The sequence below is a fragment of the Pelophylax lessonae genome (assembly GCF_965119305.1).
Source record: "Pelophylax lessonae genome assembly, chromosome: 4".
In the NCBI taxonomy this organism is placed as follows: domain Eukaryota; kingdom Metazoa; phylum Chordata; class Amphibia; order Anura; family Ranidae; genus Pelophylax; species Pelophylax lessonae.
In genome coordinates this window covers 131,559,565-131,631,653 of record NC_138771.1, presented here as the reverse complement: position 1 = coordinate 131,631,653, position 72,089 = coordinate 131,559,565, and the positions used below count along the sequence as shown (strand labels likewise).

General features: G+C 43.5%; 1 protein-coding gene across 1 annotated transcript; it reads left to right on the top strand.

Moving 5' to 3' along the window:
- Window positions 1–22,138: 22,138 nt before the first annotated feature.
- On the top strand, window positions 22,139–70,547 carry LOXL1 (lysyl oxidase like 1). Its single transcript, XM_082254211.1, has 7 exons — window positions 22,139–23,238; window positions 23,584–23,692; window positions 60,021–60,158; window positions 66,006–66,162; window positions 66,333–66,428; window positions 68,577–68,692; window positions 70,360–70,547. The coding sequence occupies exons 1-7, from the start codon at window positions 22,227–22,229 to the stop codon at window positions 70,364–70,366; spliced, it is 1,635 nt and encodes a 544-aa protein (XP_082110337.1). The 5' UTR covers window positions 22,139–22,226; the 3' UTR covers window positions 70,367–70,547.
- The last annotated feature ends 1,542 nt before the right edge of the window (window positions 70,548–72,089 follow it).

Here is a 72,089-nt window from a genome sequence, read left to right as displayed (position 1 = left end):
ACATACATTCCTTCTTTTCCAGAGGCAGCTGCCAGCATTTCACATTGTCTTTTTTTCCTGTTCCTGCATGTATCCCAGCAAAAAAGAACAGGGAGCCATGGCATTCCCCAGCCAATGAAGGTCGTTTCCATGGTAGTTTACATGACTTCGTATCAGGCCCCTCTACGTCCCATGGTAGCCAGATCTAACTCACACTTCCCCCGTATGTTGGGGAAAGTATATCTCAGCCCTGAGCCACCATGATATCCAGACCCTAAAGCTAACCATGGGGGTTGATTTACTAAAACTGGAGAATGCAGCTCTGCATAGAAACCAATCAGCTTCCAGATTCTTTTTTTGTCAAAGCTTAAAGTGTTTGTACAGTTAGAAGGCTCTTATCCTAATGCATTGATGCATTTATTTATTTTTTTTATTGAAAAAAAAAAAAAAAAGGCCCGCTATGTAAATCCACATCAATCACATCCCCTGCTGCCTGCCGGACCCAAAAAAGAAGAAAATAACAAAGATGCACCTGCCGTCGGTGAAGGCTGGCTGCCTACTGTAGGCTCCGCCGTCTGACATTTCTTATATAGGTAAGGGGCGTAGCCACCTGGCTACATCACCTGGTGGCCCCATCCTCATCTGACGTCACAGACTGTTGCATGGATCGGGCCGCTCGCTCTTCCTCCTTTCCTAATTTGCCGGGCTGCATACCCAGATAAGGGTCTGGTGTGGATTTTGGGGGGAAACACACTTTTTTTTTTTTTTTTTTAATTTAAAATGGATGGATGGACTTGGGGGGGGGGGGGGTGTAACCCATGCTGTTTTTTTTTTCATACTTTTTAATTGTCGACTTTTTTTTTACAGTCAGCTGTAAGTGGAGAAGCCTGCTGACAGCTGATGAGTCATCAGTTGTTAAGGATGCTAAATCTAACAAATACTGAATTTGGTATTTACAGTCAGGTACATAAATATTGGGACATCAACACAATTCTAATCTTTTTGGCTCTTTACACCACCACAATGGATTTGAAATTAAACAAACAAGATGTGCTTTAACTGCAGACTTTCAGCTTTAATTTAAGGGTATTTACATCCAAATCAGGTGAAAGGTGTAGGAATTACAACAGTTTGCATAAATAGTCAGAAGTAAAAAATAGTCAGTAGTCAGTGGGAGTAAACAATTCCTCAGGCTCGGGAGTCAAAAAATGCCACAGGGTTGGTGAGCAGTGACTAAAAATGGTCTGTCTACTGTTAGTGGAAGGCTGAACAGTGCTCCAGTGGAAGGAAATGTACCCTATCATTGATAATAGTTAAAAGAATAGTGAGCAATTGTTAGTGTCGCTTGAAGAAATAGTGCCTCATTGTTGGTGTCAGTAGGAGGAATAGTACCGCAGTGTTGGTAATAGAAGGAGAGATGGTGCCCCATTGGTGGTGTCAACGAGGGGAATAGTGCCCTGTCATTGGTGTAATTGGGAAGGATAAAGCCTCATTATCATTGGTGTAAGTAGAAGGAAAAATACTCCATGGTTGGTGTGAGGGAGGGTATAATGCCTCCATCATTGGCATCAGTGACAGAAATAGTTCCCCATCGTTGGTGACAATGGGAGAAATAGTGCAGCATTGATGGTGTCCGTGGTAGGATTTATGTCGAAAGGATGATTAAAGGAAAGCAAAGGCCGCAGTTTTGGGACCACTACAATAAATAGTAAACAACTGTTTACAAAACAATAATTTAAGCATCTAAATAGTACAGATGCATAAAAAGACGTATTGCATTCTTGGGGGGTTCTATATATTTTGTGTGTCCTTCCTTCCAAAGTTTCATAACTGTTTTTCTTAGGGTCCTTTCACATGGGCATTCCGCCCGGCAGACTCCGTTTTACTCAGCTGGGATCAATCCCTATTGAGCAGGCAGATGACAGGTCCATCTCCGCTCTCTGTGCAGAGATGAACCTGTCAGATCCCTGCTCTCCTCTATGGGAGATCTGATGATAACGGACCACTTGTCCGTTTTCATTGAATCCGATCCTCCAGACGGATGGAAAATAGGGTTTCCATCCGTCTGGATTTCACTGACAGGATAGATCTGTAAGCAGCAGGTGTCAGCGGACATGTCACCGCTGACACCCACTGCTCCATAGGGGTGCATGGAGCATCCGATCAAGTCCGCCTGAAAAACTGACAGGCAGACCTGATCGGAAATCCCATGTGAAAGGGGCCTTACTTCTTAATAAGGTTGATTACTGTTCTATTAGAATCTAGTTACCTTTGTTTAAAAATAATCTAAGATTGATTTCTTTTTTTTTCTTTTTTTTGGGGGGGGGGGGGGGTAAGTTAGATGGAATTTTGATATATACATTTTTCAGGAACCATTTTTTTTTCCTATGGGTACATTACATGACACATGGTCTTAGTCTTAGGCCATGGGTTATACAGCTCCCTTTAGGTGATTGGGCACTGGCAAAGAAAGCTGTAAGGACAACCCTAGAATAACCCCTCCCAGTTCCAGCAAGTTACAGGTTTTTGATAATTTTCATAGGTGAGTGGAAGCATTCTCTATGCTCATTTTTCTTCAAGACTCTTTAAGCAATATTCCTAGCTGCTACAGAGCCACCAAGACTTCCCCTTTGCAGCTTTCCAGACCAGTGTGTCTTCTTGGTTGAGCCTTTGGGGACCTTACACAGACTCCACTGACTCACTTGCATACTGTTGTATGGCGGCCTAAAGTGACTTAGTCAAAATTGACCATTAACCTCACCTATTCTGCAGACAGTCAGTGAGTAACCCTTGCTGGTGTTAGCTCACTTGCATACTGTTGTATGGCACACTATGGTGATCTATACCCAAACAGCCTTTATCCCCCCTCTGCTTAGTGGATGGGCCCTGAGTAACCCTTATGGGTGCTGTCTCACTTCCATACTGTTTGTATGGCACCTAGGGTGTCCTACTTACAAACAGCCATTAATCCCTCCTGCCTGGCAGTTGGTGCATGAGTAACTGTTGTGGGTATTGTGTCATTTTTCATGGCTGTTGGTCCACTTTCCTGGACCTGGGTTGCCATTTATCCCTCCTGCTCTGCAATCAGACAGCGTTTAACACTTGTTGATACGGTCTCACTTGCATGCTATTTATATGGTGGACTAAGGTGACCTAGTCACTATCGACCATTAACCTCTCCTGCTCTACGTAAGTACATGAGTATGTAAGGAAACCATTATAGCAAGGTTTCACTAATCTAAACTGATTTTAGTTGCAGGGATCACAACTGAACTCCATCACTTCCACAGCATCTGTTTGCTCATCTAAGGATATTGAGGAGTTTACCCTATCCTCTGGATGAGTTGGTACAGGGAAACATGCAGTCTGTGTAACTTATATGCTTAAGGGTACCTGGTTTGGCTTTATTGACATGGCCCATGCATGTTCCTAACCAATTTTTCAGCTCATTTGGTATTGCAAATTAAGGTCATGCTTGCGTTACGTGATAGGGATATCTACCTAAAATCTACATGGGTTCTGTTTTTGCATTTAAATAGGGAATGCCTTTTGGCTCAACATTTGGCACTTATTTCAGGAACATGTTCTGTTCTGGGTCCAGGACATGGTATTCAGAGACTACAGGCTGGAATTTTGATCTCTGCCTGCATCCTGTTGTGATCAATGGCAGATTTTGCTGGGGATGTGCAACAATACCATTTTGGTCCTCCCATTGGCCTTTCCTCTACACCTCGGGTTTTCACCAAGGTGCTGACCCCTGTTCTTGATCTGCTTCGTTCTCTGAGAATCCCCATAGTGGGTTATCAGGGCAACCTCCTTGGAAGACAATGTTGTCTCAGACCCTGTCAGCAAACCTCCAATGGACTTTGCAAAGATTTGAGTGGATTCTAAATCTTCAGAAATAAGCACATACATCTCTCATCATATGGAGTACCTGTGCCTGGCCTTAGACATGGCCCTATCCAAGGTTTTTCATCCCCTGGACAGATATAAGTCTCTCTACTTCCCAATTTATACTCTATAATTCAGGAACCATCCGACCCTCCACTTTCCATTTAGGTCTTGAGTCTAATGGTGTCCTTCTTTGAGGCAGATCCATATGCCCATGTTTATTGTGGAGCGTAGCAAGAGGGTGCAGTCACTGGATTGTTCCATATTTCAGACCCGCAGGACGAGGCTTGCTCTGACATGGTGGGGGACAAGTTTGGCACTGGAATCAGGAAAATTCTGTCTCCCATTGGCTTGGAAGGCAATTACAATAGATGCCAGCCTGTCAGGCAGGAGAGGAGTTCTAGGGGCCTCTAGTCTAGGGGACTTGGTTATCCTAGGAAACTGTCTCCTGATCAGCTTCCTTTAGACAATCAGATTCACTTCTGCCATTTCTGAGAGGCTATAAGTGGACATTTAGCCTCTTGCGCCACTTTTGCGAGATGAAGTAGACAAGACACCATTTAAGCCTATAGGGTTCAACCCTTTCCACTTGGGGCACACTCTGCTAGATCTGTCATGGGCTTTTCAGCATGAGGCATCTGTTTCCCATATTTGTAAGGCTGCTACATGGTCTTCCATTTGTTTCGTTTTTACAGGTAGGTAAAAAATCCTATTTTCTACATTTCTCCTATTTTAAGCTGTTTACTAAAAAAAAACACAACATTTGGTACTTAAATAAATATACAACTGACAGAGGTTCTAACCCTTTGCTACCTAGGGTTCTAGCCCTACACTTTACTTTCACCAATATTGCCTCCCTTTAATAATGTGCAGACAGCTACAATCCTCCCCTATGCAATAAAGTCATTCAAAGGGTTAGTTAAACAACAATATCGCTAACTGTTTGTCAGTTAAAATGTTCGCTGATTTTTTTAAGAATTTCCCTGGAGAAATCTTCTTTTCAAAGTTCCCAGTTTTTGCCTATAGCCATTGGGTCTCTCTTCTGTTTGCAGCATGAACAGCCTCAATTCTGCAGGGACAATATCTCTTATGTGACTATTATATCAAATCCAAACAGAGAATGAGATCCCCTTATAATAGCCACTCCAAGTGCATAGAGCTGGGAACACAAGTGCACTGATCTTTTCTCAAGAGGCTACAAAAGATAAAAAATGATACAATCTGTCAGTGCTTTTAAAAAAGCGAAAAATTAAAGCACAACAAACAAAAAGCGAAGAATTAACCTATTAAAGTGGAGGTAAACTCCATTTTTGAACTTGTACCTATGGGAAAGCCTATAATAAGGCTTTCCTGTAGGTGCAGTGAATATCTCCTAAACGGGCTCCCATGCGCATGCTCACTTCACCACGACTTTGGCCATTCATACAGTTGGAGCCTGCGAACCCAGAGGGAAGCCGGGGTGAAGATGGCAGCGCTGGGGATCTGTGACAGCTCTGCGTGGGAGGGATCCACTTTGCAGGTATGTCTGTCATAATGTACTAGTAAATTATGACTTAACTCATCAAATCAAATTGATATGACCACAAAGGGAATAGGGGGGAGGGGGGGGGGGGGTTGATAGTTAGGTCAACTAACAACCTATTTTGTAATTTTCTACGAAGTCAAGTTCTTCATGAGCTGAATGATGACTAACAATATGTTGTAAATGTTTATTATTTTACTTTTTCGAAACAAAGATTACTTAAGGAAAAACAATCTGTAAATGTAAAATGTATCGAACAAAAAAGTTTGGGCAACTATAGACTGATATTTTGGTTACGGAAAGACATTGGTAGTTGAATCACACCCTGGTTTTCATATGTTTAGGAGGCTTCAGCCAAAAGATTGGAGATCCTTGCTCTGTCCTGCCTCCAGCTATGGAGTTTCTCTTCATTATTGTATCATAAGAATGTCACAATCTTGGGACAATCTCTCCAAAGTAACATAATTGCAATTCAATAAGCACAATACCTCTAAAAAAGTCCAAATCCATTTCAAAATAACCAAAATAACCAGAGGGCACATATATTACTACCAACCAAGAAACATGGAAAATACTTTTATTTATTTATTTAGGGTATTTATCCCAAATGCCTCCCATTTCAAGAACACTTTATGTAAGTTGCCTTTTTCTTGTGACCCTCTCCATACCCTGGAAGGCAAAACTAGATGTATCACCCTGGTTGGCTGATAAAAACTTTGGACACACTGGAGGTGATTTTTTAATAGACGTATGGTTATAATATACTTAGGAGTCCTATAGGGTATAAGTATGTTTTAACCTTGTGTTACCATTCTTTGATGATATTCATCCTGTTAGGGACAAGAGTCAAGCCGAGTCCCCATGTAACTTGTACATACATTTTAGTGTTATCCTTTCACTGGATTCTGCCACTTCCATGGTATATTTTGGGCTGGCCTAGCTTTTGTCTGAAGTACCCCATATACAGTAGCTGTTTTATAATCTCTAGAAATCTGTTGTGCTCAGTGCTATACATTGATTATTTTTTTTCTTCATATTGTTCAAAGGTAGAAAAAGGACATTATGTGTGACTGCAGTGATTTTATGTTGGTTCTTCAATAACGCTACTTTTTACTGACCCTGTTGCGCTACTGAAGTGACTTAAGTAAGATGTACCTTTACCACTGCCTCACTGCTGAACCCTGTTCCTATCCTGAGCAATTACCCCTCAAAACCAGCACGTGAACTGCTCTATCTAGAAATGTTGATCTTCTTGGTCCTCGGGAGCTCTAATTAGTTCCTTCGGCTGACATTAATGTTTTTACTCTTTCCTGCAATAACATGGAAATCAGCAGGAGAAACCAGGGAGAGCCGTGGGGAGCCAGGAGATTGACACACCAGGAAGTGTTGATTTACCAGTGGATTAATGGGGACAGTTCCCCAAGCTCAGAGCAAAGTTTGCCGGTGGCAAAAGGTAAGGTAACTAATTACTATTTTTATTACAGGGTTGCTTGCCTTCCTTGAGTTACTTTTGTATTGCAACAGGGTCACTTTGGGGCAATACTGCAGTGTGCCTCCAAATTCATTGTTTTTGTCTGTAGCTACAACACCCACAATCACAAACAAATGTGTCATCATAAAGCTACCCATGCTGTATAAAGTGCAATCAAAACAAAATATTGCAAATAAATATTTAGAAAAATAAAAATCTGAAAATCAATAATAAAAACTCATCATAAAGTGTCCTGTGTTCTTACCAAGCAACATAAAGTGCAATATGTATCATATAACATTAAAGTCAACAATGTAACAAGTGTTCAGTTTTACGTATATTGTAAAGTGTCCAGTGTTCAGAATATCGAAGAAGTACTTCCCCTTTGAATCACAAGAATTTTAAAATTCTCCACCCCAACCACAGGTGTTCACTGCCACCAAGCTCATGATTCACCTCACCAGAGATATTTACTAGTGTTCTGATTGACCAGCAAAAAGCTCCCTAGCTCAATCTCTATTTGGAGTAATCAATTATTCTCCTCTGATCTCCTGGTGGCATACAGCAGTGAGATTTGGTTTGCTATGGTATTACTCAGCTCACAAACATTATCAATGGAAAAGAGAAGAGGAAACCTTTATAGCATAACACTGTACAAATATTTTATGCAACATAAACAATGCTCGACACTAGTATACAGGCAATTTACAATCTCGTCGGTCAACGCCGGCTGCTTCTCCTGGCTGTGAGAGCGGACTCTGGCCTACGTAATGACGTCATGTAGTGATTTCCTCTGGATCAACTGTGGGTATAGGATTGAATATATAAGATTGTATGATTTTATTTTTCACTTCTACTGGTTGAACTAGATGGACTTGTGTCTTTTTTTGCACATTTTTATGTATCATTGTGTTCTCGTGCATTTTGCAAGCAATTTAATACACTTCTGATGACTGCAATAATTTTTTCCTGGACCTTCCCTTGTCAGCTTACGATGGGTCAGCTCTGCCCTCTCTAACCCCCTCCAGGACCACCTTTTTCTTAGCCCATAAAGGGCGGCTGTCTGCCTGAGCCAGTGTTCTCTTTTCGTCCTCGCCCTGGATGCCTTTTTTTACAAAGAAGCATAAAAGAGATGATTTGTGGCTATTTTTTATATCAGTATAACAAACTTGTGCGCTAAAACAAGGTAAACGACACCCTAGATCTCGAAGAAAATAAATAAACAATTGAAAACAATCGTGGAACACCACAGAGAAAGCAGCCGATTTGGTAGTGTCACCACATATCCCAGTATTATTGAAAAGCAAAAAATCAGCGCTCCACTCTTAAGATGAACCACTCTGGCTGTATCAATACCAGAAATAAACTAGATGATTCTAAAAACCGTAAAATGCATAAAAAGTGGGCGAATGTAAAATCAATATTCCATAAAAAATTAAGTCACAGTAGGAGATGGTATAAATCTAGAACCTTCCAATCACAATAATTAGAATCTCCAGAAAAATCCGAAAGCACAGAGGTATTGCAGGTAATGATAGAGGAAAATAGATCAGAATGAGGTTCTATTTGTAATCGATGTAAAAATAGTGAATAAAATGAAATTAATAAACAATAAATGTCAAATTGATAAATTGTGCATAAAATCAGTGACAATATTCAGTGATCAGCCATCAATAAAATGAATAAAATAATCGGTGTCAATATAGGGTATAAATTAATGCAGAAATCTGAAAAAGTTCAGTGATAAACCAACAAAATGAATATTCAAATAGGTCGTGGAAGAAATAAATGATAATATTAATCAGTGTGACTTTAAACATAAATAAGTGAATGAATGAAGTAGATATACAAAGTGCAGTAGTGCTACATAAAGTGCATAATGTCCATAAGTCCTTCAAAATATATTTGGGTGATTAAAGTGCAGGGTGCTCAGTCGCAAAGTTGCCAGGAACAGGAGGATTGTCCATTCAAATGGCCCAGACCGCCCTCACCTTTACCTCACTGTAGTCACTTGGATCCGAGCAAAGAGAGGTTACGGCATCGAAAGACCTCCAAGAAGCATAAATCTCGGTGTAAGCACAGAAGAAGATCCTCTTTGTCTTCTAAAGGATCTTCGCCAAATCACCCGGAAGAGAAAGCCTGTTGGTCTTGCTCAGCCCACTGTCAGGGAAGCTGGTATGTGCCTCTTGCTTCAAGGAAGCTGTGTGAGACAATGCGGCGTATGTTCGGCAGGTGAAGTCTTACATTAAGGCAGCTGTCAAGGAAGGGTTGAGGAACATTTCAAAGGAAACCAGCTTACCCCACACTGTCCTCAGCATCAGGTGATTCGGAACCATTAGCGTCAGTACGTTTCAGCTCTTATTTAGAGAGGGAGTCTTATTCTTCTGAATCTGAGGTTTAGCCGAAATCTCATGCATTCGATATTTCTCTGGTTCCCACCTTGTTGAAGGCAGTGAAAGATGCGATAAAAGGGCGCGAGGAGGCCTCGCCTCCAAGGAAGCAAGGCAAATACTATCTTGATCTAAAGAAATCAATTCCTTCCTTCCCTCTTATTTTTGAAATCCAGGAAGTTGTTGAAGATGAATTAGCAAGATCGGAGAAAAAGCAAAATTTCCACAATAGAATCTCGAAGCTTTATCCTTTCAGCTCTATAGATGCGGAACTATGGGACACTACTCCTAAGGTGGATGCTTCATTGCAGCGGTTGGCCCACCGCATTACGTTTCCACTGGAAGATTTGGTTTCTTTTAAAGACTCCATGGATCGCAGAATTGACACAGATTTAAAGAGATTGTATACTGTGACGGGAGCGGCATGCAGGCCGGTTATTGCGCTCACTTCTGTGGCAGCAGCCCTCAAAGTATGGGTAGCAGAGTTGGAGGCTTAGTTTTGAAAGTGGTAATTCTTCTCTTTTGCATTCCGTAATGATTTCTATAGACCTGGTAGACCATTCTTCAGGCAATGGAAGAGAGTTGATTCGTCCTTCCTGAAATCTTCCAAGTCCAAGCCCAACCAGGCCCAAAGGGATCGGACAAGGCCTTCTGAAGGTGTCTCCATCCAGTCCCCTCAGGTTGGAGCAAGGCTAGCTCATTTTGGAAAGATCTCGGCAGACAAGGCACAGGATGCATGGATCTTGACAATCATTTGCAATGGTTAAGCAGCCTTTTTGTGGAAACCCAGCTTCCGGCTTGTCTAGAAAAGACGCAATGTTTGCTAGTATACATAAAGGAATTATTAGCAGCAAGGGCCATTTTTCTGGTTCCAAGACAAGAATGGGGTCAAGGAGTTTATTCTCCTTCGCTTTTCACAACTCCTTGTGCCGCTTTGCTTTGTTTCAAATTGTCCCTGCTGAGCCTCTGTAACATGTCCCCCAATCTGCTGGCATAAAAACCCACATCCAAAATGGCCCCTGCACGGCCTGAAGAAGAAGCGCATGCTCCGCAACGCGTCGCCGTTCGATTCACACTATGTCTCCAGGAAGTGATGGCATAGCCCTCCGACCTAAAGACCCACGCTGCTATACCACCGCCGAGGATCAGTACGTCCCCTGCCTCTCAACAGGAGATCGCCGCTCATCCCCTACAGCGCCAGCTCCGCAAGGGAATCGGAAGGACACCCTGGATAAACACTGACCAGATGCTCTATTTGCTTTGAGATGCCTGCTTTTAACGCACTTTTGTGAGTAACACTCTTTTAATTGATATTAAAATACTTGCATTGCTACACTTAGATTGGCGCTTGGTCTTCTCTTCTCTCTTTCAAGGAGTTTATTCCCATGCTCTTAGTCACAAAAGCTTTGGGAGGTTTCAGACCCGGCTTAGACCTGAAATTTTTGAATTCCTTTATGATGGTTCCGCCAATCAAGATGGAGTCATTGGAAATTATTATTTCAGTCGTGAAAGAAGGAGAAAGGATGGTTTCGGTCGATCTGGCAGATGGCTATCTGTATGTTCCCATTGATGTGGCTTACCATCGCTTCCTCAGGTTTGCAGGGGAAGACGGGCATTTCCAGTTTCAATGTCTTCCGTTCGGCCTCTGCACGCCTCACCTGACATTTTAGAAGGTGCTGTAAGCTGCGATTGCGATACCGAGTGTCAAAGGCATCCAAGTATTCCATTACCTGGAAGATATGCTACTTCTGGGCCTTTTCAGAGCTCTCCTTCAAGACCACGTGGCACTGACTTGCGAAATGTTATCCTGTTTCAGGTGGTTGATCAATCTTCAAAAGAGTCAGATGCATCCGACCCAAGTTTTGGAATATCTCATGGCACAATTCAATACAGTGCTGGGTCGTGCCTTTCTTCCCTAGAGGAAACTTCAGGAGATTCAGACCCAGAGGAAGGAGGTGATGTCCAAATCCTTTCTGAGGTCAAAATAATGTATGCAGTATCTCGGCCTTCTATTCTGTACGATCCCAGTGGTCCCGTGGGCCAGGTGTCAAAGAAAGAGGTTTCAATGCAATTTCCTTCTCCAATGGGATCGCAACTCTTTGATCCAGAAGATCTACATGACGGTTTCGATAATCTGTTTGTTGGCTTGGTGGAAGGTCTCTCGCAATCTCTCCCGGGGAGAACCGCTCGTGTCCCCAGAGCCTGTAGAGGTGACACCAGATGCCAGTCTTCTAGGCTGGGGGGCTCACTGTTTAGGGAAGCATGTTCAAGGTCGATAGAGGGCTCAGACTTTTTACAGTTCAAATCTCTTGGAGTTGGAGGCTGTTCAGTGCACTCTGCTATTGTTCCAACCTGTGCTACAGGGTCGAGCCGTCAAGGTCCTTTAGTACAACAGAACCACTGCGGTTTACGTGACTCGACAAGGCATCAGGAGTCTGTCGCTCCTTCAAGTGGCCTGACGAATCTTCCTTTGGACAGAGAGGAATGTTGACTCTCTTACAGCAACCTATCTGCCAGAGGCCGAGAATGTTCTGGTGGATCATTTACGTCAAAGTTTCATAGATCAAAATGAGTGGGGCCTCAATCCTAGATACTTATGCAAGATCTTCAAAGCCTGGAGGATGCCAGCAATAGACATCATGGCCTCGGAGAAAAATTATCAACTTCCTCGCTTCTTCTCCTGAGTCTGGCACCCGCAAGCCTTGGGTCAGGATGCTCTCTCCAAGCCATGGAGTTTCCCCCTGGTGTATGTGTTCCCTCTGCATCCATTGATTCTCAAAGTCTTGTTGAAGATTCGTCGAGAGAGAGAGTGGCGGCAATAGTGATTCTGACCTTCTGGCCCACAAGACCATGGTTTCTGCTAGTATGGAGAATGAAGATATGTCATCCAATTCCTCTACCTATTTGCCGAGATCTCCTGCTGCAAAACTGAATATGTCACCCGAACCCCGGAAGGCTGAAACTGATGGCGTGGAGATTGAGAGGAGATCTTTGAGGGGGTCTAGATCTTTCAGAATGAGCATTGGATACCTTGTTGCAAGCTTGTAAGAGGACAAAGAATTCAACCTATCACTGGGTTTGGAAGGTCTTTTTACCAATTCCTGGATCCTCCCCATGTCAGCCAGAGATTGCCTCCCTATATTTCAGTAGCGAGGTGGAATATTTTGAACACTGGCTCAGGCAGGCTCATAGCCGCCCTTTATGGACTAAGGTAGTCCTGGAGGGGTCAGAGAGGGTGGAGCTGACCCATGGCTGACATGGGGAGGATCCGGGAAAAGAAAATTATGGTAAGTAAGGAGTAAGTAAGGAGTAATGCTGTAATTTGGTAGCTAGAAGGAGAGCAACATTTACAGGTATAGCACTGATCCAAAGGGGCAGGATGCAGGGGATTACTGGTGCCCTTGGGTTTCATGGCTTTGACGACGACGTCTCCGCTGATTATGCCTATCTCCGGTCTCTTCAGCTTATTATATAGCCATTAGGGGCGTGGCCCCGATGACGTCATCTGGAGGCCCCGCCCCCTCATGTCACAGATGACGTCATATGTGACATGAGGGGGCGGGGCCTCCAGATGACGTCATCGGGGCCACGCCCCTAATGGCTATATAATAAGCTGAAGAGACCGGAGATAGGCATAATCAGCGGAGACGTCGTCGGAGGAGGACCGGAGGAAGAAGACAGCCGACAGCAAAAGAGCAGAAGACCGGAGAGGAAAAGAAAAGAAGAGAGGACAGCAGAAGAGGGGACAGCAGAAGAGGGGACAGCAGAAGACCCCGGAGAGAAGAACACAAGAAGAGGGGGACAGCAAAATAGCAGAAGACCCCGGAGAGGAGAAGACAAGAAGGGCGGACAGCAAAAGAGCAGAAGACCCCGGAGAAGACCCCGGAGAGGAGAAGACGAGAAGAGTCGGATGAAGATTTTTAATAAACTTTCCAAAACGTCTCTTGTCGTTATTTCCATACACTGCCTTTTATGGGGTGAATGGGTAGGGGTACAGTGTACCCCATACCCATTCACATAGGGAGGGGGTCCGGGATCTGAGGTGCCCCCTTGTTAAAGAGGGCTTCCAGATTCCGATGAGCCCCCTGCCCGCAGACCCCCACAACCACCGGCCAGGGTTGTGGGGATGAGGCCCTTGTCCTCATCAACATGGGGGCAAGGTGCTTTGAGGTGGGGGGTGCAGAGCTCCCCCTGCCCCAAAGCACCAACACCCCCCCATGTTGAGGGCATGTGGCCTGGTGTGGTCCAGGGGGGGTGGGGCCGCTCGCTCGTCCCCTCCCCTTTCCTGGCCTGCCGGGCTGCATGCTCGGATAAGGGTCTGGTATGAATTTTGGGGGGGGCCCCACGCCGTTTTTTCGGCATGGGGCTACCCTCAAATTCCATAACAGACCCGAAGGGCCTGGTTTGGAACCCTGGGGGGGACCCCCACGCCGTTTTTTTCCCATTTTGGCGTGGAGTTCCCCCTCAAGATTCTCACAGCGCAAGTCATCCCGCAAGTTGGATCCGACTTGCGGTGTTGCGGTGCGACCTCCATTCAAATCAATAGGCTCCCATAGGGAACCATTGATTTTGAATGGAAGAAAAAAAAAACGCTGCTAAAAGCAACGTGGCAAAACGTGCAATAACGCCAATGGAAAAAGCTACTGAAAGCACGTTTTTACAGCTGCTTTTTCCGGCGTCAGAACTAACTTTGACGTACGTTTTTTCTAACGCCCCGTGTGCATGGGGCCTTAGTTTCATGTTTTTAAGGTAGTTCATATAGTACTCAGGGACAGAATACAGGGGGATATTTGAGCTCTTGCTTTAAAGGAGATGTACAGCTAAAGCTTGTTTGGCTGTACATCTCCTATGGATCACAAGAGTGCAATTCGTTCTGCACTCCAGTGACCCATTTTCAGCAGAGAGTGGGCTGAAGTCTGCTCCCTGCTGATGTCACAGATGTCAGTCCAAGCACAGCATCATCACGACAATGGTAGTCGGGATCCACCAGGTGCCTGGACTGCCATCCGGCTCAGCCTCTCAAGGAGCTGCTGAGAGCCTGAGCCAGCCGCTCCCCATCCCTCCACAGGCCAGCGCTCCAATGAGTAAGGAGGGGGCATAGCAGAGAGCTTCTGACAGACAGTCAGCAGCTCTTTGCTCGAGAAGCTGTCAGAACCAAGCGATCGGCCGTGCTTGATCACTCGATTCTCAGTGCAGAGGCGCCAGGGGACAGATGCAGCATTGGACCTATGCTGCATCCACCTAGGTAAGTATAATACTCAAAAAAACAAACCCATACTTCTCTTTTATTAACTTTGAGGCAGACCAAACAGTATCTGAGTGGCAGGATGCTGGGGAGTACTTGGGGTCTTGATTTTTTGGTTTTGAAGTAGTTCATACAGCACCCAAGGGACAGGATGCAGAGGAGTACTTGGGCTCTTGGTTTCTCAGCTTTGAGGTAATTCATACAACACCCAAGAGCAGCCCTCAAAATCGCCACTCACCCATTTAAATGAAACACAGACAGTGAAAGTTCAGCAATCTCTCTGTATTAATCAAACAGCAAGAAGGGTGTTTAGGAGTGTCAATCAGCCAAACCCTGGGATAACACTCAAAATCGGTTGAATTGAACACTCAGCAGTCTGGTATATACAAATAGCTATCAGACAGTGAAGAATAATAACAATACTCAAATGTACAAACCAATAACAGACACTAAGCAATGGGCTGGTCATTGTCATTATAATCCAGGTTATGATGTCTGCATGCAGTGTCCATATGTTGTATGTTACTGACAGCAAGGGAGAGTCTGGGCATGAGCCCGCTCACCAAATCCTGGAGACAGCCTGCGCTTTCACAGGAAGCGATGCAGGGTCTGTATATCATCCAGCAGGGAACTGAAAGCGGTGGATCAATCAGATGAGGATTCAGCAGTCTGGGCTGTCAGCCGATGTGCGGTCTCCCTATCCTCAGCCAGGGTCTTCCTGGGCAGGACAGGGGTGCCTCTTTGACCCGCGGTAGGCCTAGACTCCAGCAGCTTGGCAAGGAGACTGGTGTTCATTCAGTGGGTCCCGGGAAGAAGAGAGCGCAGGCCTACTGGGAGATTTCTTTTATAGCATCTCCCATATTTCCCCAATTTGGAGGGTGGCTTGTTGGGAGATGTAGTCTGCAAAGGGTTTAGCAGCTCAGTAATGGACGCGCAGGGGACTACAAATCCCACAATGCTCCTCTTTATGGCTCAGAAGTGTGATGCAGATGATCTGAGACCAGCACTAGAGGGGAAACAGGAGTAGCCTGCAGTGATCTGTACACTCTGTATAATAAAGATATTACACCTCTTCACTCTGTACACTGTACTGAAAGTACTAATGCACCTCTCATTCTGCAACATACAGTATGTTCAGCTCATAGGGAAAGGCCGGGAATCTTATTTCATGGCAATAAAGAGGTAGTTCACATCGCTGCACTCCAGCATAAAGCCTTCTTTATGTGTGTACAGCTCTCTGTAGCTTTAAAAACACAAGTGTGATTTGGCCATTAAAAAAAAAAAAAAAACATATGAAAAGGAAACTTCTGGGAGGCAGGGATTATGCATTTTTGATCTGCTTATCAAGACCTTTGTTGTAGCACTGTAGATTTGCCAACCAAATCCTAGCAGATCAAACTTTTTACAGACATGAGAACATTAGAATGTCCATAACGACAACATATTTACATATTTATATAGTTTACAAAATTATATAAGTAACGCTGAAGTAATGAAAAAACAGAACAGATTGAAGGCACATTGTATAGTGCTGCACAGTATACAGAAAATGCTGCGTGCGTTGCAAAGAAACATAATAATGCAAGAAGGTATCAAAAAATACATGTGACTAGAGGACTGTGGTTGGCTTAGACTTAAAATGGAACTCCTGGCAATTTTTTTTTTTTTTTAACTTAATGGGAAACTGCTAAATTTTTACTAGTGGCTGTCCACCTTTTGGGGAAATCTACCATCACTTAATGTTCCAGGATCAATAGTAATTGGAAGTGAGAATAAATATCTGTAACAGGAACACAGACAGCAATAGGAACTCTATATAGTAGCTAACATTACACTTTTTCAGCTTTTTATTGCTAACGGTGCTCCTGTAATCATTGGAACAGGAGGTGAGGGTAAAGCTGGCTATATATGCATAGATTTTCCCCATCCATGTGTAGCACCCTCCTAGGTAGGTGCTAGTGAGAGTATAGTTTTTAGCTCTGTCTGCTTATTAGAGGGGATTCAGGTAAATCTATATTGTTCTCTATATATATCAAATGATAGATCACTACTTATGCATAATTAATAACACACATGTGCAAAATAAACCAAATTATAAAGTGCATGCAGTGTATTTAAAGTGCTTAGAATGTGCAATATACTCATATAATTGTGAAACAAAATGTAAACAAATCACTCATAAAAGTGCACTAATTAATAAATGTCCATGTAAAGTGCATCAACAGTTCATAATTATTTCTTCACATCCAAAAAGTGCAAAACTTGGTAACAGGGTGCTTAAAAGTTCTCGTGCACCCCAAAGCACCCTCCCCATGTTGAGGGCAAGCAGCCTGGTATGATAGTCCAGGAGGGGGGGCGCGTTCGCACATCCCCCCCCCCCATCCTGTCCAGCCAGGCTGCATGCTCGGATAAGGGTCTGGTATGGATTCTGATGGGGACCCCACGCGGTTTTCTTATTAAATTTTGGCATGGAGTTCCTCTTAAAATCTGTACCAGACCAGAAGGACCTGGTATAGATTTTGGGGGGACCCCATGCCGTTTTTTTTTTTAATTCCCCTTAACCACTTAAATACAGGGCACTTTCACCCCCTTCCTGCCTAGACCAATTTTCAGCTTTCAGTGCTCATTGGCGTGGCACTATTCCCTGTCTAACATTGGCATCTATGGGACATCTCGGTCAGCTCGGCATGGCACTGCTCACGAACTATAAGCAACAGGGACAAAAAACTTGGGGAGCACTGAGAGGGGACCCAGGACTACAACATATCTATACATTATAAAAGTGGGTATGCCTGTTCACTACACTGACTGCACTAAACTAACTCAACTACTGTCCACTAACTACCTGCCTAACCTCTATTGTCATACACTATACACGGCTGCCGTGTAAGCAGCAGCCTTATATAGTGTGGGGTGTGGACTTAGCCCCTGAGCCATGATTGGCTAAAGGCAGCCTGCCTTTGGCCAATCATGCCTCTGACAAGACACTGGGCTGTGATTGGCCAAAGCATATGGATCATGTGTATGCTTTGGCCAATCATCACACCATCAGGATTTATTCACTGCACCATCACAGTGCATTATGGGGCACTTATCGGGGGGGGCGAACTTCCCGCCAAGCCCCCCCTATTTGTTCATGTGTTTGACTCAAACTCCAAGCTCATCCCTAATCCTGAAGATAAAATACTGTTCACTAAGTCCTTTTGTGAGAGAGGCTAAAGAAAGCAAGAGACTTAACCCCATTCATCTAAAGTGGCAGGATGAATTAACAGCCTGGCTGTTCCATATCTACAAGCGGAGTTGTGAAGATAGAAGTCCTCAGATATTATGAATAGTTAAATCGGAGTATCCCACTATTCACTTCTCCTATTCTAATTACAAAATAAACAACAAAAAAAAACAATACCCCTGGACTGTTTATTGCAGTGAAGAGCCAAGAAGAATGTAGGAACTGTATTTACTCAAACCGTGTGCTGGTAACCAGGGGAGCCCGTAGAGTTGATATCCAGCAGTCCCTGTGGGGGCAGTGCTACACATGCTTAATAGCGTGCATGGATGAATTTTCCCTGCTGCCTATTGTATTTTGACAGCGTCTACCTGCGGTTGTCAGAATACCCTAACAGTGCCTGCATTTGGTAGAAAGCAGGTGCTGTTCCACTGACAATTTTACATCTGGCTCCTTTGAAAAAAGTAATTTGAACAGTTGGCTTTTATTGAGCCAGGTGGTGCTGCCAGGGACACCCATGATCGAAATTTGAGCCATGCATGGCAGCCTTAAGGGGATACTAAACACACACTGTTTAATTTACATTATCCCCTCTATTTCTGTATGTGGATGATGGTACTGTAGTTATTTTAATAAAAAATTTAATTACATATAATATCCCACTCCATTGTGTTTAGCTGGTTAGTAGCCATGGAGGAGGAGGAAGGGAGTGGGCTGAACTTTACCACTGTGTATACGCCCACATGTGTGATTCTATAGTCACATGGGCTGCCCAGTTCTGATAGAAAAGGAATGCTCAGCATAGAAACTGAGAGTTGCCAGCACAGCTGCAAAATCCCTAGCTGAATTGGGGACATGAACAGAAGAGGGAGATAGAGAGAAACAGGATCAACCAGGTTTTTTGCAGAATACAGAAAACAAATCTTATAGAAACTGAGTGAGTATCAACAGCATTAATATTTTTTTATGATGTGGACTGCATGTCAATTGGCAGCAGCGTTGGGGTGCCTTTCAGAATAAATAGAACTAATGCACCTAAATTGGAAGTGAAGGCTGTCTTGGTAAATATGTTTATTTTATTGCCCATGTATGGTAATTATGTCATCCCACACTGGCCAATCAAGACAACCAAAGAAAGACCTAGCACCTGGAAGAAGCCGGGAGCCAGTGCTTTCAAGTGAATTCACAGACATTGGAGGGAATATGGGTATTGTGTCAGCGCACATTGCGGTAACCTGTATGTTACTGCAAATAGATACTGGGAACAGCCTCAATAGTTGTGCTCGTCTGTCAGTGGGAGTGCTATTGAGAATGAATGCCAAAAATTGTGTATGCACCAATTTTTTAAAACATACCACACTGTAAAATATGTTAGTACATTGCTGCGCACTGTGCTGCGCTGCACATCCGCTGCCTGGTGCGTTTGGGTGCCATCCAGAAAGACTGTCAAAAATACTACAGGCAACATTTTTTGGTGGTGGACCACAACACATGTAAAGATAATAAGGCTCAGTTCACACCTATGCAGGCGCGACGTTATGTGCATGTTTTTGCATTATTATTATTATATTTAATATACAGGATTTATATAGCGCCAACAGTTTGCGCAGCGCTTTACAACATGAGGGCAGACAGTACAGTTACAATACAATTCAATTCAGGAGGAATCAGAGGGCCCTGCTCGTTAGAGCTTACAATCTAGGAGGGAGGGTCAAATAATACAAAAGATAATATCTGTGGGGTATGAGCTGATGGAAAAAATAAAAGTAAAGTTGTTAGGTGTAGGCAGGATAGGCTTCTCTAAAGAAGAGGGTTTTCAGGGATTGTATAAAAGCAAACAAAGCAGGAGATATTCGGACAGATTGGAGTAGGGAGTTCCATAGGATGGAAGAGTCTCTGGGAAAGTCCTGGAGGCTAGCATTGGAGGAGGTGAATGGGAGCTAGAGGGCAGGAGGTCTTGGGAGGAACAAAGGAGATGATTAGGTTGGTATTTTGAGACTAGGCTAGTGATGTAGCTGTGGGCAGAGTTGTGGATGGCTTTGTAAGTGGTTGTTAGTAATTTGAATTTAATTTGTTGGGTGGGCGGAAGACAATGGAAGGATTGACAGAGAGGACTATCGGTTGGTAAGGTGAATGAGCTTGGCAGCAGCATTCATGATGGACTGAAGGGGGGATAACCTATGTAAAGGTAATCCAATAAGAAGGGAGTTGCAGTAGTCAAGGCAAGAGATGTTCACGGAGTGAACTAGGAGCTTGGGGGTGTCATTGGTTAGAAAGGGGTGTATTTTGGAGATGTTACAGAGGTTGAGGCTGCAAGATTCGAACAGTGATTGAACGTGGGGCCTAAAGGATAGATCAGAGTCCAGGATTACACCTAGAACCTTGGCATGCGGGGATGGACCTGAAAGTTATGCCATCGATCTTGACAGAGAAATCGGTGAAAGGGGCAAAGAAATCGGTGAAAGGGACAAAGAAATCGTTGAAAGGGACACCTGGGGAAGGAAAAATTAGCTTGGTTTTGGATAGATTGAGTCTGAGGAAGTGGTGTAACATCCAGACTGATATGTCTGTTAGTAAATCAGTTATACGTGAGGAGACAGAGGGAAAGAGCTGAGGGGTAGAGAGATACATTTGGTTATGGGTACCATTGGGTACCAGAGATGGTATTGGATGCCATGGGAGGCTATCAGCTGACCCAGGGAGGAGTTGTAGATTGGGGATAGGAGAGATCCAAAAACAGAACCTTAGGGAACCTCAACAGAGAAAAGTAGAGGAGAGGAGGAAGTAGAATTTTAAGTAAGGCTAAAGGTGCGGTTGGATAGGTAGGAAGAGAACCAGTGAAGAGTTGGTTGGTTTTGCATTATTTTGAACATTTCCGTATGTCGCATTTAGGGCAGCCTGATCACTTCAATGGGCTTCCCTACATGTGAAAATGGCACAAAAGTGCATAATCCTTTTGGTATGTTACATCGCATGAAAACGCATGATACTTTTCCGCATGCCTTAACAAGGTGCATTGGGGTTCCAATAAAAATTAATGGTATCATCATACGCCTGCAAAGAGGATGCGCCTTTTTTTTGTGTATTGCGGGAACGCGTGCGGCTTTGCAAGAATCCCCGCAATGCATAAATGCGAACCGACCCCTATGTCATGCATTTTATTGTGATGGCTGAACCCCCACAAATGTGAACGGGAACTTTTAAAGCAGACATTTAATATTGTTTTTAATGAATTTACATATAGCCCCCATCAGATGTATTTTCTGTAGGCGTACAGCGAACATGATAACACTACTAGCTGCTGAAAACAGTCTGGGAAACCCTGCTGCACTCCATTGTCTCCTGCCATCAATCAGGCTGCTTCACATAAACAACGCATCTGTCTACACTTAGCTTGTACTTTATATAACATGGAAATCATTAGCAAGTTGTGTTTTTTTTCTCTCTCCTTTGCGAAGGGAATTTTGTGTTGAATGAAAAGCTCTGCGTCACTAAGGGCTCCTCTGCAGGGGGCTGGATCACTGTCCTGGGGGAATGAGGCTGGAGAGAAGTAAAGGCAAACTATTCTGCTGGAAGCAGTGAGGGGCAGCCTGCAGGGTGACACAGGACAGACCTGGGAGAACCAGAACATTATCCAGAGAGGAGGAAAAGGGGGGTGGAGAGAGGGGAAAGTGAGGGAGAGAGAGGGATAAACAGGAAGTCAGGGGAAGAAATGGATAGAGAGAAATAGTGATGGAGTGAGAGTGGAAGAGATAAGAGGGAAGAGAGAGCAGCAGGGCACAGAAAGTTACAGACAGGGATGAATACAGACAGAACAAAGGATGGGACATTTCCTCTGCTGATCTCTACCACCTCGCCTCATTATATCCTGCAGAATACCTCAATCCATTCCTAGAGGGAAACCTGCATTCTGCTGGCTGACATCTGCATTGAGGATTTACAAGAGAGCCCTTCATCATACAGCCTTCCCAACCTAAGAATCTGCAACACTGATCCGGGACCCACCATGTGTGTTCTGCACTGCACTAAAAGCTGAAGACGTCCCAGCACTAATAAACCGGTTGAGCTGTTCATTGAACCTGGCATTGTCTCTTAAAGCTGGTATTGTCCGTTTAACCTGGCATTGCCCCTTTACTTTGGCATTCCCCTAATAATTGGGCATTTAGCTATTAACTTGGTATTGCTCTTTTAACCTGTCATTATCCATTTACCCTGGTATCGTCCCTGTAACCTGGCATTTCCCCTTTAACCTAGCATTGTTTGGGCATTTAGCCATTAACTTGGTATTGCTCTTTTAACCTGGTATCATCTCTTTGCCTTGGCATTGTCCTTTTAGCCAGGCATTTTACTTTTAAATTTGGTTATACCTTTTTAACCTTGCATTGTCCTTTAAACTTAACATTGCCCTGTTAACCTGGCATTGCCTGTTAACCTGGAATTGTCCTTTTAATCTGGCATTACAGCTGCCACATTCTACACTTTAGTAATAAAGAGGCAAAGACATGGCCCTTATAGCTCAACTGTGTTTATGCTTGTCAGGACTTTCTTTGTCTTTTGGGCAGGATGGAGCTGGCTGGGGCCAGATGATCCAATGGGAGGAGAGTGGAAGGCGCTATCGGCTCCTAAATTCTGGCCAAGAGTACCAGCCGGCAGGGGAAAGTGCTGGAGGAACTCGAGTTTTGCTGGATGGAAGTCGCGGAAGCGGTGTTGATCTCCGCCGCCAGGCACCCACATTGCCTCGAACTGGATCACAGACAGTGAGGGGCAACACTCGTCATCCATTTGGGTTTGGACAGGTGCCAGATAATTGGCGAGGTGGGAGTGAAACATCGAGCACGTCGGGTCGCTTTGGTGAAACATCGAGCACCTCGAGTCGCTTTGTACCTTCCACAGGGACTGGTGGTGGAGGGGGGAGTAGAATACGACAAACCTTCTCCCAGAATTCAGTCGGACCTCCATTTTTACCAAGACCTCAGCCTCCTTTTGTAGCGCAGCCTGATTTTTACCCTCAAGGCTATGAAGAAACTTATAGCTATTCTAGGGGTGGTGGTGGAGGTGGAGGTGGTGGTGTAGGTGGAGGTGGTGGTTATGTCGCACAGCCACCTTGGGGAGGAGGCTATGAAGATTTCTATGAGGAACCAAATCCACCATATGCCCAACCACCTTATTTTGGGGTCCCCCCTAACTTACCTCCTCAGCAACCAGCTGTTGCCAATCCCGTTGTGCCACAGGATGGACTTGACCGCCGTTTTTCTCATAGTCTCTTTCGAGGTAGTGATATTCCAGGAGAAAGTGATCCAGTGCGACCAGGTGTAGGAACTGGGGCTGGTGAAGCAGCAATCCCACCATATGGCGGAGTGAGTCAGGGAGAAGGAGGTTACTATGGAGCACGACCAGATGTTTTCCAACCTCAGAGCCGGGTAGCCAGTGCTCCAAACAGTGGAAGTGAATCACAAGGACAACAAGCAAGAGCCAGTGTTGGGAATGTTTTTCGTGGCGGTCAGAGTGGGAGAGGTGAGTCTAAAAGGTTACTGAGACAACAGTACAACTAGTAACTATGGAGACACACACATTACTGTAACCACAAACATTATTGTTACATACACTTGGACCCCATGTGGAAGGTCCAAGTCTTTCCTCTAGTAGAGGAAAAAATGTTGTTTCCTGAGATTATAAAAAGATTAACACAGCCACATTGTAGGCTTTACTTACGGTAAAATGTATACGGAACGTACAATGTAATAATTTTATTATGTCCTTGTGATCTGGATTTAGTGCTAATACTAGTCTGATATTCTATTACAAATGTTCTAGTAGTATGTCACCAGGTGTTAAACTAAAATGTATTTTCTTTTTTAGGACTTCCTGATTTGGTGCCCGATCCAAGTTATGTTCAGGCTGCAACTTATGTCCAGCGTGCTCATTTGTATTCACTTCGCTGTGCCGCAGAGGAGCGCTGTCTCTCTAGGTATGTACTTCTAAAACACAGAAAACACAGCTACCTCTAGAACAACCTTTCTCAACCTTTCTACCCCAAAGGAACCCTTGAAAAAAATGTATAAGTCTCAAGGAACCACTGGTAAAATGAATTAATCAGGTATCAGTGGGAAGAATGCACCTTATATTGGTGGTCAATGGGAAGAATATCCTTTACATTGGTGGTCATTGGGAAGAATGCCCTTTACATTGGTGGCCATTGGGAAGAATATACTATACATTGATGATCATTGGGAAGAATGCCCTTTACATTGGTGGCCAGTGGGAATAATGCCCCCCTTACATTGGTGGTTAGTGGGAAGAATGCCCCCCCCCCCACCTTACATTGGTGGCCATTGGGAAGAATATGTTGTACATTGATGATCATTGGGAAGAATGCCCTTTACATTGGTGGCCAGTGGGAATAATGCCCCCCTTACATTGGTGGTCAGTGGGAAGAATGACCCTCTTACATTGGTAGTCAGTATGTCACTCTTCCAGACAACTAAAAAGATCACTGGTGTCATGCCACTGGTTCTGGCTAGTGGCCTTGGACTCTATGCAGGCACCATCGGAGGTCAGTCATCTACTGATCAAGGAAGTCCTAGCAACCTCTGGAAGGACCCAAGGGTTCTAGAGAACCCTGGTTGAGAATGGCTACTCTAGAACATGAATTTATCTCATAAGTAGATTCTACAACCTCTAACACTTCCACTGCTTCTTATCGCTTTATGTACTAATGTGGAAGGATCTTCCCTTCTTTTAATCAGTAGGATCTTCCTCTTGTTGCTATTACTTTATTCACATGTAAGAGTGCCCATGAAGTGCCATGTTATCTGTATCAGCAACTTGCTTTACCAGAATAACCCTTTAGGTGGTGCAACAGTTGAATTTGAAATTGCAACCTCTCAGCCTTGTAAGATTTAGGGGATACAAAAACTGGAAGCATCAGAGAAATTTTACTTATACTGGAGACTTTCAACCCAATGAGCTAATATCTACAGTATGTGCCCAAGAACTCCCTAAGGACATTTTTTACTGCATTCATGTGCTGCATACTTTCAGGTATTAAAGAATTTAGAAAGAAAGGGAAATTGTACTTAAGTATATCACGTTGCTGCAGGTTGCCTCCATTCAAATAATATTTTAGGTAGCATTTACCCTACGTGTTTGTATCTGGTATATTTAATCTATTTGTTAATTTAAATGTATTCCTAATCGTTACATAGGGCAAAATCCACTTTGCGTGCACCAAACACCTTTACAAACCCAGATATTACCTTTTGAAAGTAGCGGTGATATAATCAGGCTGCTGTACATAGCCTGTGCAGAGAGTAGAGTTGTGGGAGGGACCCAGCAGTCTCCACAGGTTGGCTATAGAAAACTACATAAGGAGGTGGATGCAAGACCACTCACCCTGCACAAGGAGAAAGAACAGAAGTGACTGGTCTTTATTTCAGGAATCTCCTGCACAGAGGCAATGTTTTACACTGGATTAGAACACAGATCTGGAGGACATACACAAAGGACACCATAATTTAAGTACAAATACACAAGCTTTTTATATTTAGACAATATTTGCCTATCTCAGAGTTCAGCTTTCAGTTTTTCTAATCTTTGTTTCTTGCGTGTAATTATTATTTTCCACTACTTTTTCTCTCCATGACCAAAAAGGATGTAAAATAGGGACACAGACAACAACAATAACCTAATATAGGCTTTGACTTTCCTATGCTCTGATAATAAAGTTCTTTTTTTACTGTATCTGTCCCTGTAAGACCCCGTTTACATTAGGTCGCTCCGACTTAGGGGGCGACCTATGAAGTCGCGTGCAGCGCGACTTGCACGGACTTCACATAATGGAAGTCAATGCAAGTCGCCTCCAGGTCGCCCCGAAGTAGTACAGGACCCTTTTTCTAAGTCGGAGCGACTTTTGTCGCTCCTATTAGAACCGCTCCTGTACTACTCAATGACCGCGACCGTGCACGACTTGCCAGGCTGACCAAGTCGCCTGACAAGTCGTGCTAGTTTGAAATGGCACTAAGGGCTCATGCCCACTGCAGCTCAAAGGCGCTCAAAGAAGCTGCTCCTACAGACTTTTGAGCTTTTTTTTAGCTCTTATTTTTTCTGCCTGAAACTCCCCTCCATGTTGGCCAATGTGTCTATGTATACACTATGGCTTTTTCAGGAGTTTACACAGGCATCAGCTCTTACAGGCAGAACCCCCTCACCAAACTTGCATTTTTGAGAGGAGCTTTTGAGCAGAAAGGATGCCTAAGTGCCCAAAAACACACAAAAAAGCACTGAAGAGCATGAAAAAGCTCAAAGAAGCTCGAAAACATTAAAAAGAAATCGGAAAAATGAACCGAGGGGAGGGTTTGTGAAAAAAAAAGCGTTTATGCTAAAAAAAGCTTAAAGAAGCTCAAAAGGAGCGCAATAAAAACGTGCAGAAGTGCCCATAAAAGTACAAGCTTCTTCAAGCTTAAATAAAAGCTAAAATGCCTGTAAAAGCAGCTTTTTTTTTGAGCTGCAGTGTGCATGAGCCCTAAAAAGGTTCTCCTCCTTCCTTGTTCTGGTGACCCAGCAGAAGAAAAAGGAGAAGCTCCCAAAGCAATAAAAACCTGGCAGACATTCTACCTCTTTGCACTCTAGCAAAAACCTTTCAAACATGTTGGCTGGAATTCTGCCATAACTCTTTATTTGATCCATCTAAAAATTGGGTTTTTTAATTGGTATTTTTTATTCATTGAAAAATTATGGAGGAATGAAACTGATCATGCAGATATTTCAGAAGCAGAATTGTGTAAACAGAGTCAACCTTTGACCAGACAAAAATGTTGCTCATTTGATTTCACAATTGTTTTTTTCCAACACGGGTGAAAGGCAGCTCTCAGAGAACATTAAGGCTGCATTCACATGTCAGCGTATTGATCGCGGGCAGAATCGACGCGATTCCGCCCGCGATCCGGAAATCATTGCAAATCGCGGGACGCCTGTGCGTTGCCCGTGATTTGCAATGGCACCCCAAATGCTGTGCGATGTTGCCGCGATTTCCGCCCGCTGAATCGCGGTAACATCGCGCAAAAAAAATTGCGGGACGCATTACGCTCCAAAGAAGCTCTTGTACTTTTTTGGGCGTAATGCGTCCCGCAATTTTTTTTTGCGCGATGTTACCGCGATTCGGCAGGCGGAAATCGCGGCAACATCGCACAGCGTTTGGGGTGCCTTTGCAAATCACGGGCAATGCACAGGCGTCCCGCGATTTGCAATAATTTCCGGATCGCGGGCGGAATCGCGGCGATTCTGCCCACGTTCAATACGCTGACATGTGAATGCAGCCTTAATGTTCTCTGAGAGCTGCCTTTCACCCGTGTTGGAAAAAAACAATTGTGAAATCAAATGAGCAACATTTTTGTCTGGTCAAAGGTTGACTCTGTTTACACAATTCTGCTTCTGAAATATCTGCATGATCAGTTTCAGGTCCGGTTCACACTTGTGCGATGCGGGAAGGCTGCGAATCCGCAGCCTGTTCCCGCATCGCACACGCACCCCCGGCAGTTCACACTGCCATATGCGATAGGCTGGGGGTGTCAATGTAATCTTAACGACACCCCCAGTTTGATCGCATATCGCAGTGCGATCGTGCAGTTCGCACAGGATCGGATCGCACAAGTGTGAACCGCTGTGCGATCCGATCCTGATGCGGCTTCCAAAAAGGGTCCCTGTGCGTGTTTGGTGCGGCTGCGGTGCAAATTTAGCCATACAAACTGTATGGCTAAACTCGCACCGCACAGCCGATCGCATGTAATGTCGGAGCAGTGTGCTCCGACATTACATGCGAACTCCGCACACGCACAAGTGTGAACCGGGGCTCATTCCTCCATAATTTTTCAATGAATAAAAAAATACCAATTAAAAAACCCAATTTTTAGATGGATCAAATAAAGAGTTATGGCAGAATTCCAGCCAACATGTTTGAAAGGTTTTTGCTAGAGTGGAAAGAGGTAGAATGTCTGCCAGGTTTTTATTGCTTTGGGAGCTTCTCCTTTGCCTTCTACTGTGTCACCAGAACAAGGAAGGAGGAGAAACATTCTGCCCGCGATCAGTACGCTGACATGTGAATGCAGCCTAAAGCACGCTCCTTTAGGCTGATATTAGATGTGTTACACATTGCCAGTAGCAGGGTGCATTCCACTTACCTCTATGGAATTGTTCCCTCGCTAGCCACAAACATTGATGAATCTTGATCACTAGTGATGGGAGCAACATCTCACTGCCTCAGCTAGTGAGGGAAAGATTCCATAGCGACAAACAGGTAGCCTTTTAGCGATGCTGCCGCCAGGAGATTTGTCACTAGTGGCAGAATCGCATATTTGACATCAGCCTTAAAACAGTATTAAACTCACAGACAAAGATTTTATATATTGCAGTTTGCCAAACCATAAATGTGGTGGCTGCAATCATTTTCTTTTTTTTTAGGCTTTTTTCTCTGTATTTTTACCACGTGATTTGGCCACTTCCTGTCTTAGGATGTCCCCACTCTGGATGGAGGGGCGATGGAGACACCAGAACAGACAGCAGAATTGTCAATCTGAGGAGAGGGTAGTGTTAGATGCATTAGCAGATATAGATGATTTGACTAACAAATGAAAGCCAAACTCAAGTTAACACTTCTTAACCTCCCTGGCGGTATGATTGTTTCCGATTTTAGGTGCTGAAAGCGGTACAATTATTTTGCATGTAATTCTCAAGGACGAGCAGCCCAAACCAACTATTTCCATATGATTTTTTTTTACTGTGCGTTCTTCTTTATAACACCTCGGATATGATAAAGTTTGAAACACAAAATCATAAATTATAATATAAAAAATAACTATAAATAAGTTAAAGTGTATATATATATATATTTATATATATATATATATACATATATGTATGTGCATATATATATATATATACATATATTATATATATATGTGTGTATATATATATATATATATATATATATATATATATATATATATATATATATGTGTATAGATATATATATACACGTGTATATATATATATATATATATATATATATATATATATATATATATATAAAAAGTACAGTAAAACTGCAGGAAAGGGCACTGGGGGGCAAACTAATGTCAATTTATTTTATAATGTAATCCAATAGGATTACAATATATCAGTGTGTTAATGTGTTTAACTATTTGAATTTGCCGCCGGTTCCACCCCCCTGCGACGTGACGCTCGCAGGAGACGGTAGCCGGGGCTCACAGCATCGGGCGGAAGATCCGGCCACCGTATGCTGCAATGACACATCGCGGGATCCGAGGGACAAGGTAAGTTCCCTCTACCAGGATCCAGCGATGCTCCCTGGCCGTACCTCGAGTGTGGCTCGGGGTTACCGCTAATGGCACTGAAATTCCACCCCGAGCCACACTCGGGAATACCGCCAGGGAGGTTAAAGTGGTTGTAAAGTTAGAAGGTTTTTTATCTTAGTGCATTCTATGCATTAAGATAAAAAGCCTTCTGTGTGCAGCAACCCTCCTAATACTTACCTGAGCCCCCTCTATATCCAGCGATGTCCACAAGTGCCTCAGCCATCCGTGACTCTCTCTCCTAAATGGCTGACACGCAGCAGCGCCAATGGCTCCCGCTGCTGTCAAATTCAGTTAGCCAGTCAGGAGAGAGAGGGGCCGAACGGCAGCTCCGTGTCTGAATACACGGAACTGCAGCTCGGCTCCTCCCACAGCAAGCTGTTTGCTGTGGGGGCACTTACCAGGAGGGAGGGGCCAGGAGCTCGAGCCATGGACCTGAGAAGAGGAGGACTTGGGCTGCCCTGTGCAAAACCACTGCACAGAGGAGGTAAGTATAACATGTTTGTTATTTAATTAGGAAACAAAGGTGTCCTTTTATGAAACGGAGATGAGCAGTGATCCTGCTGATCACAGCTCATTTCCGATCATTCTCAGTTTATGAAACAGAAATGATCGGGGGAGAACATGTTCTCCGCTGATCATCTCTTCACACGGGAATCTGTCATTGCCTGACACAGAAACAGCCAGGCTATGAAGCTGCGATCTCTGCACTTCACTGGCGATCTGTGCCAGAATTCACACTCCCAGATTCACCAGCCTGGAGCTTGTGAAGCGGGGAGTGAAGACCAAATCGGGGGAGAACTGAGGGGGAAAAACAAAGATTATCGACTTCCTTCTTCCTCGTTCAGACCCCCCAACACAGTAATCATGTCCCCCTGCCATATTTATGTATATACTGTATATACATGTATATATATACACACATACATGTAGATATATATTTAATGTTTATATATATATATATATATATAATGTATGCATGTGTGTATTCAGTGTATATATATATATTTATGTAAGGGGACTATTATTTATTAACATTAGTGGGGATCTTGTACTCAGCAGTGATAATGTATCACTGCTTGTTAAAGCGCGCTAGTGATTTTCATACTACGGTAATCTCGCTTTGTCTCACGAGATTACAGGCGCTCCCATTCACTTCTACACAGATCTCGGCAGTCCTCCGAGAAAACAGTTCTCCTCTGATCACCCTGGGAGAACTGAAGTTCTCCACTTCAAAAAAAGGGTGCCAGAGGAGAGATAATTTTCCCCGGAGAACTGCAGAGAAGCGAACAGAGAAAAAAATTCACCCTTTCATAAACGTACACCATTATGAGACTTTACAATCACTAAGTGTAGCGTACCCCCCAACCTCCTAGGGCCTGATGGTGACCCCCAGAGACAGACAGGCCGACATTCCTCCTCAGGGTGTGGATCACTAGTAGGGATGCACCGAATAATCGGCGGCCGAACATTATTCGGCCGAAAATAGAAAAAATAGCACTTTCGGTGTTCGGCCGAATAAGTCAAAAGGCCGAATAATTTTGTGCCGAATAATAGGGCTGAACGATAGTCGATATGATATTGACTATCGTTCTGTGGCCGTAGGCGATATTCATATCGCCGAGGTCACGATATTTACAGGGGGAAGGGACTCGGAGGAGGACAGGAGGACTCACAGACTTCCGTGAAGCCGGGACACTTCAGCGGTGAGCATACATACATTACTCACTCGTGCACTGCAGCCCGAACCACACATTCAGTGAGTCTTACTCTCCTCCCTAGTTTTTTCAATGGCACATTCAGGAAGCCAATCACGCCGTGATTAGCTGCACAGCGAACCAATCACGCGTGCCTGCACACCTGATTGGTTCCGCTGTGCCGCTACTCACGGCGTGATTGGCTTCCTGAATGTGCCATTGAAAAAACTAGGGAGGAGAGTAAGACTCACTGAATGTGTGGGGCGGGCTGCAGTGCACGAGTGAGTAATGTATGTATGCGGCTGTGCTCCTTTCCAGGCTACTACTAGTCCACCTCCAGCTTCCTACTACCACCACTATGAGAGACTGTCTGTCACTGTATAATCTGATCGAGTCCACACTGACACTGACTGACTGTCACTGAGTAATTGATGTTACCATATTAACCCTGACCTGCCCAGTGCCCTGTATCTGCAATTAAAATTTACAAGGCTGCCTGCATGCTTCCTGATTTCCATTCCCAGCATCCTTCCCAATCCCTACAGTGTCACTAACATTAACCCTATGGTACAAGGCTGCAGTGTGCACTGAATCCCATTCCCTACAGTAACATTTAGGGAGAGAGAGAGAGACATGAGAGGACAAGAGAGAGAGAGAGACATGAGAGGACAAGAGAGAGAGAGAGTGAGAGGACAAGAGAGAGAGAGAGAGAGAGAGAGAGAGAGAGAGAGAGAGACACGAGAGGACAAGAGAGAGGACAAAAAATTGGCAAAATAAATGGAAAAAATGCAAAACACCGCGTTCGGTATTCGGCCTTCGGCCTTCGGCCAAACATTTTATTATTATTCGGCTTCGGCTTCGGCCAAGAATTTCATTTCGGTGCATCCCTAATCACTAGGCATGGTGGGTGGTGAACAAGTAAAAAAGATGGGTGCCAGTCACTTTTATGCTTTAACAAGGAGAAGTTTATTTCTCTCAACAGGAACAAAAATGGGAGAGAGGGGTAGGGCACAGGACACCCTTAGTGAAAATAACAAATTGGCAGACTCCATACACAAAAATTAAATATAGGCAGACAGCAGTATAGGAAAAGAACCTTTGAGTTTAGACTGACCTGGGAGGCAACTCCTCTCCCCTGGGTCCAGTCTCTTGTAGCAATCTGTACTTGTAGAAGCAGCTGTCTCCTATATCAAGAGCAGGTAACTCACGGAAGGTGCAGGAATTCTATGGATGTTCTCATCTTGACACTTCCAAGCCGTATACAGGCTCTCCCTTGCAGAGCCACGAGCACATGGTTAAGCCTCAGGCTTCAGGCCTACCCAGCAGCAGCAGCAGTTGCACACACCCACCCCAGACAGGGGTCTGGGTGGTAAGAGACAGATCATCTGACCTCCTCCAAATAAATAGTCTCCCCCAGCATGCTCCATTACCAGTGTGATTGGCTGGGAGAAACATACATATTCATAACCTAATTGACTGTAATTTATCACTCTAATGTCAAAGGCAACAGTGCCACCTACTGACAGAAAGGAGAACCACAGCCAAACCAGGATTAGGAAGAAAATCCAATGACCAGGATAGTTATCACCTAGCACAACTAAATTTACTAGCAACCCTGCTTATGACAAGGGTGCTACACTAGTAGTATCTTTTTTCTATTTCAATCATTTTTATTCAGTTTTACTAAGTGGTTAATAGACAAAAGTTCCGTCCACGCAGGAGCAGAAGTTAGCTCAAAAGGAAGGCAAAAACAAACGGTACAAAAATAGGAGAAAAAAAGGAGGAAAAAAATTGTGAGCTAACATAACAACAGTAAGTAGAAATGTTCATGAAACCATAAGGACTAAGGGGTCCCAGAGAGGTTCCCCACAACTACAGGGCATCCTCTGGACTCCCCAGTATCCAAAAGGTGGTGCAATATACAGATATACAGCCTAGACTGGACTGAAAAGGAAAAAAGGAGCAGAAACTAGAAGAAGGTTAGGTGGAAAGATGAAGCTAGAGAAAAGGAGCTAGCCCACCTACTGAGTAAGGAGCTAGAGAAGGGATAGAGGAATCTAGGGAAGAAAGGGAGGCCAGAACAGTAGAGGCCGAGAAATGGGGAGAAGGTAAGGGTTCAGGAGCATCAAGACCATCCGTCACAGGTGGCCCAAGCTGGCTGTGGGGGGAAGGGGGATGGGGGGTAGGAAAGACATATGATGGCTGTGGCTCCCAAATTTTGGGGAACTTGGCATGAGAGTCGTTGCGGATGCTCAACATCTGTTCATTAAGCATCAAAGCAGTCATGCGCTCTTTCTCCCCCTCAAAGGGGACAGATGTTTTTTTTCCAAGCTTGGGCAATAGTTCTTTAGAAATAAATAGGTGGCAAACTTTTGTTGATAAGCAAACAGGTCTGGAATTGGAGGATGTAGTAAGGCAAACTTGGCTTCTTTGGTATGGGTAGATGTAACAACATAAATTGAAGGTCAAATACATGAGACCAGAAGCCAATTAGTTTAGGACACTTCCACCATATACGTACCTCATCACTCTGATGGCCACAACCTCGGAAACAGCGAACACACTGTAGGATGGATTGGCATGGGCAAGTAGTATCTTTTTTAACTTTTTTTTTTTTTAAAGCAGCAACTTTTTTTAACAGTTACAATAACAGTTTTTGATTTCTTTTTGGCATAAAGGTTTTAAATGAATGAATAAAAGTTGACCATTGTAAGCACCCCTGTCAGTGGTAAATGGTTTGTCTCAACCTTCTAACAGTCATTTTTGCTGGACAGCTTGGTCTGTAAAGCGGAACTAAAGGCAAAAAATAAAAAGCATTCCAACAGGCATGCTCTTTTTTACAAAAGAAGCATCCAATGTTTATTCTGCAATAAGATAAACGTACCTGCTTGTTCACAATCCACTGCAGAATGTACACAGAACTATGCATGCGCAGCTCTGTTTACAATTCCAACACAGTTCCACTGTGCCGACTGAAGGACTCCCATGCATATTTGGAAATGACATCATTCCACACCTGTCAATCAAGATGGCCGAAGACTGGCACCCAAAAGAAGCCAAAGAGAAGATGCTGGAGTTGGGACCCCATGGGGACTGACTGTTGGAGCATAGATGAGTATTCTTGCCTTTACTTTAGCTTAACCAAAAATTTAAAAATAACAGACTTACTGGTCAGATCAATAGATGGAAATAAAAGAAAAAAACACAGATGCAAGATCAAATTTCAACTCTCTAATAATTGTCCACAAACATACTTACAGTACTAGTCTATGAAGTCTAGTGTTATCTCCATTGCAGTTGTAGGTTCTCCTTCAGCCACTCTGCTCCCATGCCATCCAGTGTCGAACTTAAACCTTGGAGAGTGTGGGACACTTCAACTTTGGGGGCCTTTCAACATAGAAATTAAATTATATGACAAATAAAAAAGTAAACAAATGAATTGTAAGTGTAGCGCACCCCTTAACCGCTTTACCACTGGTCACTGTGCTGCTACTGCAGCACAGTGACTCGTTATCGTCTGGCGACGTAGGTCTACGTCACCAGACTTTCCCCTCTCTCGGCGGCGGCGCGCGCGCGCCGCTGGAGGCTCGCTCCCGCTGTTTTCAGTTACAGCAGGAGTCGGGCCAGGGGAGGAGCGGTGGCGATCGCCGCCGCTCTTCCCCAAATGTTGGGGAATCTAGTTTGGAGATCCGCCCGCCTGTGTAAACAGAGCGGGCGGATCTCCTAAGTGACAGGCAGGGTCACATTTCAGGGTTCAGCATAGCTGAACCCTGGATCTGTCCCTGTGTCACACAGTCACATCCCCCCCCCCACACGTTAGTAAGCACCAGGCATACATTAACCCCTCCCTCTCCAATAAAATTAACCCCTTCCCTGCCAGTGTCATTTTTACAGTAAAAGTGCATATATATAGCACTGATTACTGCAGTAATGTCACTGGTACCCCCAAAAGTGTCAAAAATGTCAGTCAAGGGTCCGATCTGTCCGCCGCAATGTCGCAGTCCCACAAAAAAAATCGCAGATCGCCGCCATTACGCGTTAAATAAAAAACACCAAAAATGACATAAATCTTTCCCTTAGTTAGTAAACGCAATAACTTTTGCGCAAACCAATCAAAATTCGCTTATTGTAAATTTTTTTACCAAACATGGGTAGCAGAAAACAAATTGGCCAAAAATTTAAAAAAAAATTGGTTTTTACATCTTTTTTGGGGGGAATTTCATATAAAAAAATGTTAAAAATATTGTTATTTTTTCAAAATATACGCTTTTTTTTGTTTATAGCGCAAAAAGTAAAAATCGCACAGGTGATCAAATACCACCAAAAGAAAGCTCTGTTTGTGGGAAAAAAAGGACGTAAATTTTGTTTGGGTACGGCGTCGCATGACCGCGCAATTGTCAGTTAAATTCGCACAACGCCGAATCGCAAAAAGTGGCCCAGACGTAAGACAGCAAAATGCTCTAGTGGTAAAGTGGTTAAGGAGCCACAAGTAGAATGGGATTTTTCACTCTGCACAACCAGGCACACTGAATTTTCATAGTCACTTCAGAGTCAGAGAACAGTCCATGACTTTGTTTTTTTTGTTTTATTGAAGGTAATAAACTTTGATAGGGATGGGAGTTAATGGGATGCCCACTTGACTTCAAACAAACTTCAGGGACAGCTCTTCCTATATACAGTTTCTATATACAGCTCCTCTTCTTCCTCCAGCACACTCTTGCTTGCAGAACTCAGCTATCTCACCCTGTTGTGGTTTTGTAGCAAAGATCCATTACAGACAGGGACTCGCAGCCCTTATACTTGGATAACAGATAGGGTGACACAGGTCACACTTTCCCAGCACTTCCTCTATGTGGTCACTGCTCCGAGCACCACCTCTTCAGGCCCTTCCAGCCCTCCTGGCTGCAGCAGCCCCTTTCACTAGCCCTCCAGGCTGACTTCTCTCCACTGTCCTCCAGACTGACACTCACCAGCCCACCCGGCTGACTCCCAGGAAATCTCCCTGACGTACTGACCCGCTCCTCCTGTTCTCTCCTTGCTACCGTGCCTCCAGGAAAGGAGTTCTCCATGTAATGTAGAGCAGCAGTCCCCTTTTTGGCACCAGGGACCAGTTTCATGGCAGCAAATTTCCTCAATAACAGAATAGGAAATTTAGCAAAGATTAAATCTTAAAGGGCAACCTTTAACATACTATCTTTAATCTCACAAATGCCGCCCACCTTGTCCAGTACAGCCGTGGCCAAAAGTTTTGAGAATGACACAAATATTAATTTTCATAAAGTCTGCTGCTTCAGTGTTTTTAGATCTTTTTGTTAAATGTCACTATGGTATACTGAAGTATAATTACAAGCGTTTAGTAAGTGTCAAAGGCTTTGCCATGTTGACCCTTCAAAACCTCTGCAATTTGACCTGGCATGCTGTCAAGCAACTTCTGTGCCACATCCTGACTTGTGGGAGCCCATTCTTACCAGGGCCGGACTGGGAATAAAAACCAGCTTTGGAAATAATTTCATATCAGCCCTAGTGGTGTAGCGTGGGTTGTCAGCACCCAAGGCAAGGCAAGTAATTTGCGCCTCTAACCAGCGGACATTTAGCGCTTTCTAAGTCCTACCACTTATACAGAAAACCCCTTATGGTACATTGTAGGATTTACCACTCCTTCTCTTTGTTCTCCTTTCTTTCCCTTTTATCTCTCTCTATCCTAACTTCTTGTTTTTTTTTTTTCCATCTCTCTCTCTATCCGGCTTTCTTATTCTTTCTCTCCCTTTTTCTTTGTTCCTCCCCCACTTTTCCTCTCTCTTCCATGTATTCTCTTTTTTTATTCCTTCTCTTACTCCTTGTTGGGGGGGGGGGGGAGGGCTGGGAGAGCGGCGCAGGCTCCAAGAACATCCCAGCTGGCCCCCCCTCCCCGCTATCTAATACATTGCTGATCCCCCTCCCCACTATCTAATACACTGCTGAACCACCCCCCACCCTATCTAATACACTGCTGACCCCCCTCCCCACTATCTAATACACTGCATTCCCTCCCTCCCCGCTATCTAATACACTGCATTCCCCCCTCCCCGCTATCTAATACACTGCTGACCCTCCCCTCCCCGCTATCAAATACACTGCTGACCCCCCTCCCCGCTATCTAATACACTGTTGACTCCCCCTCCCCGCTATCTAATACACTGCTGACCCCGCTATCAAATATACTGCTGACCCCCCCCCCAGCTATCTAATACACCGCTGACCCCCCCTCCCAGCTATCTAATACACTGCTGACCCCCCCCCCTCCCCGCTATCTAATACACTGCTGACCCCCCTCCCCTTATGCACTACAAAATAGCAGTATTAACTAGGGATCGTCCGATATCGGTTTTTCGTTGCCGTTACCGATATTTTGGCCAATGCATATCGGTATCAGCCGATATTGGCTGATATTTTTGTACATTTAAAAAATGTTTTTATTTATTTATTTATTTTTTAACAGGTACTTTTGTGGAGGGATCTGGGGGTCTAAAAGACCCCAAACCCCTCCTCTGCACTTAAAAGCATTCAAAACGCCAAGTTTGGCTGTTTTGAATGCTGTCATTTTTTTTAATCTGGCGCCAGACAGTACCCGGAAGTAATGTCACTCATGACATTACTTACGGGTTTTTGCATGGAGACCCGATCAGAGCCGAATGCGGCTTTGATCGGGTCTTCGGCAGCCATGCAGGCTGGTTGCCCGGGTTTCCCGGTGGGACGGGAGACCCAGGCGAGCCGCAGAAGGCGGCGGAAGGGGGGAGGACGTCCCCTCCCGATCCTTGTAATGACAGCCGAGCGGCTTCTCAGCCGCATCGGTTGTCATTACAAGACAGCCGACTGTCGGCTATGGACATCGGTACCGGGGTGATGCCTCTAGCTGCAGGCATCACTCCGATACAAGCATTTTCCCGAACATAGGCAATATCGGTATGCTGTTCCCCACCTCCCCCTAATACAATGCTGATCCCCCCTCTGGCCCCTCCCCCTAATACAATTCTGTTCCCCCGGCCCCCTCCCCAATACAATGCTGACCCCCCTCCTCCTAATAAAATGCTGCCCCCAGGCCCCTCCCCCTAATAAAATGCTGATCCCCCTCTGGCCTTCTCCCCCTAATACAATGCTGTTCCCCCCGGCCCCCTCCCCCTAATACAATGCTGACCCCCTCCCCCTAATAAAATGCTGACCCCCCCGGCCCCCTCCCCCTAATACAATGCTGATCCCCACCTCTGGCTCCCTCCCCCTAATACAATGCTGTTTCCCCCGGCCCCCTCCACCTAATACAATGCTGACCCCCCTAGCAAAATGCTGACCCCCCCCAGCCCTCTCCCCGTAATACAATGCTGATCCCCCCTCCCCCTAATACAAATCTGTTCCTCCCCCCTGGTCCCCTCCCCCTTATATAACGCTGATCCCCTCTCTCCCTAATACAATGCTGTCCCCCCGGCCCCCTCCCCCTAATAAAATGCTGACCATACCCCCCTAATACAATGCTGTTCCCCCCAGCCCCCTCTCCCCCTAATACAATGCTGATCCCCACCTCCCCCTAATACAATGCTGATCCCCCCTCTTGCCCCCTCCCCCTAATACAATGCTGTTCCCCCCCAGCTCCCTCCCCCTAATACAATGCTGACCCCTTTCCCCCTAATAAAATGCTGACCCCCCCGGCCCCCTCCCCCTAATACAATGCTGATCCCCCTCTCCCCCTAATACAATGCTGATCCCCCCACTCCCCCTAATACAATGCTTTTTCCCCCCTCCCCCTAAATTTGGGGGGATCAGCATTGTATTAGGAGGAGGGGGGCAGATCAGCATTGTATTAGGGGGGGTCAGCATTGTATGTAGTGGCCCTAGTACAATGCTGATTTCCCCCCCCCCCCCTAAATGCAATACATGAGGTCCCCCTCCCCCCTCTTACCTGGCTGTCTACAACAGGGCAGCTCACTCAGTCAGTGTCCAGTGATGCCTGCTGCGATGCTGGCTGGTGTCTGTGTGGAAGGGAATAGGAAGGGAGGGATCAGATGATGCTGTCAGGGTGAAGTCAGGAGATCCGCTGTTCTGTATCTGATGGAACACTGCCGCCGTGCAGCTGCCGGCCGTATATGACGTCATGCCACTCAACGCGGCTGGCCGCATAACATAGAATCGAGTGTAGCGGACCAGCCACATCTCAAAGCGGCCCCGGGGCCGGCGGGAAATTTCCCAGTATCCTGGTAGGCCAGTCCAGCCCTGATTCTTACATAATCAATGCTTGGAGTTTGTCATTTGTGGGGTTTTAGATTCACCCTCCTTTTAAGGATTGACCACAGGTTCTCAATGGGACAAAAGGTACGAGCAAGAAGGTCTACTGTTTTCCTAATTCCAGGGTGACCATCAGATTTTGAATCATGCACCAGCTGAAGGACCTTAAGTCGTGCCGCTTCAGAGACACACATTCTTTTTTCAAAAAGGTCCAGCGGCACTCATGAAAGTCCATGTGCAAATTTCCTGTTGGATTGTTTAAGGTCCCTATCATAAGTTGCTTTAATCTTTGAAAGAAGTGCTGCAGGGTACTTTATTACCAAAAAGTGTCTGTCTTGTAAGATAGTACTTACTAGTTCTAAGTCGGCAAAAGAGTCACCAGACATTCTCAATAAAGCATCTGCTTTTCTATTTTTACATCCTAGTCTGTAAGAAATTACAAAATTCATCTTGCCTGCCTTGCATTGAGCCTCTTTATGGATTAAATAAATTCAATATTTTGGCACATGGGTGTAATAACATTTGTTTACCAATTCTTGGAGAAAGAACTGCTCCAATGGCTGTATTGGGGGCATCTACTTCTACTTTAAAGGGAAGTTCTGGGTTAGGATGTACCAGTACAGGTGCAGTGGGGAATAAAGTTTTCAGACGTGAAAAAGCCATTTCTGCCTCTGTGGACCACTGGAAGCCTGCCTCCTTCCTTGTCACATGAGTAATGGGGGGCCACAACTTTTGAACATTTTGTAATAAATCTCCAGTAAAAGTTTGCGAACCCCAAGAACCGTTGCACATCCTTTATGTTCTTGGGGTAGGCCAGTCTAGGTTGGCTTGGATCTTGCTGGAATACATGTTCAGCCCTTCAGAAGAGATGATGTGGCCCATGAACAGTATAGGGTCTGTTTGAAATCACATTTTTCCAATTGAATATATCATTTATTTTGTCATAGTCGTTCTAAGACAGTAGGGACATGATGCCGGTGTTCCTGTAAATTGGTCAAAAAGATAAGTATATCATCCAGATAAGCCACCAGAAATTGGTCTAACAAGTCTCTGAAAACATAATTTACGAAATGTTGAAAGGTAGCTGGTGCATTACAGAGTCCAAAGGGCATTACTAGGGATTCATAATGCCCATATCTTGTTCGAAAGGTCGTCTTCCATTCATCCCCAGGTCGAATGCGAACAAGATTATATGCACTCGCAGATCAAGCTTGGTAAAAATCTTTGCTGTTCTTAGTCTTTCGAATAGTTCTGGAATTAAAGGAAGTGGATATGGATTCTTGACTGTCATTTTACTTAACTCTCTGTAATCAATGCATGGGCGCAGGGTTCCATCTTTTTTTCAACAAAAAATAGCGGGGCACCAACAGGAGAGGTTGAGGGACAGATAAACCCCTTTGCCTGATTTTCTTGTAGAAAGTCCCTTAACGCCTTCAGTTCAGGTTCAGAAAGATTGTAGAGGTGACCAAAAGGAATTGGGGCTCCTGGTAAAAGCTCTATCAGGCAATCATATGCCCGGTGGGGTGGTAATTGGTCTGCATTTTTCTTATCACAAATGTCTTTAAAGTCTTGGTATTGAGGGGGCAATTTTTCCAGGTTAGTCAATGTCACTCCGATAATAGTAGGTGAGATGTCTCTTTTTTGACAATGTAACTCACAATGTTCAGAGGGAAAGGCCAGGTTTCTTGCCTTCTAGTTAATAGTGTGATTGGAAATTGATAGCCATGGAATTCCTAAGATAACAGGAAATTGAGGAGAAGAAATCAGATTAAAAGATATTAACTCTTGGTGTCCAGGCTTAAAACTTAACTGCAGAGGAATGGTCTCATAAGTGATTACTCCAGAAGCGAGTAGAGAATCATCCACTATCTCCATATGTACTAGAGATGGTTTGGGTATTTTGATAATATCTTTTTCCTCCGCAAACTTCAAATCCATAAAGTTACCACCAGCCCCAGAATCCAGCAATGCTTTCTTTTTAGGCGTATGCTTAAAATAAAATGCGAATGATGACAGACAATCTCCTTCTCTCCTGGTGTTACGGAAGACAAAGGTTGTGTAATGGATCTCACTTGCTCCCTAGATGCGGACATTTCTTTTTGACCGGCCACTGCAATGGTTTGTCTTGTTCTTCTTGATTTATGTGGACACCTCAAGGTGTAGTGATCTGACTGGCCGCAACAGAGGCAAAGATTCAGTTCAAGTCTGCGTCTCTTTTCAGCAAAGCTGAGAGCACCAGTCTGCATAGGTTCAGGTTCATGGCTGGCAAACGATTTAGCCATTGGTTGAAGATTGAATGAGGAAGTAAAGTCAACAGATCTTTGTTTCTCAAATCGTCTCTCCATAAATCGTCGATCGATCTTAATGCTCAATTTAATAAAGTCATCAAGACCATTGGACGTATCTATTCTGGATAGTTCATCTTTTAGATTCTCAGAAAGTCATTTTCTAAAGTGAAAGTGCTTTGCACTATCGTTCCAAGTGGTATCAGTTTCCCATCGACAAAATTCAGCAGCATATTTAGCAACAGGACTTCTCCCTTGGCGCAAGTTCAATAAAACAGTTTCAGCAGTAGAGCTGTGATTCGGATCATCGAAAATTAAATTCATGGTGGTCACAAACCCCTCAAAATCTCATAGAAACTCATGGTCTTGCCTCATCAACGAACAGAGATATAATAAAGCCTGTCTTGGAGCATGGGGTTACAAATCAGTAAGGTTGCAGCTGAAAGTGCAGTCGACATTGATTCAGGAAGCCTCTATGGAGTTTAGGATCCCCATTGAATTCATCAGGCAAAGGGAAGCAGTTTGAATCACTGTTAGTAGCTGTTTGTTGGCATTGCTGCGCAAGTTGTGTTCACAATTCAATTACTTCTCCTTGTAACTCTTGCACTCATGTTCGTAAGCCTTGAACAACCTCAGTTAGCAAAACAACATGTTCACTCAGGGTTCTGTCAGGGAAGAACTTGCTCAGAAATGGCAGATATGCCAGTGCCCAAGATGGCCATGCTAATGAGCGCATGCGCGTTAACAACGCAATGGCGCATTGGCGAACGCAATGGCACATTGGCGTTCGCGAAACTTTCTAATTAGTGCCATTTATCAGCATCCACTTCCTATATAAACTCAGCACTGGCTATCATTCATTGCTGGATTATCTTCAGCTAGTACATGATCTCCTTGTGCCTTGAAACTTCTGCTTGATTACCCGTTACCAACCTGGCTATCCTTGACCTGCTTTGGCTTATCTCCTGGCTCTGAACCTGGCTTGTCTTACAGACTTCCCTCTGCCTGCTCCTCATTGTCTTCTCGTGTTGGACCCTGGCTTGACCCCGACTACACTACCTGCCTCTGTTCCTGATTGACTACCCGTGTTTGACCCTCGGCCTGGCTACTGACCTTGATTGCACTAACCTGCCTGCACTTCCAGTGATCCAGTGACTGTCTTATCCGCTACGGATCCAAATCATGAAACAGCTACACCTGCAGGCAACCCATGCACCTTTGGGCACAGCACCCTCTGTCACCATCTCCAGGGGTGCTCTGCACTCAGCCACAAGAGTAGCCTTCTCATCACCTCAGCCTCCAACCAGGTTCGTGACAGCTTTGTTGAGTTGCGACAGTCTCCATGTTGTGGCCACATTATTCAGTTAGGAGAATACCTGTAATGAGTGGAGACCAATGGCCGAGAGTGTCAGGCAAGCTCGGTTTACAGGTCTGCGAGAGATAGGAAAGTCTGAATTACTAGACCAATAATCCCTTTTGGGGTCACAAGCCAGGTTCCATACAGGAGAGAGTTTCGTAGTTGGGGTCACAAGCCAAGGTTGATGCAGGAGCAGAGCTTTGTAGTCGGAGTCACAAGCCAAGGTCGATGCAGGAGGAGAGTTTCATAGTCAGGGTCACAAGCCAAAGTCATTTACCAAACAGCAATAGAAGTAGCTCAAGGAGTATGCAGGATCAGACCACAATAATCTGGCGACAGGAAGAGCAGAGGCAAGGCTTATATAGGAAGTTCATGGGAGGAGCAAGGAGTTCAAGGTTCAATAGCAATCAAGACACAAGGCAGGGTTGTCCAATAGATCAGGCAGGGAGCTGTCTAGCATTCCCAGATAGCCCAGCGAGAAGAAGTCGGTTCAAGCCCAGGTCCTAACATAGACTATATAATCTTCATAGCAATTTGCATCCCCAGATGTACTCACACAAATCAACCCTAAACAGGCTGCACAAGAAACTATACTCTTGAAGGAAACAGAAAAATCTCTTAGATGGTTGAAAGCTCGCTTCCTGCTTTACAGCAATATGGCATCCTCTATGTTTGCAAAAAAATTACACTAATCCCTCCAACCACCTCATGTATATAAACTTAGAAACACAGCAGGGCAAGTGATGACTCATCCACAAGATCTCCTTCAGATTTTTATAAAACCCTACTCTCCCCTCCTTCAGCCCTGCTGCGTTCTGCCTCCCTAGATTGGTTAGAGAGTCTTTCACTCCCACATCTGTCTGATGCAAAATTTGGCACCCTGAATGCTCCATGTACATCTGAGGAAATATCTCATATAATAAATAGCTTCTTTGAAAACCTCCAAAGCCCCTGGCCCAGATGGGTTTTCTTTATTATAAAAAATGTATTGACCATCTCGCCCCCCGTCTATCCAAACTTTTTCCTAAATTTTGGAGTGCCATCAATTTCCTGAAGATATGCTTTTAGCCAATATGTCCCTTTTACCCAAACCAAATAAAGATCATACTCTAACTCTCCCTAGTTAATAACTTGGCTAAAGTTATCTCAACCCTGTTTTCCCCTGACCAAACTGGGTTTATCCCATCTAGAAAGATAACAGATAATATTAAATTGGCATGCAATGTAGTTCAGGATGGGAATCTGTCAGCGCATCAGGTCATGATGTTAAGCCTTGACATACATAAGGCATTTGATAGTGTTCTCTGGCCATATATGGTAACAATATTAGACACGTTTGGTTTCAGTTTTGTGCATGGCCTTAAGGCACTATTTACCCATCCGGGCACTAGAATCAAACTTCTGGGTTGCAACTCTGAATACTTTTAACTGGACGAGGCAGGGCTGCCCCCTCTCCCTGTTGCCTTTCACCTTAGCGATTGAGCCGTTGGCAAGATCCATCACCCTGAACCAGGACATTAAAGGATATATCAAAGGGGATCATCACTTTAAGTTGAGCATGTATGCAAATGATATTTTATTATTTTTGACGGACCCTTTGATCTTTCTGCCCAATGTGATTTCCACCCTCTGTACATTTCATGATCTATCCGGCCTTGGGGTATACCTCTCTAAATGCACAGCTATGCCAATTAATTTGCCTCCTTTGTTGATTGACAGATTAAGAGATAACTTTCATTTCGCACTCAGGCTCACTATCATATATGGGGATTCGCTTGGCCCCTTCGCTGCAACCGATCTACCAGACCAATTACCCTGATGCATTTTTACACATTAAACAATTGTTAAGGATATGGTCTTCGTACCATATCACATTCCTTGGTAGGATCCAAGCAGTGAAAATGTCAATCCTCCCTAAATTGTTGTTTTACATCAGAGCTTTACCACTATCTGTCTCCCGAACGACGCAATACAAAAAGAGGTCAATAAAATAATTTGACAAGATAAGAGGCCTAGAATGGGTAGACTGCTTATGTATAGACTGCAAACCCAAGGAGGCTTTGGCTTTCCAAGTTTATGTAAATATTACACTGCCTCCAGACTGGTACAACTGGCTTAATGGCATGCACCATCCACTCAGATACCTTGGCTCTGCTTTGAAATTACTTGAACCTTACTTCCTCCCTGGCCTTCTATGGTTGAAGTCGATTCAACTTAAAGAAATAGCCTCACGTAACCAGGTGGTTAGTCAATCATATCATATATGGTCTCTATAGGGGACCCGCAATCCCCCCCCCCCCCCCCCAGCTTTTACCTTACCTAGTACCTTTAATAATGGATTGACCAGGGACTGGTAACCCTGGAATCTTTTCAATGTAATGTTACTTTTATTACATTCAATACTCTCCAACAGCAATTCCACCTCCCTCATACAGAATTTTTAAGGTACATCCAAATTAGACACTTTTTTTCTGAACTTTTTAATTTGGCTCGCAGAAGGTCGGCCTTGGTGTTTGAGTGAATGTGCAATGTTTCTTCCAGGGATAGAGGCACCATCTCATTGCTATAAAAGCAGCTTAAAGAACATGATCTCCAGACAAATCTACCGCCATCTACAGTGGGAGGTGGAGACAGGCCAGGACATTTCGGCTGAAAACTGGCAGGATATGATATCCAATATGCACAGGTGTGCTAAATCCATTACAACCCAAGAAACAGTGTTTAAACTGCACGCCAGGTGGCACTACACCCCCGTTAAGCTGCACAGAATGTTCCCGCTGGAACCAGATACTTGCTTCAGGGGCTGCCCTGACATAGGGACACACCTCCACATTTTCTGCAGTTGCAAAGCTATCAAGCCCTTATGGCAGCAAGCAGCATCGAAGGTTGCCCTTATTAAAGGCTCACCTATTACTCTCACATTTCCCATGTGCCTATTTTTTGCAGATATACCAGAGGTGTTGCCCCCCTGTCAGAAACTGGTTCACACATTGTTTAGTGTGATTCATTGGGCCAAAGTCCTAAATTGGAGATCCCCTCAGTTCCCTGGTCCCAGGTTGTACAGCGAATGGAGGTAATAAAACTTAATGGAGAAAATTCACCATAGAGTCATGGACACTATGCGTGTATTCCATAATGAATGGTTGACCTGGTCGTCTTATTGAGATTTTCTCGATTTATGGTGTTCTGCCTTCGGAGATAGTTCTTACCACCCAATATTCCCTTGGTTGTAGTAACTTATAAGCTATATTTTTACCTTTTTTCTCCTTTTGGTTAGAGCAATGAGGCTATTGTCCACTATATAGGATATACCCTTCCTAAGTAAAGATTATTCCAATTAACAATCTCTTGTTTATTCTGATGGGTTTTTTTTTTCTCATTATGTTCTTTTTATCTGCTATGTTTTTTTTTGTATTGTTCTTGTATGATACTGTATGAGGCTCTTGTACACTGTTAATCTCACCGATGTGAGACTATGGATGCATAGTCTTTTTTGTGCTTTTATACCTTAAGCCTCAACTTTTCCCCAGTCCTCAACAGTCCAATCCCTGTACTTTTTGCAGAATATCAGTCTGTCTGTGATGTTTTTACTGGAGAGAAGTGGCTTCTTTGCTGCCCTTCTTGACACCAAGCCATCCTCCAAAAGTATTTGCCTCACCATGAGGGCAGCTGCACTCTACCTGCTGCCATTTCCGAGTAAGCTCTGCACTGATGGTGCCCCAATCCCAGAGCTGAATCAACTGTCGGAGACTGTCCTTGTCTTTGCTGGACTTTCTTGGGCACCCTGAAGCCGCCTTCACAAAAGCAGTAGCAATGTTTTTTCTGTGATTAAGTTCATCATGGCAAAGAGAGACTTAGCAATTATTTGCAATTTATTTGATCACTCTTCATAACATTCTGGAGTATATGCAAATTGCCATCATAAAACTGAGGCAGCAGACTTTGTGACAAATAATATTTGTGTTATTCTCAAAATTTTTGACCATGGCTGTAGTTCTTTCCTTTGACTCCTTTCCATGTATCTTCACTTTGCAGCCCTCTGAGGAGCCACAGAGCCAGTTTTTCATTCCTCCTGGGCTCTTTTCCTCCTGTGCCCCCTTTGATTCTCATGGGAAAGCCCATACTTTGCAGGACTGCTGGAGGCCACCATAAGTACAAGCTCTCCCATAACAATGCATGAGACCCAGCTTACATGTGCAGAATGGAAAGGACCAGGGAGGGACACGTGTGATAAAAGAAGATAAATAATTGACCAGATGGGCTGCTTTCAGTCTGCAGTCTCATATTAAACATTGTAGTAAACTTTTGGTCAGGTCACCTCTGTAAACTACAGAACACCAACGTGTTATGGAGAAGAGGAGAGTGGGAGGTGTTCTGTAGTCCAAACACACTTTCTGTTCTAGGGTGATAACACTGCCTTCCATGGATACAGTACAGTGAGGTGAATGAAGCAGTGTTGTGTCCCTAGAACAGGAAGGCTGTTACTGGCAGGGTCACTGGGTGTAACTAAAGGAAATGAGCCTAAACAAAGAAAACAAATACAGCCACCATATCTACAAGCTGGTAAGCAGAAATACATTACATTTTTTTCTTTGGTTTAGAGACATTTTAAAGTTAAACCAAATCTTATTTTTTTAATTTTGGATATAGTGGGGAAGGGTTGTAAAGTTATAAATGTTGTATGCAACTACTTTTGGGAAATGTTCATCACCTCCTGTTTCTAACACGTTCATGCTATACTATAAATGTATTTTATTGCTATCCCCGGCTTGTTCTGTCTGACAAGCAGAAAACAGACAACAGTACAAACCACACAAAACTGAAAGAGGTTCTGACTCATCTTCAGTTTGTCCAAAACTTAAAAAGTCTGGGTTCAGGCTTAATCTATGTTTGTATATGAAATGTACATATACCAAGTAAATAGGGAGCATTTTACATGGACCATATATAGCTCAACAGCCTGTCCTAATATAATGCATGCTTCATGCAAACATGAAGAACTGTACTTGTTTTATCAATGATTACCAATGGAATAAAACCCCTGGTGACCAACCTGTGGCCAAGGAGCCATATGCAGCCCTTTTGTACTTGTTATGCTGCCCTAAGACCCCAGCTGTGGGGATAAGAACATTATCTTGTAAAGGGGTAATAAAGGTGATCTCCAACAGCCTCATGTTACATGTTCTCATTCTCTCAGTCTCTTCAGCTGCATGCCAGTCTCTAGCAACTCCTGTAACATTTCCAGAGTCTCTGGCCATCACTGACCTTGTGACTGTCTGTAGTCTCTGACTGTCCTCTCTAGAATGACATATAATGAACAATATGAGTTTCCAAGTCCCTTTGGTAATATCAGGAGCTCCTGTTGAGGCCCCCTTATACCTCATAAATTGACAATTACTGAAAAACCCTTTCTTAGACACAATTTTCTTCTTGACCACATCCTATAGGCCAGGGATCCTCAAACTACGGCCCTCCAGCTATTGCAGAAATACACATCCCATGAGGCATTGTAAAACTCTGGCATTCACAGACATGACTAGGCATGATGGGAATTGTAGTTCCTGAACAACTGGAGGGCCATAGTTTGAAGACCCCTGCTATAGGCAACTGTAAACTGAAATATTTTGAGAAAGGTCAATTTTTTCCCCCAATAGGATATGACATTTGAAAACAGTATATGTCTAACTGTGTACTTTAGAGTTACATTTACCCCTTGTGTTTTGCATGGTGAAAGGCTTTCCTGCATTTAGCATTATTACTGCAGCTGAGAAAACCAAACCGCATTCGGTCCATACCCAGACTTTAAACTGCAATATTTTGAGAAAGGTAAACTTTTTTCCCCAATAGGATATGACATTTGAAAACAGTATATATCTAACTGTGGACTTTAGAGTTACATTTACCCCTTGTGTTTTGCATGGTGAAAGGCTTTCCTGCATTTAGCATTATTACTGCAGCTGAGGAATCCAAACCGCATTCGGTCCATACCCAGAAGTTAGCTGCCATTGTTGGGCCAATGAGCTGTGCTTAGGAGATTCCCCGCTTGGAAGCTGCATGTGTACAAATGGGTGGGGATGCTTGTGTCCATGACATGGGCCTAATATGGCCATGTACCCATTATTGATCCTTTGGGTATGTCAGCTGTGGGCAGGAGATATCTTTCCTGCAGCTCAATGTCCCTTCTAACTTCTAAGTACAGATGAACCTGGGTTTGGACCAAACCTAAGCCTGAACCCATGCTCATCACTAGATATGAGCACTTGTGAGACTGCAGCTTTGCCTGCCTCTAGATATGCCACTCAGAAAGTCTAGATAACAAGGACAATTTATTAAAAATCAATAGCACAAATTAGCAGTGACTAAAGAATAACTTAAAGTGATTCTAAAGGTTTTTTCAAAAAAATAACAAACATGTTATACTTACCTGCTCTGTGCAATGGTCTCGCACAGATCAGCCCCAATCCTCTTCTTTTTTGGGTCCCCTGCCAGCGGTCCTGGCTCCTCTTGCTATGGGGGCACTCGAGCAGGCCCTACCCTCCTCATTGGCTCACTGGCTGTGAATGACAGCAGCAAGAGCCAATGGCTCCCGTTGCTGTGTGAGCCAATGAGGAGAGAGAGATCTGGGAGAGCTGCTGCTCTCATGCACATCACTAGATCGAGATGGGGCTCAGGTAAGTAAAAGGGGGGGGGGGGGGGCTGCTTTAAGGTAAAAACCTTCTGCCTTTAGAATCACTTTAATATGTTTCACAGAGTAGTGCTTAGTGCTTAGTCATATGGTGGGGGATAAGGTCACATAGGAAGATTGGGGAATTCATGGTATAAGAGTTTTGATAGCTGTGTGAAAACGTCATTCAACATTTCAAATTTGCTGAGCAGCAAAGCTTTACCTGACATCTCCGAGTGTCACAAAGAAGAATAAAAATATAGTAATGACACTGTTGTTGGAAACACGAGGAATAAACACTGGGATTTATTATACAAAAGGAAAAACCTTAGTGCCACTTCATACAGGTTTCATGACCTGGATCCTGTTCATAAAAATGCATTAGGCTCACTTTTAGGTTTATGGCAGAATGAGGGACATATATATAACCAGTCATTTTTATTACTATGTTTAGAAATACGCAATTTGCTAATTGTCTGCCTTATAATGCAGTAAAAAGTAGGAAGACAGAGCATGAACATACATATATGAAAAAATTGCTTTCAGCTTTTGATACATTTTCTAAATATCATCATTATTCTTCATATTTAAATGACTTTAGCGCTTGAAACTAGAATTTCTATTACTGTATATTTAAACGTGCCTGTTTACACCTGAACATAGTGTCACTTAAAACAGAGTTGGTCTCTTTGCCCTTAAAAGACTTTATTGGGAGCAACTTAAAACAATGCGAAAAATACACATAGCACTTTTTCCACACATTTGCTTGCCTAGTAACTAGCTTTTCATTAGCTAAAAATAAAAGAAAAAAATAGCCCAAGCCTGAATTGCACAAAAAAAATTCACAAAACACCTGTACAAATGCTCAAAAAATGTTTCTGAAAAACGACCATAGATGCTCAGCTCAAGTGTGAACGAAGTCTTTGAGAAATAGGAAAAGCTTCTTGGGGAATATGTTTTTCCCTGCCCTGAGATAACTGCAGGATACTTTTCGGGGGGGGGGGGGGGGGGGCCGTGTAGGAATAGATTTCACTGCCAGTGAAAAAAAGTGATTTTATCAGGTGAATTACTTCAGGTGTTCCCAAATCCACCCAGACTAAAAGTGAAATGATGGCCGCTTACCAGATGGCTGCAGATAATCGGCACTGAATGGCCAGATTTTTCTATACAAGATTTTAGACCCCTTCCGCTCAGTTTTCCAAACCGACAGCAGAGTAAGACCTACTGTTAGAATCCATAAATGTCATGGGACATAGACAGAAGATAATAGAGGGGACTAATAGTGCATCAACTTCTTAAAACTTATTTTATTAAAAAATATATTGAACTTACATCATGAATCGCGTCGGAAGGAGTAGCAAGCACCTGTCGCTCTGCACGGTCCACACCGCAGGTAGCCGTGCTTGCTATCATCATGTTTAAATTGCTTTCTATTGACGATAATGATGTAAGTGCATTATATTTTTTAATAAAAGAAGTTTTAAGAAGTTAATGCACTATTAGTCCCCTCTTTTATCTTCCGTCTATGTCCCATGACATTTATGGATTCTAACAGTGGGTCTTACTCTGCTGTCGGTTTGGAAAAGTGAGTGGCAGGGGTCTAACATCATCGGAAAATCTGATCATTCAATGCCGATTATCTGCAGCTATCTGGTAAGCGGCCATCATTTCACTTTTAGTCTGGGTGGATTCGGGAGCACCTGAAGTAATTCACTTGATAGAATCACTCTTTTTCACTAGCAGTGAAATCTTTCTACACACGGGACTGGACTTTTTCCTTTTTTCAACACACTGTACCATTGTTTCTTTGTACATTCTAAGTTGGAGATATGTATCTAAATGTTTATTGGATTTGTGTTTGCAAGTATCAAGTTTATATTTAATGTGTCATCGTATGGATTCACAGTTTTTGAACACATCCTTTTTATTCACATAAGATTTAGGATAGCACACTATCATTACTTTTTCACTATTATATATCTATAAGTTTCAGATCTGGTAACGCCGTCTAATGAGTATACATTACTAATACAGCATTTATATTGATCAGAAATAAATGTTTTACCTCTAAAATTATTCTGATTTATTACACATTTATTAGAAGCAGAAAGCTACATGGATACATACAGTATATACAGTAGTTATAGAATACATCTCTACACAATCACTTGTATATGTAACCTATTTCTACATATGGAATTTTCCTAATCAGAACATTACTTACTAGATGATTATTATGCCAGGAAACAATACAATCATGTCTTGGTATGGAATATAAAATATGAGGTATAGTCTTATCATCATACACTTTTAGGTATTTACATATATGATGTAATTCTCAATAGAATATTGTTCTGAACATATAAACATAATTTCTATATCCCCTCTTGGTATATGATGGACCATGGAGGTTGTACATATTTATGATCATATTCCCAAATATTTTAAAATAATGTCTAAATAGCGTAAATTTGTGACAAAAGGAAAATAAAAACTATTAGAGAGCTTTTGCTCTGGGTTTACTTTCCTGGAGTTGAGACAATGGTCTGGTAATTGGATAACCAATATTGCTGCCTTTTCATTGAAGTCTCTTAGAAGATTTCCTTGTAGGTAAACATTCCCCAAAGGTTGTCTCGCCTGGGATAAGCAATTGAGTTGGCTGTGTTTCCAAAGTATTATCATTCAAGGCTCTTTAAATACAATTTAGTTTGTGTCCATAGAATATAGTTACAGTTAACTTATGATGAAGCTGCCCTTTTCCTTTGGGGCTGATTCAGTCTTAAATCTCCATATGAAATGTATGAAAATATGTCTATTTCTTCATAATAGTTCTGACACAACTAACAAGCCAATGGTGTCCAGATATTTATTATGTAGAATGTGGATCCCAATTCTTACCATATGTATAGAATTATTGAAGTTATCACTTAGAAAGGTATGAGTACAGAAGGGTTCATGCCACATCTTTTGACTCACTGTAGGCACATATCTATGTACATAGAAGACTCAAAGATTGATTTTCTTCTGAGGCTTAAGTGCTTTTTATCTGTAGAGCAATTACTTTTTTTTTTTCTTTAGATGAAATCTTGTCAAATAGCCAGCGGCATACCAAGAAGAATTAAACATTTATAATGTATGAAAATCATACATTCACTGTGTGCTTTATTGATGGCAAGAGAACCAGGCAGGGTTTAGCAGTATCTCAAAAATTCTGCTCCGGCTCTGATTTAGAAAAACACAGAGCCTGGTTGTCAACAGATGAATTGATATTTTTTTCTATCTATCTAGTCAATTATCTCCCCTCCCGAATATTCACGGATTTGTCCCTGTCACTTAAAGGACTTAATCACAAAATAGCAGTTTTTTTTTTTTTTGCAGTGCTGTGTTCTAACTGCAGAATGTGGACATCCCATCTGCTGCAGCAACAAAAGTGAGTTCGGCTGAGGAGTACTTCTCAGCCATTCACGGGAAACCTTTATTTTTATCAATAAATACAAGGCTTTCTCTGATTAGCTGAATGGAGAGGTGGGGGATGACGTTGGGGTCGGAGCTACTCACACTGCACACGGGGGTACATTTTGCACTGAGTGCGCTCATCAATGCTCTGGACTAGGCGGAGACTGCGATCGTCAAGCATTATGGTGGTTCCCCAGCTTAGAGATGAACCTTACACCGTGTGCACTCTGTTAGAGCGCTGTCCCATATCACCACACACACTTTAGCTTGATGTATGTTGCATTTAGGGGGGATACTGCTGAGCTTGTGCCCCCTCCACCATTCCAGCCTACCTCTGCAACCTCACTCCCAATGGCTGGCTGCAATGTTCCTGGCACTAGTTCTTGGTTACCCATAGCAAACACATTACTCCTCCTGCTTGTCTTGCCAAGTAGACCTTTTGTAGTGGCTTTGCTTAATACCCCGCATGTGCTTTAGTGACCTAAATTCTTTCATATGCCAGGAACTTCCATGCACCCGTTTAAATTACTTTAGACCAGGCTTAGAACAGTTGAGGCAACTTTACTTTTTGAGGCACAGTCCAACATGAACGATATAATGAAACATTCCCTAACTAACTCGACTAGGCTGCCCAGACTTACCTCAGCAAGGTAATAGTCCATTCATGGTCTGGTTCTCCGGACTCCTAGAGCCCTCGGACAGACTATTGGGTGCAGCAGTCCCCCCTTTGGTGCTCCACAGCTGTCGTGGCATCTTCCTGAGTGGACCGAAAGTCTAGAACCCTGTCTTCCCCCTTATTTATTTGACAGAGTGGATAGGCTAGGTCCAAAAAGCTCAGGAACAGAGGTACAAAACATTAACGCCTTCTCCAGCCTGGGCCAGCCAATGGCCTAACTAACATTCTGTAGGCAACCTGCCTACAACATCCCAACAATTTATTTTCCTATGGTAATAATGCCAGAAACATACTTTCAGTCCTAGGGTCAGCACACTCACTGTACACTAACTAGAATCAGCATAGTCACGCTAGGACAGGACTACAGAACACCTCCTCTCGTCTCTTCTGCATAACACAGAGGTGTAGGCCTCAGAGATTGCTGGGAACAATGTGACAAATAAGAGTGCAGCACAGGCAGGGAGTGCTGGATGTAACAAGATTGGAACAAGATTTCTGACTGGATCAATGGGTATTTTTTTCCCTTATCAATCAGATTTAGCAAACTGCATTCAGTGATATATATAACAGAACGAAACCAGGACATCTACGGATCCCCCGACCAAAACCCCATACAGACATTGAGTCACTACTCTCCCAGTCCACTAGACCTGAGCATGCAGTTTCTTTGATTTACCAAATTTTATTAAAAGAAACCAATCAGCTTCATTTCCATGCTACATGGGAACAGTAACTAGATGTTCCAGCCGATGTCATGGGTTGGGACAAAATTCTTGTGCCTAGCTGTAGGTAGGTGGTAGGTAGGTGGTAGAAGACAGAGTATAGGTTTGGGTTTTTCTGATTACCTGAGAGATTGCCAGATAAATTTATATTGCTTTCTGCCTACCTGGTGCTCAGGTACAGCTCAGCTTGCCTGAAATGTTTTACACTGGTCCAATAGGGAGGCATATTGGCCAGTGGGAGGAAACTTGACAAGTGAGTGCACGGGCATATACTACAGCCCTGGTGATTGGCAGAGGAAAGTGCCTCGGTGCATGCAGGAAATCTGTATAAATGCCAAGGGCACGTGTGTTTGAGGTCTTTCAGCTGGAGAGCGGGGTCCCCTCCTCTATAGAAGTATACCACTATTCCTCCTTTATAGAAGTATCCCACTATTCCCTTCTGCCATCCAAGTTCCACAATAAATATAAAACCAAATCCCCTGGACTGTTTATTAAAAAACGAGCCATTGGGAGTAAGGATGGAAGTGTGAAAAATCCTCTAGTGACTGTCTGCAGGTAATCAGAGGGAGACCCAAGAAGTCATCACACAGCAAGACCTACAGGGACAGTGCTACATAGCTATAAACTGTCTGTTTCTTCCAATGCCAAGAACGCAACTACTGTATACTGTGGAGATGGTACTGATGCCCCACAATCTTACGTAAAATTGATCCTACTATCTCACATGCTGGAGATGTTTACATGCCCCTGGCACTATGAACCATGAACCACATCTGGGGCATGTGCCCACTGATCATCCCTTTCTGGGATAAGCTACGACACTTGTGTGACAAATAGTGGATGATCGAATCCCCAACAAACCTTAAATTACTGAGTTGTCTATGCTGCCAGGTTCCTATAAACATACATATAAAAAGGCCTGATTAGAAATTTCCTGACAGCTGCTCGATCTTTGACAGCTAGATGCTGGCAACAAACCGAACCACTGTTTTGACTGAATGGGCTTGTGAAATGAATAACATTGAGCACTTGGAGCACATGATTGCCTGAGATGAAGATAAAACTCAATCATATAAACTAAAATAGACTGTATGGTCCCACTTTAGATATTTTTTATTTTAATTTTGCATCCTTCATATCAGGCATTGATTGAATTTCTGGGACCTCCATTATGTATGCTTATCCCCTTCTTAACCCCCCTTTTTCCCCCTTACCCTCATTGTCTGTTTGTCCTCTCTTCCCCCTCTCTCTTCACGTCACCTACTTGCCTTCCTAGATATTGGGTAAGATTTCTCCTGTCCGTACTCTCAGTTAGTGGTTTATACCTGGTATAAGCCATATTTGTAACCTGGCTACTTTTTCCTCACTGCTGACCTGGCTGAACTGCTGGGTGGCAGACAGCAAACTGATGTTTTCTTTTTGCCTTATGGGTACCCCATATATACTGTTTCACTTTGCAGTTTCAATAGCATATCCTGCAGTTCTAAATATGTGCTCTACTACTGTACTCCTGAACCTTGATGTTTGAGCTGATGTGCTATATATTAGGATATATTGTACACAATCTCTGTTTTTTTCTGCTGTATTTTTTGAAACCTCAAAAAAAAAAAAAAAAAAACAGATTAAACATATTTACCAGGACAAAAGGGGCCAACTCAGATAAGTTTACTGTTAAGGTGTACATACCCCTTAGGCCCCGTTCACACTGGGGCGACGCTACTTGCCGGGGCGACCTCATAGGTCGCGGCGCGCTGCTCGCACCGCGACCTCGGAGCGGCCGGCGCGGACTTCATAACATTGAAGTCTATGCAGGTCGCTCCGGGTCGCCCCAAAGAAGCTCCAGACCCTTTTTCTAAGTCGGAGCGACTTGTGTCGCTCCTATTAGAACGGGTCTGCAGCTTCTCTATGGCAGGCGACCTACGGCAACCTGTCAGGCGACCAGGTCGTCTGACAGGTCGCCCCAGTGTGAACGGGGACTTAGCATATCTCCGACTGTACAAGACCTTTTTAAGTCGTCATACACAATGATCCATGCAACAAAAGCGTTAGTTGACATTAGAACAGAGAACTAAGCTTGGGCACCTATGTGCATTCCTAGTTCAAAGACTCCAAACTGACAAATTAGTCGGTAATCAGTGATAATCAAATTAATGCCTAACTCCAGGTTTCTTGTTACTTTAAATAGTTAGTTTGGACCATCAGATACATACAGTATATGGCACTGTGTTCTCGCTCCTGGGTCAAAATTGAGCTGGGCTGGGTGCTGCTTAGCCATTCACAGGAAGCTTTGTATTCTACAAAAAAATACAAAGCTTCCTCTAAATGGCTGAGGCAGAGAGGTGGATGGATGACATCACAATCTCCCAGTATGTCAGCCAGTCAGTGGAAGCTTTGTATTCATCGATGAAACATAGTGTTTCCTGTGATCGGCTGAGCAGCGTTCAGTCCGACTCAATATTGTTTTGGGAGCAGGATAGGAAATCCCCATCCCACTGCTGGAACACAGCACTATATATTATATGTATGCCAGAACAACATAGCCAACAACATAGCCGTGCTGTAGCTGTTTTTGGCTATGAGGCAGTAGTTCATTTGGATCTGCTTGGTTCAAACAGACTATTTAACCACTTCAATACTGCGCCATAGCCAAAAACGGCTACAGCACGGCTATGTTGTTCTGGCGGGACATCCATGGATGTTCTCCCAGAACACTCCTTCCACACGCCCCTTGGGGTGCTCATCGGGCGCGCTCTGTGAGTGATGTAAAGGGCCGATCACAGATGCCCTTTACCATGTGATCAGCTCTGTCCAATCACAGCTGATCACCTGTAAACAAACTTGCGAGTTATGGGCATTCTTTTCCTCATGCGCTGTCACAGTGTGAGGAGAGGAGAGCCGGTTTCGGCAAGTCTGATAGTGCACATTTACCTAAACAATGCCAATCAGTGCAACTTATCATGCCCATCAGTGCCGCCTCATCAGTGCCCATTAGTGCAGCCTCATCAGTGCCCATCCATGCAGCCTCATGAGTGCCCTTCTGTGCAGTCCCATCAGTGCACATCAGTGAAGCAGAAAAATTCCTTATTTGCTAAATTTTCTAACATAAACAAAGAAAAATTTTTTTCTAACATTTTTGGTCTTTTTTTTTGTATGTTTAGCAAAAAATGTAAAACCCAGTGGTGAATAAATAACACCAAAAGAAATGATAAAATTATAAAAATTTAAAATAGGTACAGTGTTGCATAACCGTGCAATTGTCATTCAAAGTGCGACAGCACTAAAAGCTGAAAATTTGCCTGGGCAGGAAGGGGGTGAAAGAACCCAGTATTGAAGTGGTTAAAATCACAAGAAACCTGGAGTTAGATTTTAACTGATGCATACTGAAGCTGTTAGGTCTGGGCATCTAAGCTTTTATGACCTTTAGTCACAAAGGGGTTAATGGAACAGAGTAAAATATTTGACTTGCCATTACTTTTAGAAAACTCTACTTCCCTGGCCATCATGCTAACTTAGTCGTCTCAGCACGTCAAGCCATTGACCCGATAGAAGCAATGCAGTTCAGGAATTCTGACTTCACTTACTGCATGCTTGTTCAGGTCAGTAACTCTGAATAAAGGAACCAGAGATAGCCAGGCAGATAGTAGAAGGAGGTAGCTGTGGTAGCCTACATATTTCCCTTAGCAGAGATTTCTTTTTTTGTTTCGGAACTATGGAATGAGTGTGGAATGGAGTTGAAAGAAAATGATATGAATTCAATGTTTGTAGAGCGGTTAGATCTTGTCTGTCCCATTCCACATGGTATATGTAATTTCTCAATAATGCGTCTGTGCCTGTGAGAAACTTTGTTTTGGTTGAAAGCCTATTGCTACATCAGCGTGTGAAAGGAAGTTACTTTTTTTAAGCATCTGGGTAAAAATGTCAGAAAAAAAAATTAAAATTAAAGGGCCAACCAATTTAAAGTAAATGTTTCTGTCTAAACAACCCATTACTATTTACTTTTAAAGCTGAACTCCGCAGACATGAACACGCTTATTAATATTAGGGATAGACCGATATGTTTTTTTCAGGGCCGATACCGATATTTTGGTCACAACGTATCGGTATCGACAAATATGGGCCAATATTTTGTACATTTAAAGTTTTGAAAAACAAAGACAATTTTTGACACAAATCTGGTACTGAACATGTTAATTTTTGTTTAATGATTAATGGCTGGCTTGCTGGCACCCTGTGGTGGGTGGCTGGCTGGCTGGCACCCTGTGGTGGGTGGCTGGCTGGCTGGCACCCTGTGGTGGGTGGATGGCTGGTTTGCACCCTGTGGTGGGTGGGTGGGTGGCTGTCTGGCACCCTGTGGTGGGTGGCTGTCTGGCACCCTGTGGTGGGTGGCTGGCTTGCACCCTGTGGTGGATGGCTGGCTGGCTGGCACCCTGTGGTGGGTGGGTGGCTGGCACAGGGGCTGTGGGTGGCTGGCTGGCACAGGGCCTGTGGGTGGCTGGCTGGTACAGTGCCTGTGGGTAGCTGGCTGTCTGGCACCCTGTCTGTGGGTGGCTGGCTGTCTGGCACCCTGTGGTGGGTGGGTGGCTGGCTTTCTGGCACCCTGTGGTGGGTGGCTGGCTGGCTGGCACCCTGTGGTGGGTCGGTGGCTGGCACAGGGGCTGTGGGTGGCTGGTACAGGTCCTGTGGGTGGCTGGCTGGCTGGTACAGTGCCTGTGGCTGGCAGGTACAGGGCCTGTGGGTAGCTGGCTGGTACAGGGCCTATGAGTGGCTGGCTTGCTCACTGGTACAGTGCCTGTGGCTGGCTGGCTTGCTGGTACAGTGCCTGTGGCTGGCTGGCTGGTTCAGGGCCTGTGGATGTGGGTGGCTGGCTGGCACCGGGCTGCTGTGGGTAGGTGTATGGCTGTGATACACTCCCATGAGACTAGTCCCCACTCCAGACGAGGCTGTCCAAGGCGAGGGAGGCGGCCTAAGAAGGCAGAACGACGTCACAAAAATATCAGCAATCTTGGCCAGTTCCAGGGCTGATGCTGATATATCGGGGAAAGTCCATAGCCTTGCCGATAATCGGTCTATCCCTAATTAATATACTAATTTAAAAATAATTAATCATTCACGCCTAACCTTGTGTTGCACGTTAACGTCCATTGGGTTAAGAGAAGCCATGCAGCATTTTCCAGTACACAAGTGCATTACTGTGCATTGTGACGCATTGGTATGAATGTGCATCAGATCTGCATTGCCTTAATGAATTGAGATGCCATTTAAAAATGAACAGCACAACATCTCACTAATGCACATCATGTGCTTCAACGTGTATTATGGTACCAAACACATAACAGCATTGCACCACCACCTGTGTTTTAGTCCTGGATTTATTCTTAAATGCATAAAAGGTACAACTAATGTAGTCACCTAGATTCATTTTATTGTTGGTCTTCTTTAATCTGTACAGCAGGCCTGGGAGAAGGAAGGTCCGAACACTTAAAAAAAAAAAAAAGAGCAGAGTGATTAGAGAAAAGGATCACTAGTGTTTCGCTATCCCTTTATAGTATACTCATGATAAAGTCGTTATGTTGCACTGGAGGCAGTGAAACTGGCTATGCTGCCTGGTAGGTGTGTTTAAATCACAAAGCTGGCTGCACTGCATTATAAATCATGTGGCAGGTATATCTGTTCCCATATTTGCCTTTTTTTTCTTTGTGTCTAGCTATTTGTCTGAAAATCATCTGGAAATACACATCGAGATAGAATGAACAGAGAAAAAATAATCTACAAATAACTATAGTTTATGCCATGAATTCCAATATCATTCTGTCTCCACAGCTCTGCTTATGCAGCGGACACTTCAGATTATGATGTGAGAGTTCTGCTTCGATTCCCACAGAGAGTGAAGAACCAAGGAACAGCTGACTTTTTGCCTACACGACCACGCCAAGCATGGGAGTGGCACAGCTGCCATCAGTGAGTACTGTAGCTTTATGGAAAGCTTTATGGACAATTGTTTGTTTGATATGCACAGGGACAACCATCTACACATGTATGTCCGGGTACCAAGTTTAAAGCACAATAAGTTAAGGGAAACCAGTCCAGAATAGGCATATGTACTGTAATGGTCTGAATCTCCTCTCTTTTTTTGCTATAATAGAGCATCCTTACCACTCAGGGATTGCTGCATGTGCAGTTATTTATTTGTATTCTCTCCCTGTCAGTGCAAAAATGTTAGCTCAGTGTGTGGCAGCAGGGTAACCATGCACTGAAAAGCAACACTATCAGTTAACAAAGCTTCTAATTTAAGGCTGACAGATCTTTGTGTGTCTAATATCACTGAGATTAGGCAAGCAATAGATTTGTTTTATCGCCTGGTAGGGAGGTAATGCAAGAAAATAATAAAAAAGTAGTGAAACAGTTATAAGTTTGCATTATTATAACAATCAAGAATGGATATTCAGATTACTATAAATGGCCATTTAAGGTGTATTCAATCGGTATCCCCCACCTTCTGTAGCTTCATGTATCATTGTTATTAATGTACTAGATTAGTGGTCCTTAGCCCTTTTTGAGTCACAGACCCCTTTAAGAATCTTATGAAAGCTATGAACCCCCGGAAATACTCACATAAACACAATTTTGCATGCAATGAAAAGTTGTTTAAATAAATTTAATGTTTTTTATCTGACCGTCACTGACCCCCTGAATACATCCATTGACCCCAGTTTAGGAACCCCTGTACTAGATTCTCAGTTCAAATTCCAATCATACCTGCATGGAGTTTGCATGTTATTCCTGTGCTTGTGTGGGATTCCTTCAGGTACTCTGGGTTCCTCACACACTCCAAAGACATGCTGATGGGTTTATTAGCCCCTGTATAAATTCCTCCTAGTAATATGTGTATGTATGCATGTGCAGTATAGATCTTAGATTGTAAGCTCCTCGAGTTCAGGGACTGATATGAATGTACAGTATGTAAAGCACTGTCTAAATTTTCAGCGCTGTATAAATGCCAGTAATAAAATAAATGGTTAAATGCCAGTAATAAATGGTTGTACAAAGAAAAGAGTGATGCTTTTTTCAACATCAAGGATATGTAGCATTGCAGAAGCATAATAGTCTTCTGAAATTGCTGTATTCTTGCAATAGAGGGAACTATCCTACAAAGTAAGTACACATTTTTAAAGTGTAATGGCAGTCAAATTCTAACTAAGGCTTAACCTACTCCCAACCTCATTTTAAGACTCTTCTATTTGCCCTGTGAAAGAAAAGATGCCTACACCTACCTATTCTAATGGTACTCTTGTCCAGTCAAATGATCAGGTCCCAGTGCCGGCTTCAGTGTAGAGGAGAGGCACTGGGACCCTCACCTTATTATGGGGCATTTGTTGTCAACTGTCCCTCTTGTAAACTGAAGCCAGTGCTGGGACCTAATCCCTGTCAGTTTTTTTCTTTTTTTGCCATCTGTGTCTCATTTAGGAGAATTCCCTTCACTTCCTGTCCCATAGCCAATACAGGAAGTCAGAGGAAATCCCTCCAATGTGAGGAAATCATTGGGTGTCACAAGGATCACCAGAACTAGCATCCCCATTGGAAGATTTCTACTCTAATCCTAATTTTGGTAACAACCCAAAATTTTAGATTTTCTTTTCCTTTTGCTCTCAGTGATAATGGTGTAGCGCTACCCCCGTAGGAGCTGCTGGATAAGATGGGTCCTCTGTTCTTTACCTCAACCTTCTCAAGAATCTCAGCCCCTATGACACACCAGGTTGAGTGTACAAGGCTGAATGTACCAAGTTGATTGATCGATCGATTATTACTAGCAAAGGGGCTTGCAGAATGAAGATGTTTGTCTGCTTGCTATCTTTGGGGCCCTCTAGGAGTTTCAGTGCACTTTGCAACAGTCCCAGGTAACCTGCTGTATATCTAGAGCATAGGTACTGTATGTACAGATGCAAGGTAGATGCAGTTGAGATGAACTATAGGTATAGTGTTGGTGTGAAATAATTGTGGTAAAAAGTGCACTTTATGGGTGCAGTGTGGATTAGGTGCACATGGTGTCCTGCTCTTAGTGGCTCAGTTCCTGCTAGCAACATCAGCAATGGGCGAATAGCCCTCTCAATAGCCATCGGGGTGCTATGGTGACGTTTTGCTGTAGAAGGGGGCCCACTTGGTCTCTCCGTGAAAGCCTCAAGTGATCAGCGGTGGGAAGCAGAGGGTGAGTGGATGCTCCAGTCTCCTTGCAGCAGCAGTGCAGGTGCTGTGATATGGGTGGTACTGCTCTGCCCCCCGGTGTCCTCACTCCCAGTCTCAGGCTTGGATGTCTGCTGGTATGATGTCCTGCTGGCAGGCGAGTATCCAGACAGAGGTTACATAGCTACATAGGTTGAAAAAAAAGACACAAGTCCATCTAGTTCAACCTTTAAAAGGGAAAAAGAAAAAAAAAATACCAACCCTTATGCACAATCCTATACCCACAGTTAACCCAGAGGAAGGCAAAAAAAAAAAACCAGCAAAGCATAATCCAATTTGCTATTGCAGGGGCAAAAATTCCTTTCGGATCCCCCGAGAGGCAATCGAAAATTCCCGGGGTAAACTATACCTATAAATGTTGTTATCCAGTTTATTATGTACATTTAGGAAAGAATCCAGCTCTAGGGAGTCTATTACCCTTTTTTACAGTTCTTACTGTGAAAAAACTTTTCCATATTTGGAGATTAAATCTCTTTTGCTCTAGATTCCCTCTTGTCCTCTGTGATGACCTTAAAGTGAATAACTCAACACCAAGTTCACTACATGGACCCCTTATGTATTTTTACATGTTGATCATATCCCCATCTAACCACTTCCGGACCGCTCACTGTGTATTTACGTTGCTACTTTGACGTTAAATACCAGAGTTATGGCAGCAGATAGCTGCCATAACCCCAGTATTTATTTACACGGCCGGTGGTCCTGCTGACTATGAGTTGACAGGGAGAGGGAAGGTGAGGAGGGCGGAGATGGAGAGATGCACAGAGGAGAGCTGCAGTGACGGAAACACGTATCCTGACTACGATCTGATAGCACAGCAGCCATGATAAACGTGGTCTGCTCTCAGGGAGGTAGTCAGGACCAGGCAGGATCAACCAGATAATGTGGGAGATACAAAGGGGTAATTGAAAAAACAAAAGCACTATGCTACAGCTTGCACAATAAAGGGACAGAAACATTTTTTTTTTTTTTGTGGGGGGGTGGGGTAACAACCACTTTAATTTGAAAACAACAAATGTCAGAAATAGGCCTGGTCCTTAAGTAGTTGATCTCCTCTTCTCAAGACAAAATAAATTCAGTTCCTCTAATCTTTCCTCATAGGCTCTTACCAGTTTGGTTGCCCTTCTCTGCACTTTCTCCAGTTACCTGATATCCTTGTTATGAACTGGTGCCCAAACTGAACTGCATATTCCAGATGAGGTCTTATTAATGATTTGTACAGGGGTAAAATGATATCTCTCTCTCTGGAGTCCATACCTCTTAATACAAGAAAGGACTTTGCTCGCTTTGGAAACCAAAGTGCACAACTTTACTTTTAACAACATTTAATGGCATTTGCCACATAGTTGCCCAATTAAACAGTGCATTGAGGTTGGCCTGTAAGTTGGAGACATCCTGTAAGGACATTATTCCACTGCATAGCTTGGTGTCATCTGCAAAGACTGAAATGGTAGTTTTAATCCCAGACACTATATAATTTATAAATATATTAAAAAGTATGGGGCCTAACACTGAACCTTGGGGTACACCACTGATAATCTTAGACAATTACAGTATGAATCATTAACCACTACTCTCTGAATTGGTATTTTATCCAGTTTTCTATCCATTTACAAACTGATTTTTTCTAGACCTGTAGACTTTACCTTGCACATTAGCCATGTGTGGGGAACTGTGTCAAACCCTTTTGCAAAATCCAATTATACTACATCCACAGCCACCCCTCTGTCCAAGGTTTTACTTATCTCCTCATAAAAAAAAATCTGATTTGTCTGACAACTTCTGTCTTTTATGAATCCATGCTGTCTGTTGCTTAAAATACTTTTTTCCATCAAGAACTCATCTACGTGGTCTTTTATTAAACTCTCCAATATCTTCCCGACTATAGAAGTTAAACTAACATGTCTATAGTTACTTGGCAAAGATTTTGGTCCCTTTTTAAATATAGGCCCCACGTTGGCCTTACGCCAATCCAATGGTACTGTGCTAGTCATTAAAGAGTCCCTAAAAATTAAAAACAATGGCTTTGAAATGACAAAGCTCAATTCTTTTAGGATCCATGGGTGTATGCAATCTGGTCCAGGTGCTTTCTCCACATTTATTCTGCCTAAATATTTCTGGACGATATCACTTTTAAACCATTGTGTCAATACCACCCCCATTATGGACATGAGCTCCCTCATGCTGCTTTGTATACACAGAGCTGAAGAAGGTATTTAATAAATTTGCCTTCTCTTTGTCCCTAGTCATCCACTCTAGATTATTTTGTAAAGGGCCTACATGCTTAGACCTGATCTTTTTACTATTATTATATTTGGAGATATTTTTGTGGTTTGTCCTACTATCTTTTGCAATCTGTCGGTCATTTTGAATTTTTGCATCTTTGATTTCCTTTTTACAAATTGTTATATTCTTTGTAACATTTTAAAGATGATAATATTCCCTATTTTTTTATATTTTTAAAAGCTCTTTTCAAATTATTTATAGTTTTTTTTTTACTTTGGCTTTGAACCACAAAGGTTTTATTTTTAGCCTTTTAAACGTATTGCCAATAGGAATATACGTTGCAGTGAGTTCACATACAGTCTTTCTGAAGAATTCCCATTTCTGTTCTGTGTTCATCGATGCCAATATTCCCTCCCCGTCTAAGTCTTGCAGAGCAGCCCTCATCCTTGGAAAATGTACTCTCTTTGGTCTCATGCACACAGAGCGTTAGAAAAAACGAGCTGCAAAGCCCGTCCTGACGCAAGGAAAAAGCGGCTGTAAAAACATGCTTTTAGTAGCTTTTTTCATTGCAGTGTTTCTCTGCCTCTTCTATTTTCCACTCCCAAATACAATTACTACAGAGCACAAGTCGCATGACATGTCAAAATCAATGGTTCCTTATGAGAGCCGACTTAACTGATCCGACTTTCAGAGCATTCATTTGAATGAAAGTCACATCCAAGTCGGATCATCACGATGATCATGATGCTCTGAGGATCTTGAAGGGGAATCCCATGCTAAAATAAAATAAAATGGTGTAGGGTCTCCTCCCAGATCAGGCCCTTTGAGTCTGGTATGGATCTTGAAAGGGAGCCCAATGCCAAAATGAAAAAAAAAAAAAAAATGGCGTGCCCCCCCAAGACCATACCAGACCATTCGGTCAAGTATAGATTTTAAGGGAAAACCCTACGTCAAAAAAAAAAATGGCTTGGGTTCCCACTCAAAATCCACACTAGACCAATATCCGAGCAAGCAGCCTGACAGATCAAGAAAGGGGGGCAACCATACCAGGCCACATGTCCCCAACATGGGGGGTGGGTGCTTTGGGGCAGGAGAGGCTTTGTGCCCCCCACCCCAAAGCACCTTGTTGATGGGGACAAGGGCCTCTTCCCGACAACCCTGGGCAGTGGTTGTGGGGGTCTGCGGGCAGGGGGCTTACATGAAGGTAAGAAACTTTCAGCCGTTAGAACCACTTTTAACTGGAATTCCACTTTAATACTACTTTAAATGTTATCTAATAATTACACAGCTACAAAAAATAGAGATAATTCCCAGTTTTGACATGCAAGTTTTCAATTCCAGACACTATCACAGCATGGATGAATTCAGTCATTATGACCTACTGGATGCAACAACAGGGAGAAAAGTAGCAGAGGGACACAAGGCTAGCTTTTGTTTAGAGGATACAACCTGTGACTTTGGGAATCTCAAGAGATATGCATGTACCTCGCACACTCAAGTGAGTAACTTTTATTTTTATTCATGCAGACCCAGTACACAAAATGATTCAGATCCTGCTACTACCTTCTCAAACTCATAATCTTTAAGAAAAAGAAACTCTTTCCTCTTTCTTTTCCTCCATACTCTTTCTTATCTCAAACACTATGACAATCTGTGCCCCTCATTCAGGGTTTAAGTCCTGGCTGTTATGACACATACAATGCGGACATTGACTGCCAGTGGATCGATATAACTGAAGTGAAGCCAGGAAACTACATACTCAAGGTAAGTTGATGCAGAATACTATTGATGTTGATTTTAGTGTGATTAAAGGGATATTTCAGGATACAACTAACTAGCCTTACAAAATGCTCCTTTCCCCCTACTAACACCTATGCTAACTAACCTGTGTAAGAAAATGTATATATTTACCTATTTTCAGATCACGTGATCCCCCCCTAAGTCAGCCAGCAGCAGCTGCAGGGTAGAGAAGAGAGCGCTCCAACAATGACTAGTTAAACCTGTAGGCAGGTGCAGCTAGCTAGTCTTCCTTTAGGTGGCTCTATTCCAGAATAGTGTCTGGTTACAGAAGGTAGAATCATCAGGTGCTAGGCCCCTTTTAGTTAGAGCCCTCCTGCAGTGATGTCATGGGTGAGTTTGTGTCCAGTTTTAAGCCAGGTTGTGAGGAGCCATAGTGCAGTTGGGGAGCAACATGGGAGCCAAACACTCTGCACCTACTGTATGCAGATGTAGCCACCAAGTGGTCACTCTGGACAGTGCTGGAGATTGAGGAGAGGTAGACCTGAACCCGGTAGAGCTGGCTTTGGACTTCCTTACCTTTATGGAGGTGGGAGCTACTGCGGGTTGAAAAAGACCTTTTAGCTATGCCAAGAGTTCCCTGAGTGAGGCTATCCCCCTGGAGGGTCCTGAAAGAGGTGTATCTATGGAGAAGGTGGCTGCAGAGATCCTATTCCAGTGAGTACTAATGATTCTGTGTGGAGAGTGAAACTCTCAGAGGAAAGATGGCTTACTTAAAATGCTGCATGATGTTTTCACATATGACTACTGCAGACTGTCCACTAAATGTGATTGACAATGTACTGTCAAGTGACCCTAGATAGTATGTCGATGTGATGTGACTGTTGTGCTATTTTCCAAGTACCACCAGTAAAGTGCAGCAACTCTGTTTATTTGTGGACATTCCTTCCTTGGGGATATAAAGGTCAGCGGCCTGGAATGCCATGTGGGGGCATCTGGTGTGGAGTGGGGCACAATATGGCAGAGGATACAGCCCCAGCAGGAGGGTCACTGTTCTAGCAAGGAGAGAAGTGAGGCAGGGACTTGGGCTTTTGGCGCTGACATCTAGTCAATTGCGAGTCCCCTCTTAAAAGCCTGGAGCAGTGACGTCACCCATAGGCTTCAATGACCCATCCTTTGTCGGAACTTTCTTTTCTTGCCTCAAGCCGCGCTGGCTGACTCAGGGAGCTGGATCAAATGACTGGACAGAAGCCACCTTAAAATAAGTATATACATCTTTCATACATAGGTTAGTTGGCATAGGTGATAGGAGGGGGAATAGATAATTAGAACCTAGTTAGGTGTAAGCTGGAAGTACACTTTAAAGGATTAGTCCACCCAAAACAGATATTTCAGTTTTGGATAGATGCTGGGGATTCATATATTGCTCAGGGACTCTTGCAGATCACTATATTGAGATGTCAGGTCGCCACTTATTGGAGGCTTTTAAAAAGGGCCTCATGCTGCTGCTTTGTTTTGTATTTAGTTTACACTGCATCAAATGAATACATTTATGAATTTGTGATGGGGGAACTCCTGCTGGGAGACCCTATTGGTGGTAAAGTTCCTATGGCCTCTTGCACACTGGCTATTTAGCACTGGTACATGAGACTCTGCCACTTAGGTGTGGGTAGAAGGCACATGGCCATCATCCAGTCCTGTTGTCGGCAGCCTGACAGCTGAAGTGGCTGCACAGGGCTGGAGGGTTCACCAAGCAATTCTAACAATTAGGGCTGTATGCGCCCAGGGACAAATGTCCACAAAGCAGTTTCCATTCCAGGCATTTTTTTCTGGGTTCATACTGCCCCAAACATTAGTACCGCTCAGTGCACTGTCCAGCCACAGCAGCTGTCAGATTCTCATAGAGTTTAACAAGCTTTCGGCAGTGGGCTAGAGGATGTGCATGTGCCTTCCAACCGCACCTAAACACTGGGGTTTTATGCACCAGGGCTAAATACCCACTGTGCATCAGGCCTAAAAAATATAGAAAACATAAAGAGCTATTAGAAGGATGATTTAGCCCACCAGAGGTTACTCATAAATAAAATACCAATTTTGTGAAGACGGACCCTTTTATACTTTACTCATTTACAAATTTGTCTCCCAAATATTTTACTGTTTACTTCTGTCTTGTAGGTTGTGGTGAATCCCAAATATCTAGTGCTGGAATCAGATTTTACCAATAATGTGGTGCGCTGCAATATCCACTATACAGGACGATACGCGTCAGCCACAAACTGCCGTATCACACAGTGAGAATCCTTTTATTACTTTTTTCTTTTTTTCATGTGCAAACACCTAATATTCCTAATATATTGATGCATCATTACTGTACTTTCTTTTGGTTCTGTAACTTCTACCTGTCTGTTTTTGTTGTCTTTTCAGAGCATAAACATATAGCTACCTAACAGTACTAACAACCTCCAGATCCACCATTCATTGTCGGAGATCAAATTAACAATGTTCAGTGCTACAATAAAGGGGCTTTTCAAGGTTTTTGCTTACTTTTCTGACAGCTATGGAATATAAGGATATAAGGTTATGACTACAGGGTCCCACAAGAGGCTGCTGGGGGTTCCTTGAGCAATGAGCAATTTCTCCTTTCTAGATATGTAACCACTGACACCAATGATCTTTTTAGCTATTTGCAAGGAGAGCATTCTTCCCACTGACCACCAATGTAAGGATCATTCTTCCCACCAACCCCCTATGTAAGGATCATTCTTCCCACTGACCTCAACGTAAGGATCATTCTTGCCACTGACCCCCAATGAAGGGATCATTCTTCACACTGACCCCTGATGTAAGGATTATTCCTCCCAATGATCACTAATGTAAGAAGCATTCTTCTCACTAGGCTAATGTACTGTAAGCTGTAGATATCACAAATACTTCCAGGATTTCCATGAGACCTGAAAGTTATTTCAAGGGGTTCTCCATGTTAGAAAGGTCGAGAAAGGATGCTTTAGGCCTCGTTTACTCTTGAGGTGCTCTTTGAAGAGAGATCCTCATTCGGATCTCTCTTCAGAGAGAATTTGATAACAGGAACCGGACAAATTTCGATCAGTGTGTGGCTGCCCCTCTTGACAGAAGTCAATCATTTGACTTCTGTTAAAGGGACACGGAAATTTTTCTCAATCAATGACTGTAGCCAATAGGCTGTGGGTGTTGCTGTCAGAATACAGTGTCCTGTTGAGGAGGGGCTGGGGGGAGGGTTTGGGATGAGTGGATTCTTTCATCCACCTCGTTTGTGTTGATGGAGGAATCTGTTTTGTTTTTTTTCAGCCTGCAAAAATAAAAAATGAAATTGTATTGCCAGGTTATGCTTGGTTACTGCTTAGCTGCCGTTATCACAGGAACAGTCATAAGCAAATTCCCTATGTATTTTTATGCCTAATAGATTACATGGGAAAGGGCAAACATATATTGTATCATGCATTCTCTAGAAGATCCTTCCCTGAAATATGAAAAGAACTCAGAATTGTGATTCCCATAGCTCAAGTGAAAAAGCTGAGCTCAGTTTGTGATGGCTTTCCTGGGAAGGGAAGTGATCCCACCACTGGAATCTAAGAGGCCAATAAAGACCTGGCATGGAATTTAATCATGCCACATACTGTCCTTTAAAGTGGAAAATTGTATTTCCTTTTCACACAAAGAATGCAGTATTTTGACATCTGAATGGTTTCCAAAATAGGAATAAGACTAAGCATGTTCCATAGTATTCTATGTGGTTAGGTATGACCATTTAGATTCCAACCTTCTCTGAATTGGTCCATTCTTTCCACCAGCAACCTTGTTTTGTGGTTAAGAATTATTTTCACTCAAACCTTTCTCAGTGTAAAATGAATTCTTTCCATCACTAGTTTCCACCTATCCCCTTCCTTTTGCCCATGTAATGTTTGTTTTTTTCTTTTTGTAGGTTCTGAGCAAAACTTTGAAGAATATTATCTGTGGCGGATTTCACTGAATCCCACACCATAAAGACAAAATCTCCATCCTTCCCTCCCTCTCACCCCCCCATGATAAGCACACTAGATTTCATATTAATACTTGTGTAAAAGTGCAGTGTGGTTTGACCAATAAAATAAATTCTGTAATTTTTCTCAATGTCTTGCATTAAATAGAAATGTGTGAGTTTTTTTGCAAACATTAAACATACATTTTGCAGAGTATTTTGCTGCAAAGAAATATTCTGCTTTTATATTTACTCATATTTATGGAGGAGGCAAAGTAAGCAGAAGTTGCAACATGACAAATTAAAAATTATAGGGAAATATTCTGAAGAATCTGAAGAGCGGTAACATCAGAAACATTTTTTTTTTTTTCATCAATTGAGGGATACCGGAGTTCAGATTCTATTGGCCATACTGCGGTCCACAGAAAGTTTGGATACTGGCAAACAGAAAAATTACAAGCCAGCCCCTGTATATCCTCTCCTCCAGTGCTTTAAGTGGGCCGGTATGCACTGGTACTCAGTACCGCCACTTCCAAATATGGCTCTTGAGCATACCGCCACCTCTCCGCTCATTTTGGACATCTGCGCCCTCAATTGCCCTGACCCAAAAGAATATTTCCCACTCCAGAGCCAGACCAATCACCACCAGTGAGTCCCCCTGCTCCGGAGTCCCAGCCCAGGCCGAGGGGGTGCTCTGTGGGGACCCTGATATGGGGTGGGGGCGACAAAATGTATAGGTTATAATAGAGTACCGGCACCTCTTTTGGGCCACTTAAAGCACTGCTCTCCTCTACCCAGCATGCTTCAGTTGTTTGCTTGAGTCCTTAGAGGTTGGATGCATTTTCTTCAGCTGTCCCGAAAAAACATCTAAAACATTTTTTACCAGCCTTCTTTTCTTTCCTGTGTGACTTCAATCAAGATTCTTTGTATGCATTCACAGCTGTACCCGAGTTGGCTTCTATATAGCAGCTATAGCTCCGCAGCTGAGCTTTAAAGGATTTACCTGCTGGACTGGATTTGTGGGGCTAGCCTAATAAAGAACCTCCTCTCAGAACTTGAGTGCATGAGACACTACCTTTTAGCCCACAGGCTAACTCCTTGTGTCTGGCACCTCCTTCAGTTGCTCCCCACTATTCCTTTTCTGTTACTGCACAAAACTTTGCAGCTTCCCCAGTCTCCCTGGATTCCCCACATCCAAAGACCCATTGTTCCTGTTCTAATGTCCCATCCAGACATTCACTTAACCTAAATGGTTCCTAAATTAAATTATTAAAATAACAAGAGGCATCCAGGCAACTAACATTTTCATAAGAAGGTCAGCAAAGGCAGTCCTGCAATTTCTCTCCTGAGAGGTTTTTTAAAAATAAATTTGCAGATCTATAAAAATCCAAGAAAAGTTCAACACCTCACATCTCTCATCCTAGACCTTGTAAAGTTGAAGGCATTTTCAGGGGGTCTTTAATTGAATATAATCCAAATTAAATCAATGCACACACATTTTTGTCAAATAAAAAGAAATTAATTTTGGAAGTAAGAACTATAGGGGGGAAGAGGGAATGTTGAGTATTGTGTTTCTCTATTTCAAGGCAGAAGACAATGTTTGTGCATAGGAGTGTAGTGCTGAACATACTCTGCTTATGAAAGGTTTTATTCACATCCACACGTCCACTGTTAGGGGGGGAGGGACTGCTTTT

Excerpts from the sequence above, each read along its gene's own strand:
- LOXL1 (XM_082254211.1), top strand. The coding sequence starts at position 22,227 with ATGGCCCTTATAGCTCAACTGTGTTTATGCTTGTCAGGACTTTCTTTG. Across the intron at positions 23,239-23,583 it reads TGGCGGTCAGAGTGGGAGAG|GACTTCCTGATTTGGTGCCC; the intron begins GTGAGTCTAAAA and ends TTTCTTTTTTAG. Across the intron at positions 23,693-60,020 it reads GAGGAGCGCTGTCTCTCTAG|CTCTGCTTATGCAGCGGACA; the intron begins GTATGTACTTCT and ends CTGTCTCCACAG.